Source organism: Lathyrus oleraceus, chromosome 2 (assembly GCF_024323335.1).
Source record: "Lathyrus oleraceus cultivar Zhongwan6 chromosome 2, CAAS_Psat_ZW6_1.0, whole genome shotgun sequence".
In the NCBI taxonomy this organism is placed as follows: Eukaryota; Viridiplantae; Streptophyta; class Magnoliopsida; order Fabales; family Fabaceae; genus Lathyrus; species Lathyrus oleraceus.
The window spans coordinates 441,982,576-442,054,664 of record NC_066580.1 but is presented as its reverse complement, the minus strand read 5'-3'; the positions used below and the strand labels follow the sequence as shown (position 1 = coordinate 442,054,664).

Below are 72,089 nucleotides of genomic sequence, written 5' to 3'. Positions count from 1 at the left end.
ACTTCTCCACGAAATAGCTCCATCAGCCATCATAAAAATATATCCTGATGTTGATTTGCGATAATCAACACAACCAGCAAAATCGGAGTCTAAATAGTCGATCACATCAAGATTGTCCGTCTGCCTATACATTAGCATGTAATCTTTTGTTCCTTTAAGATATCTCAACACCTTCTTTGCAGCTTTCCAGTGATCCATACATGGATTACTCTGATATCTTCCTAAGATTCCAACAGCAAATGCAATGTCGGGTCTTGTGCATACTTGAGCATACATAAGACTTCCAACAACATAAGCATATGGAATGTTCTTCATTTGTTCCTGTTCAAAATCATTCTTAGGGCATTGATTCAAATTAAATCTACCGCCCTTGACAATCTTTCATTCTAAATCTCTCTAAAACTTTATTAATGTAGGTTTCTTGTGATAAACCCAAAATTCCTCGAAGTCTATCTCTGTGGATCTTAATGCCAATGACATAAGATGCCTCACCCATATCCTTCATATCAAAGTTTTTAGAGAGGAATTGTTTCACCTCATGTAGAAAACCTTTATCATTGGTTGCAAGTAGTATGTCATCCACATACAAAATGAGAAAACAAATTTTACTCCCACTGACCTTCTAGTATATACATTGAGAAAAAGAAGCAAGAGGCAAAGTGAGAAAAAGGAAGAGCAAGGAATTGGGAAAGAATATCATCATAGCTAGAGCTTGAGTAATTGCCAAAAATTCAGGTAGGGGGATTACTCTAATATAGGTGTTATTGCCTGAGGGGTAGATAGGAGTCGTCACCCTCCTCTAGGTTTTGTCATCTTTTTCACCATTGTTGAGACTTATGTGTTTTTGCAAGGAATTGTGTGCAATCTGTTATGTTTATTGTGAAATATATATGTAATTCGTATTCTGGTTCATATTGAAAAGTATACATGATATGACTATGTGCATCTGAATGTTGTAGTTGTTGTCGATATATTTTGGTTTTATGAACATGAGATTAAATTCATGATTAATTTATGAACATGATGATGATTATATGTTAAGTTGATGATTGGTGATAATGATACTTGATGAATTATGAGTTAAATAAATGGTATAGGTGATATGTTATGATAATTCACTTTAAAAATTGGATTGAGATAGATTTAGGTTGAAAAAACGGAGCTTAGGATGTGATAGAATTTGTGTATTCTTGTTTGACTTGTCAGAAGTTGAAGATTGAGCATCAGAATCCGTCAGGATTAATACAACCGTTGAGTATTCCTGAGTGGATGTGGGATAGAATTTTTATGGATTGTGGTGGATAGGTTGACTAAATCGGCTCATTTCATTTCGATAAAGATCAGTTATCACTTACAGAAGTTAGTTAAAGTGTATATCGAGAATATTGTTAGTTTGCATGGTATTCCTTCGAGTATTGTTTTAGATAGAGATCTGAGGTTCACTTCGAGGTTTTTAGAGAGTTTGCAGGAAGCCTTGGAAACTAGGTTGCGGTTGAGTTCTTCTTATCATCAGCTTGTGTTCTAGAACAATGAGATAGTTTGGATAGCTAGTGGTCATTGATTGAGTTTACCTAAAATTCATTCGAGTATTGGAATGGAACCGTTTGAGGCTTTGTATGGTAGAAGGTGTAGGACACCTTTGTGTTGGTATGATTCTGGAGAAAGTTTGGTCTTGGGGTCGGAGATTGTTCAAATGACTATTGAGAAGATCAAGATGATATAGAAGAAGATGGGAGCTTCATAGAATTGGCATATGAGTTATCATGAAAACAGGAGAAAGGCACTTGAATTCCAGTATGGAGATCATGTGTTTATGAGAGTCACCCTAGTAGCAGGTGTTGGTCGTGCTTTGAATTCTCGAAAGCTCACGCCGTGTTTCATTGATCCTTATCGAATTTTGAAGAAAGTAGGAGAAGTGGCCTACAAATTTGCTTTACCACCATCTCTTTTGAATCTTTATAGTGTGTTTCATGTATCCCAACTTCAGAAGTATGTTTCAAATCTGTCTCATGTGATTCAAATGGATGATGTGCAAGTGAGAGATAACTTGATTGTAGAGGCATTACCATTGTGAATTAATGGCCGGGAAGTGAAACACTTGAGAGGTATTGAGATTGTCTTGGTGAAGGTTGTATGGGGATAACTTGCTAGAGGAAGCATGATGTGGGAGCTGGAGAGCCAGATGAAGGAGTCTTATCTGGATCGTTTTCATCCAGGTAATTTTCAAGGGCGAAAATTCTATAAATGGGGAGATTTGCAACACCCTGAATTCAATTAAATTATTTAATTGAATTTAGCTGAAATTTATTTTATTATTTAATTAATTTAATATGTATTATTATTATTATTTGGTGAATATATGTGGTATGTGACATTAGTGGATATGCTGGTGGGAGTTAGGAATAGTGGTTGAAATTAATTAGAACTTTTAATTTATTTTAAAATAAGTACAAATATAGAACAATAAATCAAATAATATAAATGTTGATATTTTGGTGGAAATTAGAGTTTTTAGAAAGAAAAAACACGAAATTAGAGATGAGAAGGGTAAAAGTGGTATAACAAAAATAGTGGAATTAGGTTTTAATTTAAAAAGAAAAATCTGAGGGTTGAGGAGGTTAGTTATACATAGAATGTTTATTGAGAAAAAGAAGCAAGAGGCAAAGTGAGAAAAAGGAAGAGCAAGGAATTGGGAAAGAATATTATCATAGCTAGAGCTTGAGTAATTGCCAAAAATTCAGGTAGGGGGAATTACTCTAATATAGGTGTTATTGCCTGAGGGGTAGATAGGGGTCGTCACCCTCCTCTAGGTTTTGTCATCTTTTTCACCATTGTTGAGACTTATGTGTTTTTGCAAGGAATTGTGTGCAATCTGTTATGTTTGTTGTGAAATATATATGTAATTCGTATTCTGGTTCATATTGAAAAGTATACATGATATGACTATGTGCATCTGAATGTTGTAGTTGTTGTCAATATATTTTGGTTTTATGAACATGAGATTAAATTCATGATTAATTTATGAACATGATGATGATTATATGTTGAGTTGATGATTGATGATAATGATACTTGATGAATTATGGGTTAAATAAATGGTAGAGGTGATATGTTATGATAATTCACTTTAAAAATTGGTTAAATAAATTAGGTTGAAAAAACGGAGCTTAGGATGTGACAGAATTTGTGTATTCTTGTTTGACTTGTCAGAAATTGAAGATTGAGCATCAGAATCCGTCAGGATTAATACAACCGTTGAGTATTCCTGAGTGGATGTGGGATAGAATTTTTATGGATTGTGGTGGATAGGTTGACTAAATCGGCTCATTTCATTTCGATAAAGATCAGTTATCACTTACAGAAGTTAGTTAAAGTGTATATCGAGAATATTGTTAGTTTGCATGGTATTCCTTCGAGTATTATTTTAGATAGAGATCTGAGGTTCACTTCGAGGTTTTTAGAGAGTTTGTAGGAAGCCTTGGAAACTAGGTTGCGGTTGAGTTCTTCTTATCATCAGCTTGTGTTCTAGAACGATGAGATAGTTTGGATAGCTAGTGGTCATTGATTGAGTTCGCCTAAAATTCATTCGAGTATTAGAATGGAACCGTTTGAGGCTTTGTATGGTAGAAGGTGTAGGACACCTTTGTGTTGGTATGATTCTAGAGAAAGTTCGGTGTTGGGGCCTAAGATTGTTCAAATGACTATTGAGAAGATCAAGATGATTTAGAAGAAGATGAGAGCTTCATAGAGTCGGCATATGAGTTATCATGAAAACAGGAGGAAGGCACTTGAATTCCAATATGAAGATCATGTGTTTATGAGAGTCACCCTAGTAGCAGGTGTTAGTCGTGCTTTGAATTTTCGAAAGCTCACGCCGCGTTTCATTGATCCTTATCGAATTTTGAAGAAAGTAGGAGAAGTGGCCTACAAATTTGCTTTACCACCATCTCTTTTGAATCTTTATAGTGTGTTTCATGTATCCCAACTTCAGAAGTATGTTCCAAATCTGTCTCATGTGATTCAAATGGATGATGTGCAAGTGAGAGATAACTTGGCTGTAGAGGCATTACCATTGCGAATTAATGGTCGGGAAGTGAAACACTTGAGAGGTAAAGAGATCGTCCTGGTGAAGGTTATATGGGGAGAACTTGCTAGAGGAAGCATGATGTGGGAGCTGGAGAGCCGGATGAAGGAGTCTTATCTGGATCTTTTTCGTCCAGGTAATTTTCAAGGGCGAAAATTCTATTAATGGGGAGAGTTGTAACACCCTGAATTCAATTAAATTTTTTAATTGAATTTAGCTGCAATTTATTTTATTATTTGAGTGATTTAATATGTATTATTATTATTATTTGATGAATATATGTGGTATGTGGCATTAGTGGGTATGCTGGTGGGAGTTAGGAATAGTGGTAGAAATTAATTAAAGTTTTTAATTTATTTTAAAATGAGTATAAATATAGAATAATAAATCAAATAATATAAATGTTAATATTTTGGTGGAAATTAGAGTTTTTAGAAAGAAAAAACACGAAATTAGAGATGGGAAGGGTAAAAGTGGTATAACAAAAATAGTGGAATTAGGTTTTAATTTAAAAATAGAAATGTGAGGGTTGAGGAGTTTAGTTATACATAGAATTTTTATTGAGAAAAAGAAGAAAGAGGCAAAGTGAGAAAAAGGAAGAGCAAGGAATTGGGAAAGAATATCATCATAGCTAGAGCTTGAGTAATTGCCAAAAATTCAGGTAGGGGGAATTACTCTAATATAGGTGTTATTGCATGAGGGGTTGATAGGGGTCGTCACCCTCCTTTAGGTTTTGTCATCTTTTTCACCATTGTTGAGACTTATGTGTTTTTACAAGGAATTGTGTGCAATATGTTATGTTTGTTGTGAAATATATATGTAATTCGTATTCTGGTTCATATTGAAAAGTATACATGATATGACTATGTGCATCTGAATGTTGTAGTTGTTGTCGATATATTTTGGTTTTATGAACATGAGATTAAATTCATGATTAATTTATGAACATGATGATGATTATATGTTGAGTTGATGATTGATGATAATGATACTTGATGAATTATGGGTTAAATAAATGGTATAGGTGATATGTTATGATAATTCACTTTAAAAATTGGATTGAGATAGATTTAGGTTGAAAAAATAGGGCTTAGAAGTGGATTTCTCATGAAAATTTAGCAGAAAAATTATGTAGACTGATTTAATTTGAATCATGGGGTTACTATAACACTTGAGACCAAAGAGCGCGAAGAGTGGTTACATGTAACACCTGAGGGCGGGAGAGTGGTTGTCGGTGCACAAGGCATGACAATGAGAAACTCCTAGCAGCTTCTAGGGAAAAACTGAATTCACATCTGAGAGGGATCCTAAGGTTGTGCAGGTATGGGACTGCATGGTTGAAGGAAAATTCATAAGGATTGATTGGTACTACTTATAGCAACAAGATGCATCTTCTTTACGGTAGCCTAATAAATAAAAACTTCATAGTTAAGTTTGCTTGACTTTGAGTAGTATTTGAATGGGTGACTGTCATACCCCAAAATTTGCCCATTAATATTTCAAGACATTTTTCAGGGTACTCCGACTCATTTTTATGACACTGATCTTAAAGGAACAAAGGCCCAGCTCACGAGTGGCCCAATCCAGAAAATGGCCCAAACTGGCCTGCTCGCTAGGCGAGCAAATCCTTCGCCTAGCGAACGTTCGCTGCACGCTCGCCTAGCGAACGTTCGCTGCACGCTCGCCTAGCGAACGTTCGCTGCACGCTCGCCTAGCGAACGTTCGCTACACGCTCGCCTAGCGAAGCTGACAGATAACAGAAAATTCTGGGCTTCACTCTGAGCCCATTAGGTCATGAAAAAAGGCATTATAAATAGCCAAGCTTCAGTCACGAAAGGGAGGACGAAAAACAGAGGAAGACGGACGGAAACCCTGGCACAGAAACCCTGGAGGCTACTTTAGAGAGTTCCGAGTGAAGAAACCCTAAAGGCCGCTCCTCCGCTCCGAAGCTACCGCCGCCCAACTCTATCTGATACCAAAAGCGATCAGTCTCTTCAATATAGCAGCTTAGTTGCAAGCAGGTTTGCGCATCACTATTGTTTTATGCTTTTAATCGGTAATCTCTATATACATAAAGCATCATGATTGAAGTTTCGAATATATAATTTGATTTCACATGCGAATTTAAATATGCTTGAATATCATGAATGTTTGTCCATGATGTTCCTGTAATCAAGTGCCATACAAGTTCAGGTTTTCGGAGGTCATGCTGCTGTCAAACTCCAAACCCGTGGCCGCTCGCTAGCACATCGCTAAGCGAGCCTGTAGCGAGCATTCGCTGAGTCTTCGCTAGGCGAAGCAGAGGCGAACGGGACAGTGGCTGCTTTGTTTCTTTTCTATTCTGCCTTATGTCTATCTAACCAAGACTTATTGTAATTCTGCATCATTTGGCCTGAGATTATGACTGTTGTGTTGTATTGCAATTTTCAATTATACTTTACTTTGATGCTCTAACCCGTGTGCTGAATTGTGTAAAGGTTTACATATTCCCGAGGAAATGGCCGGCTAGGTATTCCACTTTATGTGTGGGATACCCTTATGGAGATTCACCCTGAATTACTCAATTGATTTTAATGTATTAATTTCATGGTGAAGATCCACCCTAATGGCTTAATTGATCTTAATGTACTGATTTTAATATGGACCTAATTACTTAATCGACTACGGCTATCTAATTAATTGTAAAACTTTGCCTTTTAATATGCGATCTTGGACCTCTCTTTTGTTACCCTACGATTACGGTATTATGGTCATGTCCCGCGAATATGGGGATACACTTAGCAAAGACCCTTCGGTTAAATCATCATAGTCCCTCGAATGTTGCCTTTGTCCCTCGATGACCCTTCGGTGTAGCCTACGGTTAAATGATGATCGTCCCTTCGAATGCTAAGGTATCCTTACAACTGTTGCCTTCAATGACCTATCGATGACCCTACGATGACCCTTTTACATCCAAAGGATAAAACTACTTACTTCTCAATAGTAAGGACAGTTTTACCCTCATAAGGATAGGAAATGCCCATAACGACCTTAGGAAGGTATAACTCTCAATTACTGGATCATAACCTAAAACATTTTCCACCCCTCACACTTTGCAAGTCCTAGAAAATCACCACTTGGTATACATTCATACTAGAATCATTACCAAGTTATATTTTTCTAAACTGTTTTTCAAAATCAAACGAGATAAATACTTTGTATACATTCATACGAGAATCATTACAAAGTTAAACTCTCTTTTCGAAACATTTTTAAATAATTCACCAACACTTTTCAGACAAAAATATAAGTGATCCAGCAATTAAGAGCCCATGGATAACCATGGATACAAAGGGTGCTAATACCTTCCCTTTGTATAATGTACCTCCCGAACCCAAAATCTATTGAGGTCTTTCCTGTTCTTTTCCACCTTTCCTTATTGGATAAAAGAAAAGTCGGTGGCGACTCTTGCTAACCGCGACATTGCGATTAAAAAACACAAAAAGTCAGTTCACCGTATGACAGAACTGGCGACTCTGCTGGGGACTTACAAAGAGAGGTCACCTTAAAAATCATTTATGTTTTAAACTGTTCCTTCTTTTGAGGGTATTTTATGCTTGAGTGAAAGATCCTACACCCGGATCTAGTGTACCTTAGGTAAGTAGCAATAGATCATCGCGACTATCCGGCGTATACTGGAATGGTTAAAATGATGGCTACGGTTAATGTGACACTTTGGATGTCCTGATGTTCCTCATGTTTACTTGAGGAAAAATTTGGCATTCGCGTGGTGTCATCAAAGCATTAACCAGACCTTTAGAACCCTAATTGACTCATCCTAGCCATTAGAAAGTAGTGAGATAACTGACTTCGGTTCCGACTGAGGTTGGTTGAGACTCGATACTACACTCTTTGAGATTGGACTTTAGGGAAGCTTCGGTCAACCACTTGGTGTTGCACTGAAGTGGACTTAAAGAAAGGTCGATGATTTGAGATCCTTCTAGAACCCGGTTACTATTCTAGGACAGGTTGAACCAACCAAACTTCAGTGGGAAGGGTACTTACCTATGGAACTCATGCAAGCCTCAAAACTTAGGAATGATTGTTGTGTGACTTGCTTGTGCGTGTTATTTACTTAACATCATAACATCATAACATCATAACATCATAACATCGTGGCATTGTACTAACCATTTCGAGGACTTAAGGATTTAACTTTGCCCTGTTTTGAAAAAAAAGTTTCCTTTTTTGGTAGTTTACGCAAAGTTAAATTCCAAAAGTCCTTGAAAACATTTCATACATTGCATAACATCACGTTGCATAACAGTTACTCTAAAGGGATCAATGTTCTCATGGTTTTCCTCCAAACAGAAAAATGGATCTCGAACAAACTGTCAAAGATCTCCATGCTCAGAATGCTCAACTCCAGGAGATGATCTTGAACTTATCCAAGGGGCAGGAGGAACTGAAGGCTCTCTTGCTCGAGAAGAAAAAGGACAGGAAACCTGTGAGTTACATTAACCCGGGAAGAAGGCTTAAAAGACAGGCCGCGGGAGTCAAGTTTGGAACTCCGAATGGTCCAGAAGAGGAGACGGAGAATGATTCCGAGGAGGAGAATGTTGATTTCTCCAACCCTGAGGATGACGATGAAGATTATGAAAATGAAGAGTACTCTCCAAGAGATGATAAGTACAAGTTGCTGGAAGAACGTATGCTAGCTATGGAAGGTCAAAAGGCGCCCGGTCTGGATTTCGAAAGCTTGGGACTGGTCTCTGATGTGGTCATTCCTCGCAAATTCAAGATCCCCACTTTCACTATATACGATGGGGCATCTTGTCCTCAGATGCATCTGAGAGCTTATGTGAGAAAGATTCAGCCGTATACCACTAATAGGAAACTATGGATCCATTTCTTCCAAGAGAGTCTGTCTGGCACACAGTTAGAATGGTACTATCAGCTCGAGAGCTCTGACATCCACACCTGGACTGACTTAGCGACAGCTTTCTACAAGCATTACCAGTACAATTCTGAATTAGCACCTACTCGGTTACAGTTGCAGAATATGACTATGGGATCTAAAGAAAGCTTCAAAGAATATGCTCAAAAATGGAGAGGTTTGGCTGGCAGAGTCAAACCTCCTCTGACTGACAGAGAGTTAGTGGACATGTTCATGAGCACACTGACTGGCCCATTCTACAACCATCTATTGAGGAGTTCCTCATCGGGTTTCACTGAACTTATATTAACAGGTGAATATGTTGAAAGCGGCATTCGAAGTGGAAAGATACAGGCAGCTACCTCTGATCCTCCAGAGACTCCTAATGTCATCACTACTCCTCTGCCTAACCATGACGAGACTGTCAATGCTGTGGAAGATACTGATAACGATTATGACTTGGACAGTTGGATTTTCCCAACAACTGGGGACGGACTCAATAATTGGAAGGCTGAAGACACTATCCCGATTTCCTTTAGTCAGGAGTAATTGTTATTGCTATTTTAGTATTTCAAAGCATTGTGCCTATGCCCGGGACACAATAGCTAATTTTTCAAGGGTTTTGTCATTTTCATAAGCATATTCGTATTCAATAAATCAATGGACCTTTTTGCATTCAAATATTGCGCTCCTTATCTTTCTTGTCATTTTTCAAACAAGCTATGTTTTCTTGCACACACTCACGTAACAAATTACCGATCCATATCCACTCTAGATCCTATTGATAGTAATTCTGCTACTGTTCATTATGACTTTGAAAATCCGATCTACCAAGCCGAGGATGGAAGTGAGGAAGATTGTGAAGTACCTAGAACTTGCCAGACTACTGCAAGAAGAAAGGACTATTCAGCCGCATGAGGCATCGATCGAAATTGTGAATCTGGACCACGTCGCCCGATTTAGCTCCCATTTGACCGCTACTCGCAAATCCATCTTCAAATTACTGAGACAAAGTCAAGAAGTATCTCCAAGAACCTCCAATTCTGATGCCACCAATTGAAGGAGGACCTCTAATCATGTATTTAACCGTGTTAGAAAATTCAATAGGGTGTGCTGGGGCAATATGACGAGTCTGGTCGAAAAGAGCATGCAATATACCACCTTAGCAAAAAAGGTACCGACTGTGAAACAAGATACTCACAGCTCGAGAAAGCTTGCTGTGCTTTGGCTTGGGCTGCTCGCCGACTAAGACAATATATGTTGAATCACACCGCTTTATTGATTTCTAAGATGGATCTTATCAAATACACATATGAGAAACCTGCTGTCTCCTGAAAGAGCTATCACTGATAATGGTGCTAATTTGAACAACAAGATGATTACTGAACTCTGCACGCAGTTCAAAATAAAACACCATAATTCCGAAGCGGCGACTTGGTAATAAAGCGTATCATTCTACCACAAGACGACCTCAGGGGCAAATGGACTCCCACATACGAAGGGCCATTTGTAATTAAGAAGGTATTCTCTGGTGGAACCATGATGCTTGCTACAGTGGATGACAAAGAGTCCCCGCATCCCGTGAACGCGGACATAGTTAAAAAAAAATACTACGCATGTACACCCGGCAAGTCGAAAACCTGAAGAGGCGGCTTGGGCAAAAAAGGGTATCCTGGTGGACTGAAAACCTGAAAAGGCGGTCCAGGCAAAAATTAGGGATTAAAGCGTAGGACTATGTCCCGTTCTCGGACAGCTTCATCCAACTTCGAGGGACTGAACAAGCCAATCACTTCTATCCGACAGCAGGAGATGAGATGCTTGAAGATATAATGACAGTAGTGGAGTTAAAATCAACAGGACTTTTTCTTCATAGCTCCTCTTTGTTCTCTTGACAATTTCCTCTTACTAGGATTTCTGTCTCCTTGTACTCAAATTGCCTATTTATAGGCCCTCTTTCAAAATCAATACAATTTCATTTCCAAAAAGATGCTTTTGTTTTACTTTCTCTGTTTTGTTTGCGTAAACGTCCATTGATTTAACTTGAATTGATATATGCATTTGAATATGATCAATGTTTATCAAAATACATGCATAAAATAGCAATGGCAGTTACTAAGAGACCTCAGGATCGAGGATAAGGTCTAACCAGGCTTTCCAACAAGTCCGGTTACAAATCCATTCCCCAACAAAAACCAGCTATTTCCCAGAAGAGGTTGGCATCGCCAGACAGACTGGTCATCTCTTCCACCCCCAGCTAGGCTCTGTTGAGTGTTTCCATCGTCAGACGGCAATCAAGTATCCCCCAGCTAAGAAAGGATCGTCAATACAAATATCTCCAACCAGAAGAATGAGATTTATTTTCCCAGTAGAGTCCCCTGGAAGAACTTTTCAGACGCATTATTCATTCATTACACCATTTCACAGCATACGCATGCATACATTGTTCGCATTTATTTTCATAAGCATAAAACATCTCATGCATCATGACATGGCATAAAGCTAACTTTATTTTTCAGGTTAATTATCCTCCTGATACAGTCAAAACAAAAGTCCATTCAGACGGACATCCTCATCAATTACGTTCAGGATTCAACTACATCTTTCAGATATACTCCATGTCAACATTCATTCTGACATCCTCCTAACGATGGCATCTATAAGCCCATCCCAGACATTTATTGCAAATATAACATATACAAATACTATCAGATATAGCCTAACGTACGGTTCATTCTGATTCAGCTCAACATATGACTCTCTCAACTCAGATGTGATCTAACGTACGATCCATTCCGACCTTCAACAACTCCAACACGGTCCAGCATACGACCCATTTGGACCTTCAAGGCCTCGGATGCTACCTAGCGTACGGTACATTCTGAAGTGTAGTCTGGCGTATGACTACCCCCTTCATCACCAGGTACAGCCTAACGGACGGCTCAGTCTACAACTCAGATACGATCTAGCATACGATCCATTCTGATCCTTCACCCCCAGTAACGATACAGCCTAACGGACGGCTCGTTCTGCAACTCAGATACGATCTAGCGTACGATCCATTCTGATCCTTTATCCCCAGCAGTGTATGACTCATTCGGATTCTTATCTCATTTTGATTCGGCACAATATATTACTCCTCCAACAATACGGTCTAGCGTACGACCCATTCCGATCTTCATTCCTCAGATACTACCTAGCGTACGGTACATCCCGAGGTGTAGTCTAGCGTACGACTACTTTTCGTCAGATACAGCCTAACAGACGGCCCATTCTGCAACTCAGATACGATCTAGCGTATGATCCATTCTGATCTGTTATCCCCAGCGGCGTATGACCCATTCTAACTCCCCAGTGAAGTCGACGGCCTAATGAATGACTCACTATACGGTCTAGCGTATGACCCAGTGACACCCATGACTTCAGATATCTTCTAACGTACGACGTACTCTGAAGCTCTCATCATCAAACTTCCTAGATGGCATCTTTAAACCCATCTCCATCAAGACTAACTAATTGACAAGTGCAAATTTTTGGGGCATCCTAAGTGTTCAATAAGCTTCCACCTCCAGACCACGAATGGCGTACATACCATTCTGACTCTCTCGGTTCAAGAATATTGAACAGGGGCAGCTGTCATACCCCAAAATTTGCCCATTAATATTTCAAGACATTTTTCAGGGCACTCCGACTCATTTTTATGACACTGATCTTAAAGGAACAAAGGCCCAGCTCACGAGTGGCCCAATCCAGAAAATGGCCCAAACTGGCCTGCTCGCTAGGCGAGCAAATCCTTCGCCTAGCGAACGTTCGCTGCACGCTCGCCTAGCGAACGTTCGCTACACGCTCGCCTAGCGAAGCTGACAGATAACAGAAAATTCTGGGCTTCACTCTGAGCCCATTAGGTCATGAAAAAAGGCATTATAAATAGCCAAGCTTCAGTCACGAAAGGGAGGACGAAAAACAGAGGAAGAAGGACGGAAACCCTGGCACAGAAACCCTGGAGGCTACTTTAGAGAGTTCCGAGTGAAGAAACCCTAAAGGCCGCTCCAAAGCTACCGCCGCCCAACTCCATCCGATACCAAAAGCGATCAGTCTCTTCAATATAGCAGCTTAGTTACAAGCAGGTTTGCGCATCACTATTGTTTTATGCTTTTAATCGGTAATCTCTATATACATAAAGCATCATGATTGAAGTTTCGAATATATAATTTGATTTCACATGCGAATTTAAATATGCTTGAATATCATGAATGTTTGTCCATGTTGTTCCTGTAATCAAGTGCCATACAAGTTCAGGTTTTCGGAGGTCATGCTGCTGTCAAACTCCAAACCCGTGGCCGCTCGCTAGCACATCGCTAAGCGAGCCTGTAGCGAGCATTCGCTGAGCCTTCGCTAGGCGAAGCAGAGGCGAACGGGACAGTGGCTGCTTTGTTTCTTTTCTATTCTACCTTATGTCTATCTAACCAAGACTTATTGTAATTCTGCATCATTTGGCCTGAGATTATGACTGTTGTGTTGTAGTGCAATTTTCAATTATACTTTACTTTGATGCTCTAACCCGTGTGCTGAATTGTGTAAAGGTTTACATATTCCCGAGGAAATGGCCGGCTAGGTATTCCACTTTATGTGTGGGATACCCTTATGGAGATTCACCCTGAATTACTCAATTGATTTTAATGTATTAATTTCATGGTGAAGATCCACCCTAATGGCTTAATTGATCTTAATGTACTGATTTTAATATGGACCTAATTACTTAATCGACTACGACTATCTAATTAATTGTAAAACTTTGCCTTTTAATATGCGATCTTGGACCTCTCTTTTGTTACCCTACGATTACGGTATTATGGTCATGTCCCACGAATATGGGGATACACTTAGCAAAGACCCTTCGGTTAAATCATCATAGTCCCTCGAATGTTGCCTTTGTCCCTCGATGACCCTTCGGTGTAGCATACGGTTAAATGATGATCGTCCCTTCGAATGCTAAGGTATCCTTACAACTGTTGCCTTCAATGACCTATCGATGACCCTACGATGACCCTTTTACATCCAAAGGATAAAACTACTTACTTCTCAATAGTAAGGACAGTTTTACCCTCATAAGGATAGGAAATGCCAATAACGACCTTAGGAAGGTATAACTCTCAATTACTGGATCATAACCTAAAACATTTTCCACCCCTCACACTTTGCAAGTCCTAGAAAATCACCACTTGGTATACATTCATACTAGAATCATTACCAAGTTATATTTTTCTAAACTGTTTTTCAAAATCAAACGAGATAAATACTTTGTATACATTCATACGAGAATCATTACAAAGTTAAACTCTCTTTTCGAAACATTTTTAAACAATTCACCAACACTTTTCAGACAAAAATATAAGTGATCCAGTAATTAAGAGCCCATGGATAATCATGGATACAAAGGGTGCTAATACCTTCCCTTTGTATAATGTACCTCCCGAACCCAAAATCTATTGAGGTCTTTCCTGTTCTTTTCCACCTTTCCTTATTGGATAAAAGAAAAGTCGGTGGCGACTCTTGCTAACCGCGACATTGCGATTAAAAAACACAAAAAGTCAGTTCACCGTATGACAGTGACCTTTTGGGAAGTTTTTCGGAAAGCGCATGAGTGAGGATAAAACATGCTGAAAAGACCCGTGTTGGTTTATGGGGTCAGCTGGTAATCCTGAAAACATTATGGGGTCTTACAAATGGTATCGGAGTCAGACCTCTCCCAGTACGATGTGGTTCAGGGAAGAATAAAGCGGAAGCTGGTGGGCATGTAATACTCAAGGCCAAAGAGGGCGGAGAGTGGTTACATGTAACACATGAGGGCGAGGGAGTGGTTATCGGTGCACGATGCATGACAATGAGACACTCCTAGCATCTTTTAGGGAAAAACCTAATTCACATTGGAATAAAAGGGATCCTGAGATTGTGCAGGTATGAGACTGCATGATTGATATAATGATTATAAGGATTAATTATTACTACCTATACCAACAAGATGCATCTTCTTTTCGGTAACCCATTCCATAAGAACTCCACAGTTAAGCGTGCTTGACTTGGAGAAATTTTGGGATGGGTGATCTTCTAGAAAGTTTCTCGGAAACTTGTGAGTGAGGACAAAATATGTTGAAAAGACCCGTGTTGGTTTGTGGAGTCGGTCGATAATTCTGAAAGTAGTCAGGGGCGTTAATCACATATTACACATGATTTGAATCATGAAGACAAATTTTGTTCAAAATAATGTTTTCATCATAACTTGAATTTCGTAACTCCATTTGAGGCGCGGTTCGAAGCGTTTGATAGATAACGTGAAATACTATCTTATTATGGTTAATTAGATATTTAATATGTGAATGAAAATATGAAGAGTATGTTTACTTGTGATAAGTTTTACGAGACGATTATCGAATAATTATATAATCGTGAATTATATAATCGTGAATTATATAATCGTGAATTGATGGTTGACATGTGTTGAGTTTGTGATGTTGGAATGTTTTGAGTGAAGATTTTAATGTGTTGATGAAAAGAATGACAATTTTTGGTGATAAAATATCATGATGAGTTTAATAAGTTGTGAATTATACTTATGTGCGTGTCTTATGAATTGTTGATATAATTATGTACTGATCAATATAGTTATATGTTTCAGAACGTTTGTATAATTATATGATGATTTATAATTGCATGTTGTTGATGTGATATGTGATGTGGTTTATATAATTATGTGTTGTGAATATAATTATATGTGCTTGTGTTAAGGTGAGTAGTTCAAAAGTAAGGACTACTATGAATGTTGTATTGTATTGTTGTTTATGGTTAAAAGTGGAATCATAAGCGTTGTTATTGTTGTATTAGTATATATGTCATGCATCATTTTGTATCGGTATGTTGAAAGAGGCGAGTCATTGGTTTAGAAGTGGGGACCGGTGATCGCCCAAAGTTCAGAAGTGGGGATTCGAGGTTTAGAAGTAGGAATCTGGTTCAAATGAGGAACCATTGTTGAGTGGACGAGATCATTAACAAACCTTTGATGTCAAAATTGGTACCACATGCATAGAGTCGAGTTGTGAGTCACATTGCATACATAAAAGCTATGTGAGTTGAATTGTTGTGATGTTGTGTAATTGAATGTGTGTTATTGATTATGTGATTCAAGTTACCCTTGCATTCTTTTACGTCGTTAATATATTTTAGCGTATTCTCATCTCTTTCTTGTTTGTTTTGTGTTGTTATGTACATTGTTGTACAGATACTCATGAGGAGTAAGTGTTGTTGTGAGTTGGAAGATGACCTTGGAGCTTTTCTTCGTTTATTTTATCTTTTATAGCTATTTAGTTGGTTTAATGATTTGATCTGTAACATCAGGAACAATGCATTTTATTTGTTTGGAGTTAATCATTGGATGATGTTGACTTTGTTATGTTTTTCCGTTGATGAGATAACTAAAATTTATATTGTTTAATTGAGTTCCAGTGTAAATTTTGAAAATACTTGTAAAAAATATACATGTTATGTTTAAATAGCATCCTAAAAAATGGATTTGCATCCTTTAATTATGAGTCGGAATTTTAGAACGTTACATACATATCTCTAATCCTAACAATAATTTTTCACATATCTTTGACATTTTCAATTAAATGTGTCATTTATTCTGTGTGATAAACTAAAACAACAAAGCAAATTGGACAACATTACCAACAAATAAATTCATATTAGCTTTGCTATTAAAGAATCATCAGCATTGTAAATAGGTTGAACATCTCATTCATAGCGTAAAAAGGTTGAATTTTTAACTTTAAAAATGTTCAAGTAATAAAATTGTAGACACTGAACTGATGAAAAAAACAAAAACAAAGCATTACAAATTTAAAAGCAAGTACATACAGTAAAACGAAGAAAAAATATAAACTGTAAAGACATAAATGAAATGTTCATAACAAGCGAAAAAACGAAGAACAAAGAAGGAACCATGAATAAAATGGTAATTCCAAAACTAAGGTTATAGATTGAATTCCAAAATGAAGATTTCACATAAATATCCCAAAATTCTGTTGGAAATCAAAATTAAACAAAGCTTCAAAAGTGGGTGGAGGAATGTGTATTATTCGATTAATCAGTAGCTAATATATAGCCATCTTACAAGTAAAAAGAAATAACCAACTCTACTCTTTACATGCCTATAGAGTAGGAACACAAATAACAAACCCTATTTCTCCTAAAGAATAGGTCTTATTCAAACAAACTAAGACTAATAAAGCAGTAGATTAAGACAATAATAATGTCCACCTAACATTCTCTCCCTTAAACTAAAACACATGTATTTTAGTTTAACTCTGACGCACTAACCATTCCAAGCATACCACGAAATTTTTCAAACTGCTCAAGTTTGAGTGGTTTTGTCATCAAGTCTGCTACTTGCTCCTGAGAGTTGCAGTAATTTAATTCTATAACACCTTCATTTACTAAATCTCTTAAAAAATGAAATCGCACATGAATATGCTTACTTTTTCCATGAAAAACTGGATTCTTAGCCAACTGAATGGCAGAGCTGCTGTCACATTGAATTATAGTTCCTTCAACCTGCTCCACTCCAATCTTTCTCAAGATTCTCTTTAGCCATATACACTGACAAGCACATAGAGCTGCTACGATATATTCGGCCTCGGTAGTTGATAAAGTCACCACAGGCTATTTTTTAGATGACCAGGATACAACTCCAGATCCTATCATGAACACATATCCAAATGTACTTCTTCTATCATCAAGATCACCCACATAGCCACTATCTGTGAATGGCAAGAGTTTTGAAAAACCTTCATTCTGTGTGTAGAGAATGCCTAGCTCAGTTGTCCCTTTTAAATACCTCAAAATTCTTTTGGCTGCCAACCAATGTGACATGGTTGGTCTAGACATATACCTGCTTATGAGACTTACACCATACATTAAGTCAGGACGAGTTATAGTTAAATACATGAGACTCCCAACCATTTGTTTGAACAATGTTGCATCAACTTTAGTTCCTCCTTCATCATTTGACAACTTTGTTCCTGGTACAATTGGATTTTTCACACTATTGTTGTTTTCCATCTCAAATCTTGCTAACACTTCTCGTGCATATCTTCTTTGACAAATAAAAATACCATCAGAATTTTGCAACACTTCCATTCCAAGAAAGTTCCTCATTCTTCCTAGATCGGACATATCAAACTCTATCATCATTGACCTTTTAAATTCCATACACATGCTCACATCACTTCCAGTAAAAATTAAATCATCTACATAAAGGCTAATTATTAAAATTTACCTCCTTTTGACTTGGTGAACAAAGTATACTCATTGGAACATTTCTCGAAGCCTTCACGCAGAAAGTAAGACTCAATTTTGTTGTATCACGCCCTTGGCGCTTGCTTAAGGCCATATAGAGCCTTTTTTAGCTTGTAAAACTTCCTTTCTTCTCCTTTCTTAACAAACCCTTCAGGTTGTTGAACAAATACTTCCTCCTTGAGTTCACCGTGAAGGAAAGCACTTTTTACGTCAAGCTGAAAAACCTCTCAGCTAGACCGTGCTGCTACTGCAAGTATTGTTCGAATGGTATCGAGCCTTGCTACTGGTGCAAATACTTCGGTGTAATCAACTCCATACCGTTGTGCATAACCCTTAGCTACCAATCTCGCTTTATGTTTCTCGACATCCCCATTTTCATTAAGTTTGGTCTTAAAGACCCACCTAACTCCAATAGGCTTGGCATCCTTAGGCAAATCCATCAATTCCCATGTTTGGTTCTTCTCTATAGCTTCCATTTCTGCTTCCATAGCCTCTTTCCACTTCTCACTTTTGACTACCTCTGCAAATGAAAATGGATCATTCTCTGTTACCATCATCATTGCATGCATATCTTCTTCTTCTGAGAGACCTTCTCCTGTTTCATAGTCCGCCATCCATACTGGTTTTGTTCTGACTCTTTCAACCCTCCCTTCAGCTGCAACTTCTTGAATGTTTACTTCATTTTGTGGTGAATAATCGGAAGGAGTATTTCTGACCTCCTCAATATTATCCTCACCGACATGCTCTTTTTCACTTTCATTATCATCTTCTAGCACATCCAAAATCAGTTCTTCTTCAGTTCTTCCCCAATCCCAGCTCTCTTCTTCTTCAAATTGAACATCGTTGCTGATGATGATCTTCTTAGTGGTTGGATCATATAATCTATAGGCCTTGGATTCATTACTAACCCCCAGGAACACACACTTCTTGCTTTTGGCATCTAACTTGCTCCTCTTTTGGTCTGGAATATGAGCATGTGCTATGCAACCGAAAACCCGGAAATAAGTTGTTGTTGGCTTCACTCCACTCCATGCTTCCTCTGGAGTTTTCTCTTTTACCGCTGCGGTCAGGCTCCTATTTTGAACATGAACTCACCAATTTACAGCTTCTGGCCAAAACACTTTTGGAACTTTCTTATCAGCTAATTTGAGCGTACTGCATTCATGATTGTTCTGTTCTTTCGTTCGACAACTCCGTTCTGTTGTGGAGTGTATGCTGCTGTCAACTGCCTGCTTATACCATGAGCTTTATAAAATTCTCCAAATTAATTTGAGTTAAACTCACCTCCTCTATCTGTTCTCAAACAAGTTATATATGCACCAGCCTCTTTTTCAATAAATGCTTTGAAATTCTTGAATGCACTAATGGCTTCTGATTTTTCATGTAAAAAATAAACCCGAGTTTTACGTGAAAAATCATCAATAAAACTTATGATATACCTTTTGTCACTGTTGGAAGCAGGTTTGATAGGCCCACACAAATCAGAATGCACAAGTTGAAGTTGCTTTGATGCTCTCCAAGAACTTTGTTTCGGAAAGGATCATCTATGCTGTTTGCCAACCAAACAAGTTTCACATAACTTTTCTGGAACTTTGAGCAGAGGCACACCGTCTATCATTTTCTTGTATGCAAGTGTTCTTAATCCTGAGTAATTCAGATGGCCAAATTGACGATGCCACGAGTGTGACTCTTTCTCGGAGGAAAGTTCAGCCTGAAGACACATCGAATTTCCTTTTGCTGCCATAGATGCTAACATATAAAACATTCTATTTCCACTCATGTTAGTTTGCATAATTAACCCTCTTTTAGGATGACAAACTTTACAAGTCCCTTGCTGAATTAGAATAGCTAAACCCTTCTCCTGAAGTTGCCCTATGCTCAACAAGTTACTTTTCAACTCAGGTATGTAAAAAACATTTGAGATTACCTGAATAATACCATTTACTTGAAGTCGTACACTCCCTTTATCTACCACTGCCATTCTAGTGTCATTCTCAAGCTTCACTGTTTGTTTAAATCCTTCCTCTAGCTCCGAGAACCATTCTTTGTTTTCGGTCATGTTATTTGAACACCCCGAGTCAAGAAACCAAGCTTCTTCTATTTTGGTTTGACCAGCATCAACATAAGACATTAGCAGAACCTCTTCTCCTTCTTCTACATGTTCAGCGTAGTTAGCCCGTTTCTCCCGATCAGGACACTCATATAGAAAGTGTCCCAACTGATGACATTTGAAACATTCTACAGTGGCTCTATTCATAGATGACCTCCCTCTTCCTCTACCTCGACCCACTCGGAATGAGCCTATGCCCCGTCGTGGTTTGTCGTCATAAGAAATTCTTAATGCTTGTTCTTCCTCCTGATTCCCATGCATTCTTTGCTCTTGAACAAGTAAACTTCCATGGAGCTCATCAACAGTCATAGTATCTATGTCATTTGACTCCTCAATTGAACATACAACTTAATTGAATTTGGGAGTCAAAGATCTCAAAATCTTACCCACCACTGTGCTTTGATTCATATCTTCTCCATTCACTTTCATTTTATTTACCACCATGAGGGTTCGTGAAATGAAGCCATCGATCTTTTCTCCTTCTTTCATAACCAGCATTTCAAACTCCTTCCTCAATGCCTGCAGCTGCGCTCTCTTTACTTTGGTTGATCCCTGGTACTTCTGTTTCATTGAATTCCATATCGCCTTTGATGTTCTTTTGTCAAGAATGGTTTCCATGATCTCTCTGTCAATTGCTTGAAAGAGATAGTTCTTAACTTTCAGATCTTTGAGTTTTGTTTCTTCGAAACTTTTCCTCTGGGCCTCACTTGCCGAAGAAGTCCCGATTGCTGGTGCTGGAATACCTTCATCCACCAGGTTCCACATCTCTTTGCTCCTCAAGAAATTCTCCATCAACATCGACCAATGATCATAATGGCCGCCAAATCTTGGAGTCACAAATTTCTCAGAGTTTGTCATGCTTTACTCACTCTCACACTCCTATTTAGTCAACCCCCTTTTGAAAGCTCTGATACCAAATGTTGGAAATCAGAATTAAACAAAGCTTCAAAAGTGAGTGGAGGAATGTATATTATTCGATTAATCAGTAGCTAATATATAGCCATCTTATAAGTAAAAAGAAATAACCAACTCTACTCTTTACATTCCTATAGAGTAGGAACACAAATAACAAACTCTATCTCTCCTAAAGAATAGGTCTTATTCAAATAGACTAAGACTAATAAAACAGTAGATTAAGACAATAATAATGTCCACCCAACATATTCATGACAAGAAGCACCTAAATCACAACAACTTTAAAGATTTATCTTTTTTTTCAAAAAGTTTGAACTCAAACAAAAATTGAATCAACCAATCTGTTTTCGTCTTATGTAAGCTTGCAGTCGAAAGGTATGGTGAATAGAGGTGGCAAAATAGATAGATTAGATGAATATAGATTGGATCGTCAATCGATGGATCAAAACAATTCATTAGTCCATTAACGATACATTAAAAGTTTTTTAAAAACATCTAATCTAAATCATTCATTAAAAATAAAATTCATCTAATTCAACCATTATCATATTTTTAGTGAATGGATATCCATTTTTTTTAATATTAATTTTTTTATTTTTGAAAAAATCATTTTTTTATTTTTTAAAAAAATCACTTATTTTTTTCAGTTTTTTCTCGAGAAAAATCATTTTTTTCAAAAAAAAAAATTCAGAAAAAAAATATATTTTTGTATTTTTGAAAAAAATAATTTAAAAATCGTAAAAAAATAAATTTTTCAAAAATAAAATCAAGTTTGATATTATTCAAAAAAATGATTTTTAAATTTTTGAGAAAAATCGATTTTTTATATTTTTTTCGAAAAAAAAAAGTTTAATTTTATATTTTTCAAAAAAATAATTTTTTAAAATTAGATAAAAAAAATTAATTGAATCATTAAAATATGTTGGATGGATTTGATCAATCCATATTGATAAATCGATGGATTTAATTCAATTTATTAACTTAATTTTTATGTAATAGATGTATTTGATGAATTTTATCCTAATGATGAATCTTAGATAAAATCATGACTTTTTTAAAGTTGTTGCAAGAAAGCAAAGAAGGAAGAAAGTTCTACTTATATTTCTCCGTGTGATTTACATTGAATTCCTGAAAGCTAATAATTGATGTATGGTAAAATATAAGTATGGTAATAATAGATAATCGCTTAAGGAAACTCAACAGCCTACTGTTTTCATAGATAGATATTAGATTCATACTATTGTCAAAGTGGTAGATTCGAAAGGGCTATTGAAACTTTTAATTAAAATAAGAACTGAAGAAGTGTTATTGAATTCATTCATCTATACTAACATTTTTCAATCATGCTCTACTGTCTCAGATTTTACTTATGGTGCTCAAGTTCATGCAGATGCAATAAAAAAAGGCTCTAATTCAATGCCTTTATTGGGGAGAGTGCTATGATCACTGTGTTCAGAATGCGGCAAAGTGGCCATAGATAAACCTGGCACTATTGCATGGACTGTTATAATTTGTGCTTTTGGTTACCATGGCAAAGCTTCTGAATCCCTGAGACTTTTCAACAACGACATGCTGCAGTCCAGTGCCAGGCCAAATGCTGTCACTTATTGGCTTGTTAAATGCTTGTAGGTTTAGTTAAAGTGAAGAACTTTTTGGATACAGTGACTAACAAGTACACAGTGAAACCAACTATTGATCATTCCGATTGCATAATTGATATTTACCCTCGTACTGAACTATTACAAGAGACACTTGAGTCTATAAGGAGTTTGTCATTTCATCCTATAGTGTTTTAGTTATTTTATTTATTTATAAATAGGATATTCTCTCCTCGTATCTGCAAAATATAATCCCTAGTATTTTAATTTAAAAAGTTCATTAAAAAAAGTTTAAACTATGAAAAAAAGAAGACAAACTAATTTGGATTCAGTAAAAACAAACAAAATATGTCTGCATTTATTTTTAAAAGACAATTACAAAATATACCTACATGGCAAGATGATAGATTCCCATATGTAAATCTATTTTGCACCTTAAACTCTTTAACTGGAGAATAAATTTTAAAAGTATATCAAAATTATTCAATAGAAGTAGAAGTCAGGTTTCTTGTAAGTGAAATCCAAGTAACAAAGGGGCTAAACAGTAGCCTGATTCCAGTCGTAAGAAAATAAACAGGTTACAGCTAGTTTGATAATTATATCGCTTCAATTTCAGGATCACTTTCTTTAGGGACAGGCACTTTATTGTTGTTGCCTCTCAGACGTGAATATATATTATCAATGGCTGAGTTTAGCTGGCCTATTTTTTCATTCAAGACCTCCTTGGTTATCTGCTTTCAGGAACAGCATAACATAATCAAAACAAACCCAGCATTTTCCAATTACACAAAAATACTGAATACAAAACCAAGAGAGGTCCAATTACCTCTAGCCCTTCGTCATAAAGCATTGGTCTTGTCCCTTCGTCATAATATATTGGTCTTCTGGCCTTCTGAAACCCATGTTCATTTTCATTTAGCCAAGTTCTTCTGATCTGCATGGCAAGTTAAAGCTAACACCATAACATAATAGGCAAAGATTACATTTTTTTGTCTAGTAGTCTAGTGGCTGAAATTAAATCTTTAAAGGTGAACAAGTGGGATGTCACAGGTTCAAACCCGCGCCCCTACACCTGATGTCCCTACACAACTACCAACTGTCTTAACGGGACTGCAAAGATTACATTTTGCTGAGACAATAGTAGGCTACAATTATATAACTATAATTTCTAGCCATTCAAAGGTTTGCTAAAACAACACTTACAGTCCGTAAGACATAATGATAAGACAGGATCCAAATATGGAAAAGTGAGTAGTATAATTTTAAGTTATTATTCTATTTGTTAATAAAAATAAACAGTCATGAATATATATGGCTATAACCAATCACCAAGACATTGCAAATATAAGAGAAAGTTCTTCAACTCTCTTCCTATCCTTTGCAAAGTTAATTCAGCTCTCAAAGCATGAAACAAATGTTGCACTAGTAATAAAACTGCAGTGATGAAGAGTTAGTTTACATCAATTTGTCAACCTACAATAATAAAAATTGTTCAAATAATTACAATTGTATAACAATGAGTAAATATCAATTAATATAATAGCTTTCCATATGAGTTGAAATAAGTTTACTAATCTCATTTTTTAAAATCTCTCTCTTCTAACTTTTCCATTAGCATCTACAAACTTATAAAGGCTTTTTATTTTTTTAAAATATGATAGTTATCAAACAACTATTTCAATTGAGAAGCTTTATCAACTGAAAAGTAGAAACTACCAAAATGATCTGTAGTTAGTAACTAAGAGTCTGTTGTTGACCCAGCCTTGTTGCAACTGCATCTTCTTGATAATTTTCCCCCACAAAATTAGTCATATATGGTCTACAACATGGTTAAACTGTATTCCTTTTTCTTTCTTTTCACTACCATAATCAAGCTTATTTATCATTCACAGTTTTCAGTTAAACTATCTAGACCCAATAAATAAAATTGAAGTAAGAAGAAATCACCTGGGGAGCAAAAACATAAGCCAGGGTTCCAAAAATAGCACCACCCAGAAGAAAGCCAGTAAGCAATTCCCCACCTCCACCTCCACCTCCTCTGTTATCACTGCACAAAGGAAACAGTTAATGGAAATAACAATCTATATAATCTTCTAAAATATGCAACCAATAAGATCAAGATACATGCAGATTCAATCTTTCAACCAGTTCTCCAATCTAAAAGCATTCAAAAGACAATTAACACACAACAAACATAAAAAAATCATGAAACTAATCAACAACTTATCATTACAAAGGAAGAAGTTTCAACCGCTGATTCGCTATCTGTTTTAAAGATCATAATTAAGTATATACATTGAGAGAAAGTGGACCCTTAAAGTAAAAAATGGTGAAATTAAAACATACAAGTGTAACAGACATAGGAAAGAAACATTGAACATCGCAGTTCTTTCTTCACTTCTAACCTTTGATCAAAAAACTCAAATATAGCAACTCGTATAGCAGAGTATTCTACAATTTGTCTAGAACTATATTCGGTAAAAAAAAAAAAAAAAGAGCTATCACTGATCTGTGCACTGTAAATAAAATAAATAGAGATTCCTAACAAGGCGTCTTTGAGGACATGCAAGGCGGGCTACTGGCCCAAAATTTTCACGATTAAACAATAGCTAAATAAGGCCTCATAAAATATTTTTATTTTCCCCTGCTAAATCATTGTTAAATAGGGTCTCTAATTGTTTTTCCATGATTGAATCGCGACTAACCTACATAGGATCTCCAAAAACTAAAACGACTCGGAACTTCCAAAATTATGGCCAAATTCAAATTATTTTGGTGGATTTGTAATTATAAGGCAAAGATGGAATACCGGTATTCTGCACGAAGTGGTGAAATGAGGTTCTTTCTGCTCACAATGTTTGACTTCCTTTGAACAGCAAGGTTAGGTCCAACCAGAGATGAATTACGCTTAGCTAAAAACAGCTCAGATGACTTGAGATGAGATCCACCAACTGTAAATCAAATCAACAATTCCAGAATTGGAATTGTTTACACAAATTTACGAATCTAAAGAATTCCTCGAATGTATGGAAAAATCTAAAGTCCAAAACTATAATCACAGTCCAATCCAAAGTATATAAGAAAAATAAACGAAGAAATTGAAATTAACAAATCGTAAAAGAGTGAGTCCGAAAACCCTAAGATGAAGAGGTTTAAAATGAATCTGAAACGCAGTGTTGTTTGAAATTATTGATTATTTGGAAGTAAAAGAGAAATAGAAAGATGGAATAGCAAACCTGAAATGGATAGTGGCGTGAAAGAAGTCGCCATGGGAGAGTGAGTTTCTTTGAAGCTTAGAGAGAGAGGTTGTAATTTGTATGGAGTTATCGTGTGAGTATTACTAGAAGAGACTGAATGTATATTAATGTGTAAGATAATCTCTACCAACAAAACTCTTAATAATCTCCGCCAAAAGAAAATATGTGTGATATGCACAACATGTGGAATAAAATTACATTTTAGAATAGGAAAAAATTAAGAGATAAATGAGTTGATGACTTATAATTTATGTTTGATTTTTTTTATTAATTAAAAATAGTAAAAAAAATAGGATAAATTATGAAATAGTAAGTTTAAATAGAAAGTGATATTATGAGATAAGCGGTGTGATAAGGTGAGAGGATGTGATAAGGTGAGAGGAACTAAAAGATGAGGGTAGAAAAATAAAATTATTAATAATTGAAATTAGGTTTTTGTTCTAAAAGAAAGAAAAAAAGTTTGGGGAGAAAAACAGACTACGTGAAACTGGTGTAAGGAGGTAAATAGTGAAAAATCCTAGAAGAGCACAAGTTAGAGAACTCCATAGTTAAGTCGGATTTTTTGTTGGAATATTAAGGTAGGGAGAATTACTCATTTATGGGTGTAATTGCATGAAGGGTAGAGAGAGATCTTCATCCTCATCTTTGTTTTCCGTATTTTCCCCATTATTGATCTTTATGTGTTTAGAGAGGATGACCTTATTGGGCGTCGCATGGGTGACGAGTATGTAAGGATGGGGATGACAGATACGTCATGACGGGTGGATTGACTAGTTTGGATCGTCAACTAGATTTTTTGAGCTTTCTCTTATTCTGTCGATTGTTGGTTGTTGTTTTGTTGTGTTTGACGAGTTGGTGAATAAAACTGATATGCTTTAAAATTGTGGGAATGTTTTGTGAATGAATAAGTATGTATTGTTGAATACTTGTATGATTTGGTATTGGTGAGTTATAACTGCATATCATACTTGTTATATTGAGACGATGGATTTATTGACGATGTATGTGCTTCAAAGGGGAGTTGGTGATGTTTATTACATATGTATGAGTTGTTGTATTTCATGCATCATGGTGTACGGACTTCGGTCCATTATTGTATTGTTAGTTCAGAATGGGGGACTAATGACGAGTCGCTGATTCAAAATGGGGGATCAGTGACGAGTCCTAATTCAAAAGGGGGGATCAGTGACGTTCATGATTCAAAAGGGAGGACCATTCGGTGATTGGACTAAATCAGTAACACACTTGTGATGTCCAAATTGGTACCACATGTATAAAGAGTCGAGGAGTTGATGCATTGCATACATACCTGCTTTGCGATCGAGTTATCATTATCATTAGTGCATTATCGTAAATGATATTCATCAATTGGTGATTGTTTGATTTTGCTTGGTTGAGATATGAGTAAAATGTTGTTGTTATGAATGATTTATACTTTGATGATTATTATGAATGATGTTACCTTTTCTATCTTTGCACTGTTAACATATTTTGAGTGTATTCTCACCTTGTATGCTTTATTTATGGTGTTTTGTACTCTTTTAGAGTATAGATAATCATGTAAAGTAGTAGTTGCTTTCTAAACTGGAGGGTTGCGTTTAGGCATCTTCATTTATTTATCATTTGCCTTAGTCATTTAGTTTTCGTTGAAGTTTTGATATGTAACATTGGGACGAGTTACTTTGTTACATGTTATTATATTTAGTTGAGATGTTTGAATTATTTCTTTAAGTACTTATGTTAAGACAAAATAAAGGTTTTCTTTGAAGTTTATCGATTTTCCGCTGCTATTTATTATTATTATGCTGACGGATATGTATGTTGTGAATGTGTAACACCGATGTTGTGAAAAATCATATATTTTATTTTCTTAAATCAAGGGTGTCGGGTTTAAGGTGTTATAGGATACTCTGACTCAAGTTGGTGTGGTGATGTTGATGATAGAAAATTCACAGTTGATTATGTTTTTTTGCTAGGTGGTGCACTAGTTGCTTGGAGCTCAAGAAAAGTACCAGTTGTAGCTCATTCATCATGTGAGGTTGAGTACATAGTTCCCTCTCTTTGTGTGTGTCAAGTAACACAATAAGTAAATCTGATCAAAGTGATTGTAGGTAAAAATCATGGAGCAATGATCATGAAGGTTGATTGTTAGAATAACATTTGGTTATGCATCTATACCTTGAGTTTTGATGATAACCATGTTGTATTTGTGTGAGAATAATTTTGGTACCCTAATGGTTTATTATTGTGTAGCTTTAATATCCAGTTTCGATTCTGAGTATATAACGTACAACGTCATCAATTTCTGAACATTGTGTTCCAATTCCGCTTTTGCGTCAGTCATGAGAAGTTCTGAAAGATGTTCAAAGTTGTTGTTGCAATTATCTTTCTGCTTTTGTGTTGATTCACTCTTGAGAAGCTTTTGAGGAGACGTTATGTTGTTGATGCAACGTTCTCTCAATTCGTGCTTCTGGACGTGGCTCTAATCATAAAGCTTCTGAAGAATGACAAGCTTCTGAAGTTGTGTTGCTTAGCTGAAGATTCTAAAGATCTCAAGCCAGACGTTGAGGTTATCAAGGTTCTCACTATAGACTCCGAAGATTCTAAAGATATTGAAGATCTCAATGCAGACTACTGACGTTGTCAAGGTTCTGACCTAAGATTGTGAAGTTTCTGAGTTCAACTTTATATTTCTTCATTTCATGCTTCATCAACTTTCATCAGAAGCCAATGAACTTAAAGATAAGATCAAAGAGGTATGTGATCAAATAGTACATGGTACATGATCACACTGAATTACACCGTGTTTTTGACTCGGATTTCACATGTTTATTAGGACTTTATTATCATTTTGTTTGTATTATGCTCTCTTTTCTCTTGTTTTCAGACATTTAGCACTTTCAGACTCTTTTGGAAGAAACGAAGCAAAAAGACCTAAAATTAGGGTTTTTCGGCGAAATTACACACATGGCGTTGCACATGGCGGCCGCTATAGGAGAAGCCATGAGTCATCAGCCCTCAACTAGGAGGTAACCGCCACGTTCCCATGATCCATCCCATTTATACACATGGCGGGCGCCATGAAGGGATGGCGGACGCCACCTTTGGAAGTCATGTTCCCACTAAGGAGAAGTTGGAGGGCACCATGGTATTTACAAGCTGCTGAAATCCTCTATAAATAGTTCGTTCCATTTCATTTTCTAATCATCCAACTTAGTTTTATAACACTAAGCATATATTTATCATTTGTAATAGCGATAATCCGTCACATCGGGGGGGGGGGGGGGTATCACACCTTAGTGAGATTAAGTTGGGCCACTTCGAGTTGTTGTCGTCTTTAGCTTCAGGAGTCAGAGGTTTATTTTTGTACCAGATTTAAAGCCCTCCATTTGGAGCAGGTTCTTATTTATCGCTTTATTTATTTATTTTCCGCATCGCTTTTATTTTATTTACTTTCTGTCTACGTTTTTACTTTATTTATTTTTCGCACTCGCTTTACTTTATTTATTTTCCGCACTCGCTTTTATTTTAGGAGTATGGTTCATAATATCATATCTCTAACATGCATTAACACTAAAATTTCTATTTCCCGACCTCAAATAGTTGTGACTTCTACATAAGTCCAATTACGATTGCGTAACATAGCGCTAAACTTTTGATACAAAAGGCATAACATTCTAGTAAGTGAGATTGTAAGTCCCCCCTCTTTCATGGTATTGTGTGGAAACTTGGCCTTTTTTCCTTCATTTGAAAGATGTCTTAGTTCAAGGATCCATGCTTGTGAGTAGTGGGTTGAGTGTTCTCCAAAGAATGACTTAAACAAAACAAAAGCAAAAGCAATGCTAACTTCTAATCAACTAACAACTAACATTTAATTTCAAGCCATTTACTTTTATGCACTTTAATTTTTAAGTCTTTATTCATTTTCCATTATTCATACCATTTAACTTGTTTACCTTAATGCCATTTTCACTTTGCTCATTTGAGCCTTATCTTGTGATTATATTGTGATTATATATACTTGCTTGCGTTTGTAGTCTTTTGACCTTAATGTACATAATAACCACAAAAACCCTAAAAGACATTTGTGTGGACTATTGGATTGGATCTGAGACATTGGACTTAGAATTAGGCAACACTCCCTATGCAAGAGGACTTGGCCAATTCCAACTTTCATGAAACCAAGTGCTTGTGAATTGAAACTTCATCTGAAGCAAGTATTGAAGATCCATTTGAGTTCATCTGCTACATGGTCTTATTGAAGCTGTTACTTTGAACCTGTGTCTAGTGTCTATCTTTGAGTTCATCTGATACATGGGAGATTATGAAAAAGATCATGGAGTTGCTAAGCTTGGATGTGGTTATCTTTATTTGATGTCTTGCTCTTCATCTTGCTATTTGTGTATTGATATTGCTTGATTCTAAAGTTCAAGGGAAATTTGGGTTTCTATATGACATTCTTGTCTATTGGATTGCATCCCATTGATCAGATCTTTTCAACTCTTAACTTTTAATTTTTGCTTAGGATTAGTCTATTCATCTCTTCCCCACCTCTTTAATTTCAAATCTCTCTCCCCTTTTAAAATCTTCTTTGCTTGTGTTTTTTAACTTAGACCATATTGCAAATTAGAAACTTTGACCTTATGCCATTGCATTTTTAAACTCTTTTCTTAATCAAACTTGTAAATGAACCTAACTATACTTGACTTAAAATTTCAAAAGACAAAAAGAACTAACACTCATTCAAACCTTTTTAGGCCTTTTGTGCCTTTGTTAAACTTAAATTTTTTGTTAAAAGCAATGCATTCACTTTGAAATTGTTACCACGAACTACGAGGTTTTGATCCCTCATTTTATGTTGGTATGTAGGCACAAGTCCGAAGGTCTTGTCAAACACAAAAATATGATTAATGAATTCTTTTCTCATCCCCCCACTCTATTTATTGCAAACATCATTTTGTACAAAAAACACATATGCACACAAGAAAGGGCTCCCTAGGAGTACCTATGACACTTTGGGTGGTAACACCTTCCCTCTGTGTAACCAACCCCCTTACCTGTAATCTCTGGAATTTTATTAGTTTTGATTTGAAAAATTCTTATCTTTGGCTTTTGTTCGTACTTTTCCCTTTTCCCTTGGAAACAATAAAAACGCGGTGGCGACTCTGGTTTAATCGACGTCTAACTTATCCATAACTTGATGGTCATGAATTTACCGCTACAGGGTTGAATATATCAGCATTTAAGATTTAGCGTTTTTTAAAATTTGTTTTCAAAGGTTGCGAAAGCTCCCTAGACCACAATCGTCTAAACGATCCGTTAATGGAAAGATCGGATATGCGTGAAACCAAATGGAATAACTAAGATAGAGCTAATCAACCACAATCTTAATCAATCTCTTAATTACCCCAATCCTTAATATAGTTACCACTAATGATGAATTAACACAATAAAAGAACAATTAAAATATTGATAGACTTGTGTGAGGTTAATTTTATCAAACACTTGGTGTGCACTCCACACCAAGTTTCAATTTCACTCAAATTGAATGTGCAGAATTTTACTTAGTTGCAATCAAAGTGATTGCACCAATTTATCGAACAACTTCTATGCACAACAATTAAGCGAGATTAATTTTACTATTAATTTCACACAAGACTCAATTTATGCAGAATTTAAAGAGTTAAGAGAAAAAGAGAACAACACCAGATTTGTTTAGGCAGTTCCCCTTTCGTCCTCGCTTAGGGTATGTCTGCCCCTAATTCTAAATCTAGAATTGAGATATTTATTAACAAGTTGCAAAGTTAATACAAGAGAAGAAATGATCAGCACCAACCAACCCCAAGTGTTGTTGCAAATCCTATTCACTTCTCTCCCCTTGATTCTAGTTGAACCAAGTCCTTCAAGCGTTCTGAACAAACCTCTAGTTATAGCTACCTTATTGCAAGAACTCCACGTTCTCCAAAATTCTAGTTCGACTGATTTCGACCGGATCTGCGTGAAACCTCCAGTTGTAGCTACCTTATTGCAAGAACTCCACGTTCTCCAAAATTCTAGCTCGACTGACTTCAATCGCAAGACGCTTGAACCCTGACCTTTCTTCACAATCCTCCGGTTACCGTTACTTGTTTGAACGAATCCACCGTTCTTCAAACCTTTCACTCGGCTAAATCTATGAAGCAAAGATTAGTGCAAAAATCCCCAATTCTTGGAGGACAAAACCCCAATGGTTTTATTCAAGAAAAACCCACTCAAAGTCTCTACCCAAACTAAGATTACACAATCCTATTTGGACGTTATCACCACAGTAATGCACAATGATTAACAAAAATTGTTATGTGTAGTTGTTGAGAAATGCAATGAAGAATGAAGATGAAGATGAACTTTAGTGTATATCTTTCACTTTTCTTGTTATTCGTTGAAGAAGAGACTCTAGAATATGTATGAATGAGTCAACCGCTCCAAGGTGTGAGTCGACTCAAAGTTCTTAGATTGTCAAAAAATGGTTTTTGAGACATATTTTGATCACTTGAAACCATTCTTTTATGAACCTAAGATACCAACGATGATCAAGCGCAATATTCAAGTCAATGAGATGCTCCTATATGCATGGACACATTTCACTTATACTTTGAGCATGTTGGAGGATGAATGCATTCTATGATATAATGACACCATCCAAAACATACATTATGAACAATTAAAAAGATTTGACATCATTAAAATAAGGACTAAGAATCTTTGCCATCACACATAGATCTATAAAAATATTTTTATAGATATTCCCCTCAAGACGTTTCACAATATTGTCCAAAAAATTTCAAATAGACTATCAACCACGAAATTCCCACAATAAATCACCTCGATCTAACTCTACGAGATCCTATTGTGCAATAGGCATTTTTCTATAATACAACCTCAAATAATAGTCTCTTGAGTACCCTATACGAGATCCTATTACTATTCATGAAGGAGGACATGGAAGATCAAAGCTACGAAGGAAACCTGTGAAGGAAAGCTGGACTGCACCAAATATTTTTAGAAAATTAAAATTAACTTTGCTTCTAAAGAAGCTAATTATGGCTCAATATGCGACTAAAAGAATAATAAAATTTGCGTTAATAACTTCTTAATATTCTGTTAACACAGACCCTTATAGACCTAATATCAAATTTTAAATATATTTTTTTATTTTTTATTTAAAATAAAATAAAGGTTAAAATAAATTAGTTAATGTAAAATTGAAAAAGTAGTTTAACACTATTTTGGACTTTTTTGTTATTTATTATTTTTCATGTGTAAACCCTCCATCGTTTGCCGTCAAGGTGAAGAATAGAGCATTGGATTTCTCCTAAAAGGTACTATTACTCTCACTGGTTTTTATTCTTGTTTTCATCCATTTATAATCTAAATTATATTGTAATTGTCCTTTATTATATCTATCAAAGCTGAATTTAATTTACTTAATTATTTGGTCTAATTGTAGCCATGAAAAAAGATCCAATTTCCGCTACAAGGGTTAGACATAGACAAAGATGTAATGAAGCAAAACAGAAAGATGAACTGACACACAATCATGAACTTTACTCTTCTTTTGTGAATCTTCCACTGCATCTCACTACTCACATTTTCCTTCAACTTCCAATTAAGTCTCTTCTCAGTTGTAAATGTGTCTGCAAAGATTGGAAAACTATGATTTCAGAACCACATTTTACTAAATTGCATTTTGAACAATCACGGAATACTCTTATGATCCGGACCAACGACTATGATCGAGTATCAAGAACCTTATACCTCCTTGAATGCGAACCGGAAAAGTTTGACATTGGAAGTGATAATCGCGTGAAGCTTGAGCCTATATGCACGCTTCCTCTTCGTGATGACAAGTTATTTAGAGAGGAGAAAGGATACTCGATCAAGAATATTTTCAAGTGTGCTATTAGCGTTGCGAGATTATTTTTGGAGAAAAGGGAAACCCTTTATAGTCCTTGCAACCGTAAACATGGTAAGTTTGATATTGTGAATTCTTGCAATGGCTTACTTTGTTTGTGTGAACCATCTACTGGAAACCCTATAGTGGTTTGCAACCCGGTCACTGGGGAGTTTATAAGACTTCCTGGAGCTAGTATGAGTCCTTCTAGGTTAAGCACAGCGCGTGTAAGAGCGCATGGATATTCTAGTCTTGGTTTCCATCCTAAAGTTAATGAATATAAGGTGATAAGAATATGGACTAGACATAGACGCGCCAATTTTTGGGTGTTTGAGCGTCTCACGGTTGATATACACACACTTGGGACGTCGGTATGGAGAAACATTGAAGTGGATCCTGAAATTTCTATTTTGAGACTTAGTGATCCCACTTATATTAATGGTGTAGTTCATTGGATAGAGTTTAAAGGTATAATATTGTGTTTCTGTTTTGAAACTGAGAAGTTGAAGACATTTCCTTCTCCTCCGGGTATGGTTAAAAATCATGCAAATGGAATTTATAATTCCTTGCATAGAATGGGAGAATTGAATGGAATTCTTTACATTTGTGACTCGACCGATTTCTCTAATATTGCAATGTGGGTTATGAATGAATACGGCATTGGAGAGTCATGGAGTAAGGTTTACAACATTTCTAATTTGCCTAATCCGCTTCAATGGCATTATGGATATTGTTTTCCAGTAAAACAGTTTGAAGAAAGTGCTGCATTGTTGTATAATTGTTTGGATTGTTTTTTATACTATGAACCTGAGAAATATGGATTCAAAATATTTGAAATTAATGGGTCTGGTTCACAGTATTTTGAAGTAATTCCACATATTCCAAGTCTAATCTCATTAAAGGATGCTGTTAAAGGAGACAATATTAAGGTGTTGAATTTCCACTCAAGGTAATGATTCTTAACAGTAACTCTTAGTTTAGCAGTTATAGCTAATATTAATTATCCATTGTTCTCTAATATTGTTGTAATTTATATAGGTGTGCTAAGATTAAATTGCAGGAAGAAAATGAAGTTATTTTCATGTCTCAAAAGTTTGTTTAGACTTGATAGATCTTCTTTTTATTGTTTTCTTCTTATGTCATATCTTTCAAATGTGAAATTTAAGATCACTTTTACGTGACTGTATTCCATAAATTGGTTATTTAGTGTATTGATTCATGCATTCAATAAATTGGTTCTGTTCTATTAGAAATAGACACCCTAAATTCTTATAATCTGTGTTGAACTTTTGGTTTCTTATGGCACTGTTATGCATAGTTTCATTCGTGTGTAAGGTGTTGTTGTTCTAGCTATTGGTTTTTGTAACCTTAATACTTGTGTTTTGTTTTGAACTTTATCTATAAAGTTTTATTTTCCTAACCTCTTTTGGTGATAAAATTGATTGATTGTGCATTGATAGTTTTAGTTCTAACAAATTCACCTTTATCGTTATGAATGCACATACCAATTTCAGAAATATTTTGGTGTAGAAACAAAGATGCATCTAAATTGAAATTTAACACTCCCGCATGATGATATTCCAACCCTATGTTTCCCACAACATTATTGCAAATTCTATCCATTTCTATTTATGAAATGTTGAAAAATGCGTGGAAAAAACTTCCTTAAATGTATGTGTTGTGTGAACAACTTAATCAATTGATCCCGGCATGTTAGTTTCAGACCAAATTTGTCTGGCTTCATGACATTTCATTAAAAAAAACTTACATCCTCATCACTTTGGTCAAAACGTGTTCAATTGCTTGAAAACTTAACATTCTTTTAGAGATGATAATTAATGAGTCGATTAAATTTCTCAGATTTATTAACAAAAATTCATATACATCATAAAATTTAGATTTAATATTCATATTAATAAAAAATAAAAATTATAAACACTAATTGGAAAGAAACATTTACTAGATATTCAATCATATAGAATGTAAATATATAGATAATAATAATACATATAGATATTCAATCATATAAGTGCCTTTCAATTTACAACAAACTTGAATTCCTCTCTCTCTCTCTCTCTCTCACACACACACACACACACACATATATATATATATATATATATATATATATATATATATATATATATATATATATATATATATATAATATATATATATATATATATATATATATATATTATATATATATATATATATATATATATATATATATATATATATATATATATATATATATATATATATTTATGTTAATTCAAAGAATGTGGTAATTCAAAGAAAATGATTATTGTACAACGTTTTAATTATGTTTCATCAAATGATTTTTTTTTCAAATGTCATATCTTCCTTGATTCTAAATGTACACTTAATTTTTTTTATTGTTCATCTTAAATGTGATAAGAAGAAGGCAAATTAGTTAGTTAGTCGGTTTCCAAAATTATAACTGAACTTAACTAACTTGTAAAATATTTTAAAAATTCAATATGTAGTTTTTATTCTTAGTTGCTTGTTGCTATATAAGTAAGAAAACATTGAAAGTAAAATTAAGATTGTGTATAATGCAATGCTTCATTATCTCTGCTGTTGGAAATCCCCCAAAATCTATGGAGAATTTCAATCAATCTTGATGAACAAGATTGTAACTATCCACACAATAACAACGAAAATAAAGGAACAATGGAGAAAGAGAGAGTGTATAGAACGATGAAGGAGAAGAGTAATATAATTCTGTAGAGTTTCTCTCTGTCCACAAAATGTGGAAAACTTCTTATTCACTTTGCAACTGCAAAATACTGTCAATTACAAGTATTGTGAATACTCTATTCACATCTATTACAAAATAAGGGTTATTCCCTCTATTTATAGATTTAGGTTAACTTGAACCTCAAGCCAAAGCCCAAAACTATAAAAGTCCAAAATTATAAAAGCCCAAAATAGCTAACACTACTTAACACACTAGGTGGTTCGACACTTCCTTGCTTCTGTCGAGCAAGCTGCTTCGACACAAGGAATTACAATTCAACATCTGCCACGGTCTTTCTATTGCATATTCTCCTTGTTCAAATTCAGTTTTAACATGATATTGTCGACCTGTTGCAAATTCTGCCAACAATGTTAATAGAAGATCTCCTTCAAATGCTACCAAAGGCTATCAAAGTGATATGTTAAACCCCTATTCATACACCATACGTGAAATCTAAGTTTTATTAGAAATTATCATGCTTTGTCTCGTTCCATGATCATGGCTTTAAGATCCAAGAATAAATTACACTTCATCAATGAAGCTCTACCTCGACCACCGGATGAAGATCGTTATTCCATCAAGTGAGATAGATGCATCACAATGATCATGTCTTGGATCAAAAAATGTGTTGAGCCCAAATTTTCTCAAATCATACTATGCATAGAAAGTGCAGCTTAAATTTGGAGTGACTTGAATGTTTCATTTTACCAAGGAGATGTCTTTAAAATCTCATACATTCGAGAATAAATTTTCAATTTGAAACAAGTTATCGACTCTCTTTTCTCCTTTACACAAAGCTAAATTAGTTATGGTAAGAACTAGACAATTTTCCTTCAATCCCTAATTTCACTTGTGAAATTTCTTGTCAAGCAATTACCAAGATTCCTACTTACAAAGATGGAGACAAAGTTATTTGATTTATAAAAGGTTTGAATAATCAATATTCAACACTTTGATCACAAACCATGTTGATGGATGATGACGCTTTGTCATTGCATGTTTTCTGTCGAACAAACAAAGAAAAACAAGTCGAAGATTATCAAATTTGATGAATAATGGCCAAAGAACGGAACAAAAATGATAAAGTATGAAGAATTTGGGACTTAGAGAAATTTGGTTGGAAAAGAAACAAATCTGATAATGCTACTAGAATAATCACACGCTGCATCGTGCACTATCGCATACGTGATAGAAAAGAGGAAAAGTGACATAGCACGCCATCACGCACATGGAAGAGCTAAAAACGCAACATCGTGCGCACAATTCAGTATATTGCGCACACAATGACTCTTTTTCTGGGCAATTTCTGACGCATTCTGGTATGATTTGATGGCTATAAAAATGCAAACTTTGGACTTTTTTAGGGGTTTTGCGATTGGAGATTGGAGAATATGATTTACAACACTAGAAGTGATTTTTGGAGCGCATTCGAAGTCATTGGAGACCAGATCTTCAAGGAATTCTTATGCAATCTTATTCTTATCAATTAGTATTGTAATTTTACCAGTATGAGTAGCTAAACACTCTTAGGTTAGATTTTGTCTGATGAACCTGTTTCAAACCTGTTGGGACATATGTTTAATTTGATGTTGCATGAATTATCTTAGTTATATTTCTATTTAATTGCTTCTCTTACTTAAAGCGTATTATTTGAGATACTCTGTTAATGTGATTATGGATGTATAAGGAATACTAACCCTTAGACTATGCGTCTGATCTAAGTCAATTATCGTACTTACACTAGTTGAATAGGGATATGAGACCTATAGTAGGAATCAACGAGTTATACACCAAGGGATTGGGTATAGTGGTCTTGTTAAATCGATGTGGAAACATAACGATGCTTGATTTATGTAATGAATTAGACATCAACAGGGGAGAAATATGGGATTCTAGGTAAAATCTGACCACTTTCTCTAAATTTCCAGAACACTTCTTTTATTTTCAACTGCAACTTGAAACCCCCCCCCCCCCCCAACTGTTACTTTTTATACTTGCACAACTATTGCTTTGTTAAATATCAGTCTTTGTGGATTCAATACTTTTTTTATTACTGCGACATTATCAGTACACTTGCCGAGAAATCATCAATGGGTCCACTTCCTAATATTTCCAAAGTTTACTCATTATTTATTCAACAAGAAAGGCAAGTTATCGTACCCCCTAGATAAGTCTTAAGTTCTTGCCTACCCCAATCAAAATCAGAACTAAAACTATCAAAATCAAAATTTATAAAATAGAGGAATCTCAAGTTATCATGACAGGTTTGATGGTGGTAGGGGGAGAGGCACCAGAATGTGTACTCATTGTGGGATGACCAATCATATAGTAAATTCTTATTTTAAGAACATGGTTTTCGTCCTCATTGCCAGCAGGGTGGTACAGTTAATGATTTTGCAATTGTAGATGGAAAAACAGATGAATTTCAATCTGAATTCAATGAAGAAAATTGGCAAGATCATGGATTTTTGGTTTTGACTGAAGATCAACACAACGTTTTGCTACACCATCCTTAAGGATCATTTACACTACTAGATCATAATGCCAATCCCCTAACTTTTAAACTAGGACTCTAAGACCTTGTATTTAAGTCTTCCTAATATTTTTTATGGTTCATAGGATCATGAAGGAAACATGACCACTCTTTAAATATTTTATCGTTTATGTAAATGTAAACAGAGGATGTAAAAAAGTTAACTGATCCTATTGTGTGAAAAGCTCGAGGGTACTAAGTTAAATGTGTATCACATGCTTTTTTTAACTTATGATTGAGTTATGTGATGGCCAACGGAGAATGTTAAATGCTTAACATTCATGTAAAATCTTATAGATGTTATATGTATTGTATAGTTACTTGCAAAATAAAAAATCTATCTGAATTTTTTTTATACATAATTTTTATCTAAAGAACGAGTCTATTTGATAGGGTTGGGTCTGGGTAGTAAATTCGAAAGTCACATTCAGTTTAAGTTTTTAGTTTTTTAGGCTAGACTTTGAAAACCTTAAGCTCCGTCAAGGTCGCCTGTTTAGAATCGGATTCCCGTTTTGACAACTCTACTTCCATTTTCTTAAAAAGTGTAGTTAATCACTAAGACATGTATAGAATAGGTAGAGAATCTCAACCTCCCTCAGACCTCTCCAAATGAAATCATCTTAACGATTTTTACAATTATCATGACAATAAATTTAACCAGACGGATTAAAATAACGGAGTTCAAGGTTTATGAACTACACCGAACTAAACCACATTTAATGGTTTAGTTTATTTTTTAAAAATCAATTCACTAAAAAATAACAGTTAACCCTAAGTGATTTGAGTTTTGTTTAACCGATTATGAACCAATTGTATTTATAAACTAATTCATATTAAGTTTACATTTATAAGTCGATTTTATAGAACCAAATTTTTAGGTAAATACAATATATTTTTTTAGTTTTTTAATTTATAAATAAAATATTTTGTTTAGATTATTATGTTTTTCAAACAAGAAAAACATTTTTAAAATTTGTTTTCTTTCCAGAAAAATTAACATATTTTTTAAATATTAATTGTGTTTCATTTTATTTTTATTTCTAGGTAAAAAACAAATTTTAAAAGATAAAAATAATTATTTTTTGTTTAATTTCATGAAAAAAACTAAAAAGCTAAAATATTTCTTTTTTAATAACAAAAATCAAATTTTATAATTTTTTTTCTTTTTTAGAAAAAATAAAATTAATAAAATAAGTTCTTTATTTAAAAAAGACAAACATAAAAATTATATTTTTTCCTTTTAGAAACAATTAATTTAATAAAAAACATTTTATTATTTTCATGAAGAAAAGTTTTTAAAAAAAGTTTGTTTGTTTTTGTAAATTTTTCAGAAAAGAATTAATATTTTTTTTGTTTTTTTATTATTTTCATAAAATTGAACTTTTAGTTAAAAATTATTTCCAAATTTAATTATCAAAAGACTATTTTTAATAAAATTTTCCATTTCAAAGCATTTTTTATTTTTTTTATTAAAATGGGATTTTTTTTTTGAAAAATTTATAAAAACAAATATTTAAACAATTATAACAGATTTTTAAGTTAATTTTGGTTAATTAAAATGTTTATAATATATGATTTAGTTTGTTAACCATTTAAATGGTTTCAATTTTTTTTCCGGTTCAATGCAATTCTTTGGAGATGTGGTTCAATTAATTACATTTTGTACATCCTTCTATTCACATTGGATTGCTAATGGATAGATCAAAACAATTGATTAACTCATTAACAATCCAGTAACATGGTTTTTAAAAAATTCAAACCAATTCATTCATTAAAGATAAAATTCATCTAATGCATACATTAACATCTTTTTTAATCGATGAATATTCATCCATCCACAAAATCAATTTAAATATTTTAATTATTTTTTTCAATAATATATTTTAAATTTTATAAAAAAAATCTAACTTTTTTGTAATCTCTCTCTAATCTCCATCATTAATGTCTTCACCACTACAAAATCATCTATTACCACGGTTGAGAGAAGGTTTCACCATGGTTGGTTGTCTGTGGTAATGAAGGATATCATAGAAAGTGAGCTATTTTTTTGTTAAACATTTGACTTCATACATAAGAAGGGGGTGAATTGTGGGTTACAGGAAAAACTATGGTTTGAAAAACTATTGTGATTATTCTCATAGTTTAAAAATATTTTAAAAACATTTTTGAAATTAGCAGCGGAAAGTAAAAATATGAAAAATACATATAACATCTCAGAAGATAACATTAGTTATGCTAAATGTTTGAAAATGTTGGATGAAATCCCATCCTTGGTAAAAGGATCACATTTACACTTTAAGGCTGTTAGAATCCTTGCCAATAAAGAAAATATGACAGCATTTTCTTACTTCATGAATACCTCCACTGCTGAAATGGCTCTTGATTGGATAAACACTTGTCCCGAAAAAAAGTATCTGCGTGATCGTTGATAGGATTGCATGCTTCTTAGAAAAAAAACCATTAACAGTTTGAACTATTATGTTTTTATTAGCTTGATGTAATATGATATTTTTCATAATTACTTTGTTGTTTTGATACCAAATGGAAATTTCATTATTGACTTGTTAGAATATGTGATTTTGGATTCTTAAATGTCATTCTTGTGTTCTTACTTTCTTGCTTTAAGGATTTAAGGTGTCATGATCTTTAACTATCCAAACATTTATAATTTTACATTTTTGTGTAACAGGATGTGTGACAATTCAAATAAGAGTTTGGGTGAGAGTTCAGATGATAGTTCATATGAGAGTGACAATACTTCTGAAATAGATATTGAAGTCCAACAGGTTAATAAAAGTCAATATCATATTGCAACGGTGATGGCTGCTTTTATGATTACAAACCATGTTTTGAAATACATTGTCAAAGAAAAGAAAACTACGTCAATTCTCTCCGGCCAACTATGGTTTATAGAGTTGATAACAGGAAATGATAACAGGTTTTTTGAGCAACTTCGAATGAGGAAACAAGTCTTTCAGAATTTGGTATGCGAGTTAACTAATAATTGTGGGTTGACACCTGCTAAACACATTGGAGTTGAGGAAAGTATTGGGATATTCTTATATATTATTAGAAAACCTCTCTTAATTAGCCTTAATGACTTAGTCTAATAGTCTTTATGACTTGGTCCACTATTTCCACTATTTGAGGAAATCTGTTATCATGTGTTACCGTTAGCTTTTTTGTATCTTTTGCTATATATTTACTGTAACTCTCAATTGGTATGATATATATGAAATAATACCATTCAATGGTTCATGAGTTCCAATATGGTATCAGCCTGATATCTTTCCTTCTCCTCCATCTTGTGTGGCTTTCCCTTTCCTCCTTTCACTATTTTGTCTCCTTCTTATCTTCTCCCAACACGTGCCATCTTTTAATTGCTTCTTTCCAAAATTTCCAGATTATATTTCTCCTTCAATACGCAAAATCCACTTTCCTACACTAAATTGCCGATTTCTTTTTTTTTTCTTCTTGATTTTTCTCTCTTCATATTCAAGAACTTGTTCTTCTTTTTCTGAAACCTTTTTTTTTCTTCCCCACACCACCTCTGTTTTCATGGCCGCCGCCGTCCCCTTTTCTGATTTCGCCACCAATCCCTCCAACCCCTACTATCTCCACCCTAACGAAAATCCCTCACTTGTCCTCGTCACTCCCCTTCTTGATCATACCAACTACAACTCATGGTCAAAAGCCATGAAAGTTTCACTAATCTCAAAGAACAAACTCCGCTTCATTGATGGCACCTTCGCTCAACCCGCCGCCGACACCACTCTTTACGATCCCTGGCTTCGATGCAACAACATGGTCCTTTCTTGGCTGCAAAAATCGGTTTCTGAAACCATTGCTCAATCAATTTTGTGGATTGATAATGCATCAGTTGTTTGGAAAAATTTAGAGACACGGTTTTCTCAAGGCGATATATTCAAAATCTCCGATCTTCAAGACGATCTCACCAACCTGCATCAAGGTACCCTCGACGTTTCCACCTATTTTACCAAACTCACATCTCTTTGGGAACAAATTGACGCATTTCGACCAACTCGGGATTGTACTTGTGCTATTCCATGCACCTGTGGCGCTGCCTCGGATCTTCGTCGATACAAAGATCAAGATCGTGTTATCAAGTTTCTTAAGGGCCTAACTGATCAATTCTCTACGGTTCGCTCTCAGATTCTTCTGTTGGATCCTCTCCCCTCCCTTGACAGGACTTTCTCCATGGTTCTTGGCCAGGAAAGACGTTCCACCACCATCCCTGTTGAATCACCAGACCCACCTTCATTAGCTATGCAATTTCAACCTTCTAACAACTATGGGGGAGCTCGCGGCAATGGTTCTTCTCGCGGTCGCGTCCGCTCCTTTCCGGGTCGTGGTGCTTCTTCACAACGCATATGCACTCATTGTGGTCATAACAATCACACCATCGATACCTGCTTCATGAAACACGGCTACCCTCCCGGTTATCAATACAAAAGCCAAAAATCATCCATCAACAACGCTATGGCTTCTCCTTCGCATGAAACTCCCTAATGGAACCATTGTTAAAACTGACATTGCTGGCACGGTTCATCTATCTAATTCCTTAATTCTCTTTAATGTTTATTATATACCTACTTTTCATGTTAATTTAATATCTGCTACAAAATTTATAGATTCTTCTGGCTGTACCCTTACTTTTACTAACAAAGATTGTCTTATTATGCAGAAAAACTCTACGAGAACGATTGGTTTAGCTGAACGATACGAAGATCTTTATGTGCTCAAAGTCCAGGCCATCCCATCTCCTTCCTCATTTACCTATAATTCTGTCCATCATTCTAACTTTGATTTATGGCATAGAAGATTAGGTCACCCTTCTTCTAATGTTCATAAAATCTTAGCTTCTCAATGTCCCGTTGTTACTTACACATTAAATAAAAATTCTCCTTGTCATCTTTGTCACATTTCTAAACAAAGGCACTTACTTGTGAGATCCAATGGTTACATTATCTTTTTAACGATCTTCACATCAAGTTCACATCGCCAACATCCCTTTATTGCGACAACAGATCAGCAGTCTACCTTGCCCATAATCCAGCTTTCCATGAAAGATCGAAACACATCGAAATCGACTGTCACATTGTTCGCGAAAAATTAGAAACTAGTCTCATCAAACTGTTTCCAATTCCATCCACTGCACAACTTGCTGACTTTTTCACTAAGCCCCTTGCTGCTCCTGCATTTTCCAGTTTTATTGTCAAGCTTGGCCTTATGTCTGTACATAGTCCAGCTTGTGGGGGAGTATTAGAAAACCTCTCTTAATTAGCCTTAATGACTTAGTCTAATAGTCTTTATGACTTGGTCCACTATTTCCACTATTTGAGGAAATCTGTTATCATGTGTTACCGTTAGCTTTTTTGTATCTTTTGCTATATATTTACTATAACTCTCAATTGGTATGATATATATGAAATAATACAATTCAATGGTTCATGAGTTCCAATATATATGATAGGGCAACCTTCCTCATATAGAAATGTCCAAGAGCGATTTCAACATTCTAGTGACACCATTCATAAACATTTCAACAAAGTTTTAGAAGTTGTATGCAAGTTGGGGAAAAAAGTCATAAAACATGTTGATCTTGTTGACTCTTCTCAATATATCAGAGATGATAATCGATATTGGCCTTACTTCAAATACTGTATAGGGGAAATAGATGGAACACATATTAAAATACATGTCCCAACATAGAAACAAAAACCGTTTTTCAATAGGAAAGGACATACAAGTACTAATGTGACGGCTGTGTGCGACTTCAATATGTGCTTTATTTTGCATTGTGTGGATGAGAAGGATCTGTTCATGATGCAAAGATTCTTATGGATACTCTTCATAAACCCAATTTACGATTTCCTTATCCCACATAAGGTTAGTTTTTGGTACTTCAAATATTTTATTAGTATAATTAATATTTTTATATTCTTATCTGATATATTTTGTTTCTATATACAGGTAAATACTATCTTGTAGATTCAGGATACCCGTCACTTAAAGGTTTCTTGGCACCATACAAGAATGCAAGGTATCATCTTACACATTTTAGACTTGCTCCAGGATTCAGATCAAGAAACGAAAATTTTAATTATTATCATTCTAGTTTGAGAAGTGTGATCGAAAGAACTTTTGGCGTGGTAAAAGCAAGATGGAAAGTATTACAAGAAATGCTTAATTTCAAGCTTCAAACTCAAATGGCTATTATTTAGCCTTGTTTTGCACTTCATAACTTTTTAAGAAGAGACTCAAGTGACTTGGATATTCTTGAAAGTTTAGAGAACATCAATGGTTTACAAGACAATGAGCAAGATTTTCATGAAGGAGATGGAAATGGTGTACCTACTCACGGTGAATGGCAAGCTCCAACTCAAGCCGATGTTAGATATATTGAAGAAATAAGAAACACTATCAGAGACCAATTGCCAAGAAACATGGGGCGACAACGACAATAATTTTATTTTATGTTTGATGGCTTTAGAAAAATTAGAATGAGACTTAAAAAAGATGTAGTTTTATTTTTATGTTTGATGACTATAAAAAAACTAGAATGAGTCTTTAAGAAGATGTAGTTTTATTTTTATGTGTTTGTTTTATAATGCTTTAAAAATATTTCTATGGAGAAACTAGCATTAGAGGTCTTATCCCAAATATATATATATATATATATATATATATATATATATATATATATATATATATATATATATATATATATATATATATATATATATATATATATATATATATATATAATATTGTTATTTAAAGGCGTTATTAATTTTTAATCGTAAAGTAACAGAAATATTTTTAAAAACTATATAATAATTATTAGTTCATTATCATGTATAATCATCTATTTATATATTTAACACTAATTTGTATGTTCTTTTTAATAATTTATATTTAAAAAATCATTTTTATGTTTAAATTGCCAAACAAGAAAAAAATGATTTAAAAAAAAATGATTTTTACGAAAGAAAACAAACACAATCTAATTTCTACTCTTTTAAAAAAATCTCTAAAAAAAATCTCAATTTAAAAAAAAAAACCTATTTTATTTAATCTAAAACAAACGGGCCCTATATTAGGGTTAGTTATAATATTAAAAAATTTCAACTGTATAAACTATTTTTCTTGTTTTATATTATTCGTATCCGGTTTATTGGACCTACTAAAGTAAATTAGTTAACGTAAAACTGAAAAAAAAAGTAGTTTAACACTATTTTGGATTTTTTTATTACTTTATTATTTATCATGTGTAAACCCTCCATCGTTTGCCGTCAAGGTGAAGAATAGAGTATTGGATTTCTCGTAAAAGGTACTTTCACTCTCACTGGTTTTCATCCATTTATAATCTAAATTATATTGTAATTGTCCTCTATTATATCTATCAAAGCTGAATTTAATTTACTTAATTATTTGGTCTAATTGTAGTCATGAAAAAAGATCCAATTTCGGCTACAAGGGTTAGACATAGACAAAGATGTAATGAAGCAAAACAGAAAGATGAAAAGACACACAATCATGAACTTTGCTCTTCTTTTGTGAATCTTCCACTCCATCTCACTACTCACATTTTCCTTCAACTTCCAATTAAGTCTCTTCTCAGTTGTAAATGTGTCTGCAAAGATTGGAAAACTATGATTTCAGAACCACATTTTACTAAACTGCATTTTGAACAGTCACAGAATACTCTTATGATCCGAACCAACCACTATGATCGAGTATCAAGAACCTTATATCTCCTTGAATGTGAACCGGAAAAGTTTGACATTGGAAGTGATAATCGCGTGAAGCTTGAGCCTATATGCACGCTTCCTCTTCGTGATGACAAGTTATTTAGAGAGGAGAAAGGATACTCGATCAAGAATATTTTCAAGTGTGCTATTAGCGTTGCGAGATTATTTTGGGAGAAAAGGGAAACCCTTTATAGTTCTTGCAACCGTAAACATGGTAAGTTTGATATTGTGAATTCTTGTAATGGCTTACTTTGTTTGTGTGAACCATCTACAGAAAACCCTATAGTGGTTTGCAATCCAGTCACTGGGGAGTTTATAAGACTTCCTGGAGATAGTATGAGTCCTTCTAGGTTAAACACAGCGCGTGTAAGAGCGCATGGATATGCTAGTCTTGGTTTCCATCCTAAAGTTAATGAATATAAGGTGATAAGAATATGGACTAGACATGTCAGACACGCCAACTTTTGGGCGTTTGAGCGTCTCACGGTTGATATACACACACTTGGGACGTCGTTATGGAGAAACATTGAAGTGGATCCTGAAATTTCTATTTTGAGACTTAGCGATCCCACTTATATTAATGGTGTAGTTCATTGGATAGAGTTTAAAGGTATAATATTGTGTTTCTGTTTTGAAACTGAGAAGTTGAAGACATTTCCTTCTCCTCCGGGTATGGTTAAAAATCATGCAAATGGAATTTATAATTACTTGCGTAGAATGGGAGAATTGAAGGGAATTCTTTACATTTGTGACTCGACCGATTTTTCTAATATTACAATGTGGGTTATGAATGAATACGGCATTGGAGAGTCATGGAGTAAGGTTTACAACATTTCTAACTTGCCTAATCCGCTTCAATGGCATTATGGATATTGTTTTCCAGTAAAACAGTTTGAAGAAAGTGCTGCATTGTTGTATAATTGTTTGGATTGTTTTTTATACTATGAACCTGAGAAATATGGATTCAAAATATTTGAAATTAATGGGTCTGGTTCACAGTATTTTGAAGTAATTCCACATATTCCAAGTCTAATCTCATTAAAGGATGCTGTTAAAGGAGACAATATTAAGGTGTTGAATTTCCACTCAAGGTAATGATTCTTAACAGTAACTCTTATTTTAGCAGTTATAGCTAATATTAATTATCCATTGTTCTCTAATATTGTTGTAATTTATATAGGTATGCGAAGATTAAATTGCAGGAAGAAGATGAAGTTATTTTCATGTCTCAAAAGTTTGTTTAGACTTGACAACTACATGCTCTTTTAATTCAAATGAAATTATTATTGTACAGACTTAGCTCCGTTTGATAGATCTTCTTTTTATTGTTTTCTTCTTATGTCATATCTTTCAAATGTGAAATTTAAGATCACTTTTACGTGACTGTATTCCATAAATTGGTTAATTAGTGTATTGATTCATGCATTCAATAAATTGGTTCTGTTCTATTGTTAGAAATAGACACCCTAAATTCTTATAATCTGTGTTGAACTTTTGGTTTCTTATGGCACTGTTATGCATAGTTTCATTCGTGTGTAAGGTCATGCTTTTATCTACTCTCTTATAGTTTCTAGTTTCTCCTCTTTATGTCAAGATCACGAAAAGAACCAGTTTGTTTACTAGTTTTGCACAAGTATTTGTTGCTACTTATAAGAACATAAAACTTCCATTACCACCTAAGAACTACTCAACTGGTTTATACCATCAAAAAAAAAAGTCAGATCTTGTTGTTCCAACTGATATACTAAGATATGTAGAATAAAATAACCATACCAACATTTTCTCGCACTAAGTATTTGATTTCATAAGGTAAAGATTTTCATTTCCAGATTTATGAATAAAACATGTGTAATTGAGGATCATGAACAAGATATAGGCTTAGATGGTTCAACAATAAATCCTTGGAGTCTATGCATAATAGATCAAATAGAAGAACTAAAATCCCTTCTTAGAGTTATTCCGTTGTGGTCAACATGAATCATAAATTTAAAGGTTTTAACTAATTAATTAGTTTAAAAACACATTAATTCAATTTATTAAATATTAATTCATTTAAAAACATATTAATTAATAATTATCCTAATCACCCTTGCCACATAATTGAAAAATATTTTTTTATCTCAATCATTAATGTCGACGGGATCTCAATCATCAATGTCGACGGGAAAAGTGGAGGGGACAACAAAAGTCCAAATACCATCCAAATTAAGGGATCAAAATCACATATTTTATAATAGGAGGTCAATTGTTTAAAATGCAAAAGCTAGAGGAACAAAAATGCATTTAAGCCAAAAAATATTAAATCAAAAATTTATATGGATAAACATAATATTTGTGAGGAAAATATTTCGTCACAAAAAATCCCAAAAATTTGATAAGAGTAAATGTAGTGAGAAATTTTGAGATAGAATTTTATTCCTCTATATTATTTTCATCATATATATTAGTATCTCTATCTATCTATCTTATTTTAGTCTTTCTCCACTTATGAAGAGTACATTGTTTCTACAAATTTAAAGGTAGATAATATTAGTAAATCAAATTTAATTGTGGTTTTCTCGGTTAATAAAAATATGGATTAAACATGTTAAACAAGGCAATATTTGGATATTTGAACGTGTGACTCTTGAGATACACACTTGGAACACCATCATGGAGAAATGTTGAATTGGACTCGCAAATTTCTATTTCGAGGCTTAAGAATCCCGTTTATGTTAATGGTGCGCTTCATTGGATAATGCTTGAGGGTTCAATATTGTGTTTCTGTTTTGGAAATCATAGTAATGGATATAATGGTCTCAAGCATATTATTGCTCAAAATTTTCATTTTGTTTCCTAATCTCCTATATGTGTTTTACTTCATTTATCCCATCTTCCTAGATTCTCTAGTTTTCAAATGCTCATTGAGAAGAGTTTCTGAATCCCTGTGAAATATAATGAAATTTCTATTTGAATAACTTTGATTGAATTTATTAGAATAGACATTTTAACAATTGAATATTTATGTGTTCTTTTAATTCAAAGAATGTGGTTATTGTACAACCTTTTAATTATGTTTCAAGATATGATTTTTATTTTTTTCTTCAAATGTCATATCTTCCTTGATTCTAAATGTAGACTTAAATTTATTTTTATTGTTCATCTTAAATATGATAAGAAGAAGGCAAATTAGTTAGTTAGTCGGTTTCCAAAATTATAACTGAACTTAACTAACTTGTAAAATATTTTAAAAAATCAATATGTAGTTTTTGCTCTTAGTTGCTTGTTGCTATATAAGTAAGAAAACATTGAATGTAAAAATAAGATTGTGTATAATGCAATGCTTCATTATCTCTGCCACGGTCTTTCTATTGCATATTCTCCTTGTTCAAATTCAGTTTTAACATGATATTGTCGACCTGTTGCAAATTCTGCCAACAGTGTTAATGGAAGATCTCCTTCAAATGCCAACAAAGGCTACCAAAGTGATATGTTAAACCCCTATTCATACACCATACGTGAAATCTAAGTTTTATTAGAAATTATCATGACCATGATTTTAAGATCCAAGAATAAATTACACTTCATCAATGGAGCTCTACCTCAACCACCGGATGAAGATTGTTATTCCATCAACTGCGATAGATGCAACACAATGATCATGTCTTGGATCAAAAAATGTGTTGAGCCCAAATTTTCTCAAATCATATAATGCATAGAAAGTGCAGCTAAAATTTGGAGTGACTTGAATGTTTCATTTTACCAAGGAGATGTCTTTAAAATCTCATGCATTCGAGAATAAATTTTCAATTTGAAACAAGTTGTCGACTCTCTTTTCTTCTATTACACAAAGCTAAATTAGTTATTGTAAGAACTAGACAATTTTCCTTCGATCCCTAATTTCACTTGTGAAATTTCTTGTCAAGCAATTACCAAGATTCCTACTTACAAAGATGGAGACAAAGTTATTTGATTTATGAAAGGTTTGAATAATCAATATTCAACAGTTTGATCACAAACCATGTTGATGGATTATGACGCTTTGTCATTGCATGTTTTCTGTCGAACAAACAAAGAAAAACAAGTCGAAGATTATCAAATTTGATGAATAATGGCCAAAGAACGGAGAAAAAATGACCAAGTATGAAGAACTTGGGACTTAGAGAAATTTGGTTGAAAAAGGAACAAAACTGAGCATGCTACTAGAATAATCATACGCTGCATCGCGCACTATCACACATATGATGGAAAAGAGGAAAAGTGGCATAGCACGCCATCGCACGCATGGAAGAGCTGAAAACGCAGCATCGCGCGCACGATGCAGTATATTGCGCACGCGATGGGCTCTTTTCTGAGCAATTTCTGACGCGTTCTGGTACGATTTGATGACTATAAAAAGACATACTTTGGACTATTTTAGGGGTTTTGCGATTGGAGACTAGAGAATATGATTTACAACACTGGAAGTGAGTTTTGGAGCGCATTCGAAGCTATTGGAGATACTCTGTTAATGTGATTATGGACGTATAAGGAATATTAACCCTTAGACTAGGCGTATGATCTAAGTCAATTATCGTACTTACGCAAGTTGAATAGGGATAGGAGATCTCTAGTAGGAATCAACGAGTTATACACCGAAGGATTGGGTATAGTGGTCTTGTAAACTCCCAGTGAAAATATCATGATGCTTGATTTATGTAATGAAGTAGACATCAATAGGGGAGAAATATGGGATTCTAGGTAAAACCTGACCACTTTTTCTAAATATGGGATTCTAGATAAAACCTGACTATTTTATATAAATGTAAACGGAGGACGTAAAAAAGTTAACTTATCCTATTGTATGAAAAGCTCAAGGGTACTAAGTTAAATGTGTATCACATGTTTTTGTTAACTTAAGATTGAATTATGTGATGGCCACCGGAGAAGGTAAAATGCTTAACATTCATGTAAAACCTTATAAACGATATTTGTATTGTACAGTTACTTGCAAAATAAAAAGTTTATCTGAATTTTTTTTATACATAATTTTTATTTAAAGAATGAGTCTATTTAACTGGGTTGGGTCTGGTAGTAAATTCGAAGCTCATATTCAATTTAAGTTTTTTTAGGCTAGACTTTGAAAATCCTAAGGTCCGTCAATGTCGCCTCTTTAGAATTGGATGACCCTACTTCCATTTTCTTAAAAAGTGTAGTTAATCACTCAACATATATAGAATAGGTAGAGAATTTCACCCTCCCTCGTACCTCTCCAAGTGAAATCATCTTAACGATTTTTACAATTATCACAGCAATGAATTTAACTGGAGGGATTCAAATAGGAGAGTTCAAAGTTTATGAACTACACCGAACTAAACCATATTTAATGGTTTAGTTTATTTTTTAAAAATCACTTCAATAAAAAATAACGGTTAACCTTAAGTGATTTGAGCTTTGTTTAATCGATTATGAACCAATTGTATTTATAAACTAATTCATATTAAGTTTACATTTATAAGTCGATTTTATAGATAAAAGTCTTATAGAACCAATATTTTAAGTATATACAATATTTTTTTTTTAGTTTTTTAATTTATAAATAAAATATTTTCTTTAGATTATTATGTTTTTCAAACAAGAAAAACAATTTTTAAAATTTGTTTCTTTCCAAAAAAATTAACATATTTTTTAAATATTAATTGTGTTTCGTTTTATTTTTATTTCTAGGTAAAAAAACAAATTTTAAAAGATAAAAATAATTATTTTCTGTTTAGTTTCATGAAAAAATATTAAAAAGCTAAAATATTTCTTTTTTAATAACAAAAATCAAATTTTATAATTTTTTTCTTTTTTAGAAAAAAACAAATTAACAAAATAAGTTTTTTATTTAAAAAAGACAAACATAAAAAATATATTTTTTCCTTTTAGAAACAATTAATTTAATAATTTTTTTTTATTATTTTCATGAAGAAAAGTTTTTAAAAAAAGTTTGTTTGTTGTTGTAAATTTTTCAGAAAAGAATTAATATTTTTTTGTTTTTTTTATTATTTTCATAAAATTGAACTTTTGGTTAAAAATTATTTCCAAATTTAATTATTAAAAGACTATTTTAAATAAAATTTTCCATTTCAAAGCACTTTTGGAGTTTGTTTTTGTTATTTTTGAAAAATTTATACAAACAAATATTTAAACAATTATAACAGATTTTTAAGTTAATTTTGGTTAGTTAAAATGTTTATAATATATGATTTAGTTTGTTAACCATTTAAATGGTTTCAATTCTTTTTTCAGGTTCAATGCAATTCAGGTTGGAGATGTGGTTCAATTAATTATATTTTATACATCCTTATATTCATATTGGATTGCTAATGGATAGATCAAAACAATTTATTAACTCATTAACAATCCACTAACATGTTTTTAAAAAAATTCAAACCAATTCATCCAATAAAGGTAAAATTCATCTAATGCATACATTAACATCTTTTTTAATCGATGAATATTCATCCATCCATAGAATCAATTTAAATATTTTAATTATTTTTTTCAATAATATATTTTAAATTTTATGAAAAAAATCTATTTTTTTAATCTCTCTCCGATCTCCATCACTAATGTCTTCACCACTACAAAAATCATCTATTACCACGATTGAGAGAAGGTATGGCTGGTTGTCTGTGGTAATGAAGGATGTCATAGAAAGTGAGCTATTTTTTGTTAAACATGTGACTTCATACATAAGAAGGGGGTGAATTGTGGGTTATAGGAAAAATTATGGTTTGAAAAACTATTGTGATTATTCTCATATTTTAAAAATATTTTAAAAACATTTTTGAAATTAGCAGCGGAAAGTAAAAATATGAAAAATAAAAAGTTAAGGGAAAAATAAATGATACCCGAAATTTATGCAGGTTTAGTCAAGAAGACTTAGTCTTATCTCCAAGATTTGATCTTGACAATATCCAATAAATCCTAAGAGTTTTTAGTATGTTAAACACTAAAACCCCCTTATATAAGGAAAAGTAAAGTTTCAAGCTAACTTCCAATCAAACAACATACAACAAAGAGAAGCAATTACTCTTCCTTCCAAAAGACAATTTGAAAAGGGCATTTTTCCTTTCAAACAGCAGACTGGAGCGGTTAGTCTTCCTTCCAAATATGAACTTGAAGCGGTTAATCCCCAAGCTAAACTGAGATTTTCTACAAACTTATCTCGAACGTGAGCTTTTGACTGAACTTAACTCACAAACCTAACCAAGGATTTGACTAGGCTGACCACGAACCAAGATGAGATTTTGAATCAGGCTTATCTCGAACCACAATGAGCTTTTAAATTAGTCTTTACTCATGAACCATATTAAGATTTTGAATCGAATTGATCTCGAAATAAAGTAAACTTTTTAACCAGACATACCATACGAACCAAACCAAAGACTTATAACCTAAATCCCCAAAACCAAAGTTTTTTTGAAGGTTTTAGCTTTGAACCCAAACAACACTCCCTTATGGATAAATTATTCAACCAAGAGAAAAATACTCTTTGGTGAATTTATAACAATGTCCTTTCTAGCTAACAAAATTCCTCACTAAACAAAAGGGCTTTCTCGAAGAGTTACAGCTAAAACTATGTGAGAGAAAGTTGAAAATATTTTAGAGAGAGGGCGAGGAGTGATACAAAATGCCCATATTTATGGATGTGAAATAATGAAGGGAAAAACCTCTCTATATAGGCTAGAGTTTGACATAAAAAATGAATTTTCCATGGGTAAATATTAATGTGACAATCGATTGGCACCTTGCTCCAATTGATTGGAAGCCCAAAAAATAAATGATTATGAAAGTTTAAAAGGAAAGAAACTATATATAGGGGTTTCCCTTCATTAAGAATCTATCAAAAAAGTTTAACGACAACTTTTTCACTAACCTAATCAATTAGGTATGAGTTTCAATCGACTAGATAGTACAAAATTTTGTCCAAAACTGTTATGACAATTCCTGATTAAATTGCCATGTCTCCAAAACATTTTTAGGGATATTTTCTTGGAAAATATAGGCTTAAAAACTTGTTTTAGTGTGTGTGTGTGTGTGTGTGTGTGATTTAGCAGTATAACTTTATAAAAAAAACTCTTTGTGTTTTTACAAAACAAGGTTCACTCAGACGCGACTAGGGGAACTTTCGCACTTCCTTTATTTCACGCTTTAAAGCTTCATGTCAAGTAAATCAATCATATGTACACTTTTTTTAATATTCTTGGAGATGAGGCTTGAAATTTATTTACGTTGGGTACCATCATCAAAGGATATTTGTTGTGATCACTAAACCCTAAATTATTTGCTTGCATCTTTAACCCCTTATGATGTTTGAATCCTCATAGGTTCCAAGTAGTCATACAGGTTTCTTTATCAAACACTCCTTTTAGTTGTGATCATCAAAAACACATTGTGGAGAGCTTCTTTGATTACTTCTTCAATTAATTTGCAAAACATGGTTCCACATTCTCCCCATTTTTTATGATGACAATGCATCTCTTGGGAAGTTGGTAAAAAGACACAAAAATAAATATGTATTTGGAGTGGTTAAACTCCCCCTCAATTTAGTAGAGAGTATACATTATTCCCCCTAAGAGTATAGTTATCCCCCCTTTGTCAAAATAAAAAAGGTGGGTAAATGATGCATTGCGAGAATTTAAATATGCAAACATATGCACAATAACATTTAGGAAGGAAAAAACTCACACTTGTATTAATTCAAAATTTACTGAAATTCAAAGTACAGAAAGCGGGAAATTGAAGAATAGATCTCAAAGTTGTAGCGTTGGATATTTGATAGTGTGACGAGTTTTGAAATTGATTTTGTCGTTTGTCATGTCAATCTCCTTATTATGACATTGAGTAGGTATTCAGTTGAGGGATAATATAGTCATAATCTTCTAGATCTACACATGCTTTTTGATCATCCATATTTGTCTTCTTCTAGTTAAAGAGCTTTCCAATCACTTTTCCATCTTCTATTTTTTCTCCAAAGTTAAATCCAGCGTGTTCCAGGATTTTGTGACTAGATTACCATATGGTAGACACATTCCTTTTTTTCTTTCTTCCCGTTAATGACTTGATTTTCCCAGTCTTCCTTGACTTGTTTTCAATTACCCATATGGCTTCAACATCAAACAGAGTTATGAGACTAAAGTTGCTCTTTCTTGGAAAAAGTATGTGACTGGTCATATAATAAATCATACGACTGTCGAGGCGAATGTATCCAATAGTGAATGGATTTGTATAATGTATGATGAGTTTCTAAACATAGATGACGTAGTAACCTTATGGTTAAAGTTATATCCTTTATCTCCTAGCCCGAGGACATCATCTTCATAGGAAAGATTTCAGATGTTTGAAAATTCTTCCAAAGACAGAGATATCATATGTCTTTTTACTACATAATAAACTATTACATCAGTGAAGTAAAGATTTGAGAAAAACATCTTAACTAATGATGGATAGAACTTTCTTGATGGGCTACAGAGAAAGGTGGACAAATTTGATTCTTCAAAAATATTAAAGAATTTACATTCTTTGAAAGCTTCTGAAACTAGTGTGAATTCATTCCATTCAAAGAAGTAATTTTGATGAAGACAAAAGGTTTTCAAAGGATGTGTTTGAATTAAGCTAGAGCATGTGCATCAAGTTAAGAAATCAAATCTTCAGCAAATGCATTCATATGTAAAATTATTTGTTGTAATTCATTCTATAAAGACGTTTAAATGCTCAAGAAATCATAATTCTCTTCATCTACACCCTTCTTACATAATCATACGTGTTAATGCATCAAAACACTTTTAAATTTTATCTTTTTAAGCCTTTTGGAGAAGTGGTATTCAAATACCATATATGATATCCTAATACCACATGAACGAACCTCATATTTTTCCAGATTTTCACTATTGTATTTGAATACCATATATGGTATCCGAATACCAGATGATTAAACTTCAAAAATTCCAGAATTTCATGTGTGGTATTATTTGAATACCATATATGGTATCCGAATACCAAGTGTAATTTTTTGAAAAACAATGTATCTTTTGATGTTGTATTCGAATACCACTTTTTGGTATTCGAATACCAACCTGGAAAATTGTAAAATTTCAAATTCAAATTGGTTTCCAATGTTTGCGTTGATTCATGGCGTGTATAAATTTGAAAAGTTGCATTACATTATTTTTCATTTTCAAAATTCAAAGTAATGCTTCATGAAAGGTTTCTATTTGAAAATGCATCCTTTTATGACAATGTTTCATTGTGTATATAAGATACACTTTTCAAAATTTAGATTTTACATCTTTCCAACATTAAAAAATTCTCATATCAATTCATTTTCTCAAGTATTCATTCATTAAAACGTTGTGAATTATTTTAAAATCATTCAAAGTTTCTCATACATTTTCTTGAGCACTTAATCATTATAGTCTAAATATTAGCATAGTGAAAAAGAAGATCCAAGGATAAAGTCTTAAATTCAATTAAAGACAATAATACTTCAAATTATTCTAAGAGTTTCTTGTAACGTAATCATCAAAGTGTGTGGTGATAAGTTGTGTGTAGTTAGAGAGTGGTGTGCTTTCTCAAGATTACTTGTCTAAGAAAGTTTTATTGTGTGTGTTAGAGAATTGTAAATAGAGTCTTGGTGTGAGGCTGTAACAATTTCTAACATAGTGAAATCTCTCACAAGGTATGAGGGGACTGTAGTACTCTTGTTTGGAAAGAGGAATTAGGATATATTGTTGTGTTCTTTATTTTTCCGTATTTAAAATTATGCACTTTACTTCAGATATTCATCCAAATATTTCTGGAAAAATAAGAACATAAGAACCATCTTTTAAAAACAAGAAAAATCCAGTAAATCAAATGAAAAAGAGCGAGGAATGAATACCTAGTGTGCCTCCTTGAGATTTTGAGCGTGTGATTCTTGCAAGAAATCAAGATCACATTCAAAATCAGATCAAAGAGGAATGCTAGCTGGTTTTGATCCAAGAATTTCCTTTGAGAAATGCACATTCCTTCCTTCATAAGAGTGTGAAAATCCTAATTCCGTAAAGTATTTAAGGATGCCAAGAATCTTAGTTTTGAAATTATTGTCTATAATGCCTTTTATTCTAGTGAATTTCTCAAGAAAAGTACCAAATAATATGGTATCATCAACAATCACCAAGAGAGCGATGAAAAATTCTCCTTTCTTGAGGGTAAACAAAGAGTAATTATTAGAAGTCACTACTATAAACAATACACTTCACGACAAATCTTACACCTCACTCAACAAAAAACAAGGTATAATGCCATGGTGCGCCATATTTTTTTTAATATTTTTTTTAATAAATACCACATATTCTCTCGGCTTTTAAATATAACCAAGGAGAAAAATAATTCAGCACATGCTTCGAATCTCAATAATAATAATTTATATTTTTATATCTTTAAAAGTGATGTTTTTTTTATATATTTTTAAATTAATGATTTATTCATTTGGTTATATTTAATAACCGTGGGATTAGATAATAAGATTTTATTATAAAAACACTCGTTAATTAAATTTTACCCTAAATATAACTTATATGTAACCACTCCAAACTTGCACGCATCATACTTTGAGATGGATTGCAAGACAGAAAAAAATCTTCAATGTTCTTCTATCTTGAACAAAACTTTTTCTTTGCTCTTGAAATTCATCCCAACATAATGGTGTTGATGTATTTTTGGAATAACCTTCCTATGTTGTCAATAAAAAAAATTCCTTAATTTATTACTTTCCTAGGTTGATAACATTGATAAATTTATTTCTAAACATGTTGTAAATTTCAAGCACATGTATCTTGTTCTCTTTCATATGAAAGCATTTGCCATGAAAACATTTACTCAAGATAATGAAAATTTTGAGCATATCTCTGAGATGGATTGCAAGTGCGGAAAAAAAATTCTCTTTGTAGGAACATATAACTTATCATAAATTTGATGCATGCAATCCATTGAACGTGAAAAGAAGGTGCACAAAGGGTATACAACAATATTATGTGTAAACAATGTAATTTAAAAAAAATTAACCCCCTCATTTTTTTACATTAACCGAGAGGTATGTAGCACTTGGGATATGATATATTTTATTGTATTTTTTATTTAAAAAGAAACACATTTTACCTCGATTTTGAGTAATAATCGAGAGAAAATATATGTGTTTATTGAGTTTCTTCACCGTCCTTAAAAAAATCTTTTTCGTCCACTTAATGAGTATCAACGCTCAAAACACTGCCATTAATGATTCGTGTGTACCTCAAAAGACATTATAAAAACATCCAGAATATTAAAAATTGATAATGAAACATTTGATATGAAAATTTTGAAACTTAAAAAAATATTTATTTTATTTGAGAAAAATTCTCTAGGATGGATTGCAAGAGTAGAAAATTATTTGGGTTCAAGGTTTTTGTTCTTAAATAATCATATGATTGAATATTTATTTTATTTATCTAACTTTTTTTTTTGTTTTATATCAAAAACAAATGAATGCAAAAGCCATAGAGAATATATTGCATCAAACTTTTAATCTTTCTCAAGATCAATGAAATAAGGATCTCGAACATTTGTTCTTCCTTAAGATATCAAATATTTGTTCTTCATCGACAACTATGTTAATGAATCTGAATCAAAATTTGTTATATAATTTCACTTTAATATTCTGTGTAAACAATGTAATATTCTGTGTAAATAATGTAGTTCGTAAACAACTTAATTTATCAATATTCTGTGTAAACAATGTAATGAGTATTTTAAAAATAATATATTTTCCCCTCGGTTTTCGTCATAAATTGAGAGGTATATGACGCTAGTTTTGAAAATATTAAAAATCTATTATCGGGGATCGAACCATTGACCATTTCAACCATCCTCTCGGTTATTCTAAAACTGAGAGGTGTAGTGGATAATTTTCATGACGCCTTTTGTTATCTCGGCTTTATAACCGAGGTTAAGTCAACTTTGCGTCCAAGATTAAATATTTTTTTTTAGTAGTGAATAGACTAGTGATATCCCTCTTATATGAGAAGTCGAGTCAGTTTTTCATACCATTTTCTACTTTCTTATTTCAAACCATATAAACTCTTTTTCAAAATACAAACCTAATCAGGCTTAGTAGTGGCTCCATATGATATGGACATATACTCATTCTCATGTAAATCTCCATGTGTAAAGGCATCATTAACATCCATTTGATGAATGTTCCATTTCTTTATAGGTGCAAGGGCAATAAGAACTCTGATTGTAATAAGCTTTACTATAGGTGAGAAGGTATAAAAAAAATCCCCACAATTTATTTGATTGTAACCCTTGGCCACCAATTTTGCCTTGTATCTCTCAATTAAGCCATCAACTTTTTGTTTCATCTTGTACGCCCACTTGCTACAAATAGGTTTCACATGTGGTAGTTTGTCAACCAACTTTCATGTTTCATTTATAGTTAAATCAACTAGTTCAATTTTTATAGTTTTCAACCAATAATCATACGGGCATGCTTCTTTATAGGTCTTAGGCTCAGTACTGTTTATGAAAGACATGGAAAAAGCCTTTTGAGAAGAAGACAAATGATCAAAAGAATGAAAAGATGCAATAGGGTAAATAACACCTGAATTTGATGATTCTTTGTGATTTGTGAAAGAATTACATACATAATCATTCAAATAGGATGAAGCATGTTTAGTCTAACAGGTCTAGTAGGTGCCTTTGGATTACTTTCATATGTAATATTGGGATTATCAGTATTGTTCTTTTGATCATTATGAGAATGAATCATGCTTGGAACTTCAACCTCAATAATGTCATTATTTTAATCAATAGGTGAGACACCAGGTTCAATGATTTGATTTTGGTTTTGTTTTATGTGTTCATTGGTATTCATTTGAACAGGGTTGGTGTGATAAGTCGAAGTTAAAGATGAGGTAGATGATTCACAAGGGAATATATGTTCATAATGAGTTAGATTTCTTGATACAAAAATTTCTTTGTTGTTAATATCTAAGAGAATTGAGCCTTTCATGCCAGTTCTGTAACAAACAAATATGTATTTTCTAGCTCTAAGAGAAAGTTTTGCTATATGTGCTTACAATTTGGATGCAAACACTATAGAACCAAAAACTTTAAGAACATTCATATTGGGATCTTGTTGATACATGATGAAATATGGTGATTTATTTTTAAGAAGAGGGTTAGGAATTCTATTCATGATGAATGTAGCGTGGATGACAACATGTGACCAATATGATTTTGAATTTTTTTATTGAAAAGGAGAGTTCTACCAATGTTCAATTCTTTCTGGTGTTTTCTCTCAACTCGACCATTTTGTTGAGGAGATTCCCCATAACTAGTTTGATGAACAATACCATGTGAAACATAAAATGAAGGAATTTTGAATTCTGGTCCATTATCAGTTCTAACAATTTTGACTCTATGATTGGGTTAGGTAAGAATTAAATTAATAAATTCTATGACGTGTTGGTTAGCCTCACTTTTATGCTTCACCAGAACGAACGAATAATCCTCTTGGTGTTCTTTTCCTATCTCAAACAAGTGAAATAATTAAAAATAATTTTGTTGGAGTATATACATAATCTGTTCATATTGCTCAAGAGTAATTGAAGATGAATTTAACCTGACATAATTGACTTGAAAGGAACAATCCACATCTTGATCATTGGCATTTATGGACCAGAATGGTTGGCATAACAATTATCAAATGTGTGATTAGTTTTTCCATAATGAGTGCACAAATAATTTCCACTTTTACTAAAAGATCCTGATCCATGGGTTTAACCATTGTTTTTTTGTGAATCAGTTGCATTTACAAGAGCTTGAAATCCTCAAAAGGGGAAAAGTTTCATTGTCTCTCATGTTATAACATTAAGGAGAAGATATTGTTCATGGGGGAAGAGGATCCATAAGCAAAATTTGAGATTTCACAACAGAAAAAATTGCATTTAAACCAGTCCAAAACCGAACTGCATGCCCGATAGTGTGACATTGTCTAGCATTGTGCATAACTTCACATGCACAATTAACTCTACAACTACATGTAGGAATGGGAATGTAAATTTCAAGTTCTTCCCACAAGATCCTTAAATCAGAATAAAACTTAGTTACTGGCCTATAATCTTGTTGCATTCCATAGATTTCTTGCATTAATTTAGAGATATGCCCCAAATCACCTTGATATAAGCGCTCATTGTGATCGGTGCAAACATCAGTTATGTTTTACATTATCACAATGAATTAAAAATTGATTCATAAACATAGTTGAGAATCCAATAGTTCACAAGAATATTACAATGAATCCATGCATGATACAAAGGATCAAATGTATCAGTGATTCAATCAATAGTTCCATAAAAAAATTCAAGCATCAACTTCCTTCCAAGTGCTCTATGCAATGAATGAGTCAAAGAGTGATAGTTTGAGTGATTAAGCTTTGGAGAAACACTGGCTGATGAAGGTTTATCACTTGGATGAACAAAAAATGAACTTGATTGATCCAATTAAGGATCTTCAAATTGAGAAGATCCGACAATGGTGGAATTACGTCAAGCCATGAACATGGAAAAGAAGCACTCTCAGATCGAGAGGCTCATGATCCCATGTTGAGAAAGTGAAATACCATTTTAAGAAAGTAAAAAACTAGGGAAAATAAGAGAATGCCAATGTATATGACTGCTCTCAAGAATTACAAGGAGTAGTCAAGCCTTTATACAATCATCAAGTTAACACATCTTAACTAAAGTGGAATAGCAAGCATAAAACCTAACTAACTAGCATAACAAAATTTTGAAAATTATTATGACAGTTATAACAAAAAATTGACTTATGTGCAATAACTTGTAGAGCGAGTTATTTTTGATCATCATGCTCTCTTCTCATGTATTGTTTTGGATTGGCTTCTAAGCTTCTAATCTTCACTTATTTTGTCATTTAACATGGATATTAACCATCTATTTATATATATTAAATCCAATGCTTCAAATTATATTGCGACACTTAACACAGTCTTCTTCAAAAATAATCCACATCATCCTATTAACTTATGTGTACATCTTCTATTAATCCACCAATCAAAACACCATTATTGATCAACATCCATATTTTGACTCTTAAAGTACCAAAACAGTCACCACTATTAACAATAATATTAATACAAATAATAAATAATAATATAATATTTGGCTAATAATAATAATATAATATAATATCTAGATACCACTATTAAAAATAATATTATTTATAAAATAAAAGAGAGAATGTTTAAAAAAGAGATTTTGATCTAATTAATCAATTAATTATTTTCAATGTTATTATATTATTTTATTCTTAAAATCTTCAAACAATATTCTTTTTTTTTTACTATCAATAAAGTTTCTAATAACCATTTTACTAATACTTTTGAAAAAGAACGAAGCATTCAAATTTTATATAAAGTAACCGATAATTTTATTCGTATTCTATTTATTTTGTTGAAAATTGTGTTTTAGTAGCAATTACTAACATATTTAATTTTTTGTTTTTAATTTTTAATATTATCATTATTATATTGTATATTAGTTACAATTTATTTTTGGTATAAATATTAGTTACAAGTTTTTAGTTATACTCTTTTAATTATTATAAAAATTAATGTTTAGAAAAGGAAGAGTTTTATGAAACGATGAATGTAATGAAATTTTAAATTATAAATTCAGTCACATGGATATAAATTAAATTTAATAAATTTTGTTTCAGTTATAAACTCAATCAAGATATATGTGATGTTTGATTTTCTCTAATAATATTATTTTATTATTTTTAAACAGTCAATTTATTTCACTTTTTTCTTTAAATAGATAAATTTCTCTCATTTTCTTCCCCACACATATCTTTTAGAACTTGATGCATAACCAGATAAAAAAATGAGATGAATGGGTGAATTATTCAACACCGATTAAAAAAAACTGATTTTTCTATCTTTATCTAATCTAAAAGCTCTTGGAAGGTTTCATCTTTTTATTTTACATCTATTCAAATCAATTTTTTTCCCATATTTTTCTGTATAAATTTTAGTTTTTTTGTTTTGGTCATATTCAAATTCATTTCATAAATATTATTTTTATCATGTTTAAATTCATTACATACTCATTTATATTGTTTAATATAATTTTTAATTATTATTTTGCAGGTTTTGCAAATTGAATGAGAGTTCAATCGGCCCCACCTCCTACAAACAACAATCTTAGAACCAAAATTGAAATACATTTTCTCTTACAATCATTTGAGGCATCACAATTCTAGAAAATGCAATACATATGCTTTTGTTATTTTTATTTTTTGTATTGATTTTTATTTTATTTTTTTGGTTTAATTTCCTTCCTCTTTCTTCATAATTCTAGAATTGTAGTATTTATGATTTCTTTCGGATATAAATGCTTATTTATTTCTTTAGTATAAATTCTAATTATTATCTTAATTATATTTTATACTCAGAATTATTTTGATATATGTTGTTTCCTGTCTTTGTAATAAAGATGCACATAAATTTACGGATCTTCAATTTGAAAGTTCACATAAATTTACGTGTCTTCAATTTGAAAGTTCACACAAATTTATGGGTCTTCAATTTGAAAGTTTATCGTCTCTATGAATAATAATCATTTAGTTCTTCAAATTTTTTGAACTATAATACACATGTTTTTGTCCGGATATAACCATATCAACACCAATTAGATTATTATTTTTTGTTTAGTTTCCTTCTTTCTCTTACATCTCTTTCGAATATAACCATACCAATAATATTTAATTTCCATTTAATTGTTACGAAGTTATTATTTGGTTTAATTTCCTTCCCTCGATTTTAAAAAGTTTTTGTGGTTTAGCTATATGGAATAGTTGATGTTTTTATTCTTTATAAAAAATATTTTATTCCTTTAGACAAACTATTTCTAACAATATTATAATTAGTGCATATAGATAATATTTAATTTTTATTTCTAACAATACTATAATCAGTGTATATAGATAATATTTAATTTTCGTTTCAATTGTTATGAAGTTTTATTTTTTATTTCTTTCTAATTGCCGTCAATAATAATCTATGATTCTACATTCATATTTAATAATTAATGACTTATTAAAAAATTAAAATTTACTAATTATCTATCAATCTAAATCCTCAACCTATAATTAAAGACTATTAAAAATGTTGAAATTATATTTCTTACTTATTATTGATAATAATGATCTATAATTTCAATTTCTAACTCAACAATTAATGTAATATTAAAAATTTTGAAAGTGTTTTTTTCATTATATTTTAGTATAATTATTATTGCTTTGTAATTGCCAATCAATCAATTATTCTCTTTGAATAAAAATAAAATAAAATAAATTATAAATTTAATAATGAAATTATTCTATTATCTATTATTCAATCATTAAAATCATTAAATTTTTAAGATACAAACTAATTGATAAAATTTAGTATAATTCTTATATTATTTACAATTACATCAGTCTTTTTTATTACTCCTTAAAATTTAAGTCATTCTCAATTGTCCTAATAAACTCATATAATAGTTATTAAAATGAATTCACTAGAAAAAGAATTCTATCAAAATAATCAATTTATTTTCTCTATTACTCTTAAAACTCAAATTTTTTTCAAATATGTGTTTATAAAACTACATATAATAATTATTCAAATATAATTATTTAAAAATTACTCAATAAAAAAAATCTAAAATTTTGATGAAGTTTAAAATTTCATATAGAGTGACATTAATATATTATAGATCAACCGCACAACGTGCGAGTTATATTCTAGTTTTTAAATTAATTTTCATACACTGACAAACATTATATATTATTATGTATATTTTTTATGCAAACCATGTCTTGATTATATGCCAAATAACTATAATTATAGTTTGATTTAGAGTGCAAAAACTTCTTTGATTTATTTCTTTATTGTTGAAATGCACTAGACGGGTAGAGTCAAACTTCAATTTAGCTAACAACAAGAGATGCCCGAACCACCGTGGTGTTTGAAAGAACATCATAAAGTGAATATGATTTTATTATGGAAACTACATTATACCGTGTTGAATAAAAACAAGTAAAATGAGTGGAGGAACTGACATAATTATGCCTTGAAAAGCATAATGGATGGGGAAGTTAAATCAAGTCGAGAATATAAGGCTTGATTTAAATCAATTCCATTTACCTTTGCCTCCATGAATTATTTTCTTAATGAATCTTGTGAACAATATTCTACTTCAACATAACAACATGTATCCCCTCGTTCTCTTAAAAAAAAGATCCACACTCACACCCCTTAATTTCGGCCCGAAACAACTTACTCTAACAACTCATATTCAATATATCCTATAACAACAAAATTTACAATACTATAGCCAACAATATCTCCAACAATCAACATACACCAATCATTCACAAGAATACAACAAACTCAACCCACACAATAGCAAACACTACTACAAATAAGACATCTAACGTCGGCCACAAAATACATTTAACCTCGACTACATAACCAAGGTAACAAAAGACAACATGAAAAGCAATCACTTGTCATCTCGGTATTTATAAAATCAAGGTTATAAATTAAAAGGTTTTGGGCTCGATTCTCATCAACCGCATATTATTTATTTTCTAAATTTTGTTGCGCACACCATATAACTCTCGGTTTTATGTAACGCCCGAGGTAATAAGGCATTCATTTATCTTGTTTTATGTAATAACCGAGGGATAAAATCTTATTTTTTGCCAATATCATTTTCACTGGCTTGTATCATTTTTGTTGGTCTGTATCATATCATTATAAATCTATTAACAAATGAATACCAGATTTACATTGTTTTAAATCTTAGTTTCACCTTCTTGTATTATTTTTTACACAAAGACAATAAAATATACGACAAAATTGGAATATATCATATCATTTAAACCAAGGTTAGAAATTTACATTGTTCTGATCATCAAGACAAAATACACACATTTACATATTTGCACAAAATAAATTAAGGAAATTTACACATTTACAACCAAGAAAAAACTATTGTTTTAGAGAATCATAACAGGATAAAAAGACTCTGGCCCAACATGATCAGATGCCATCCATATCTTCTTTTGAGTAGGGTTTTTGGTTGTTAAACTCCTATAATTAGAACAAAAATTAAATTATGATAACCTAACAACAAAAACATGAACTTAAGAAAATATGGATTAAGTTAGTACCTTATGCTTCATCCATCCATGCCTAATACATTTGGAGACAATATATAACATATATCTCATAACATAGTATCCACATGAATTGAGGTCGGGTTGTTTTTGCTACTACAAATAATTTTCATATATTTATATCACACTAATACACATCAATAATATAATGTCAATAAATGCACAAGTAATATACTTACTTTTGGGAAAACATAGAATGACCTTTTACCAAGTACATTATGTTTGAGTGCATTATACTCCTCCATCGCTTTACACATGTCGGTTAAAATTAAACATGAATAAAAACTATCCAATTATAAAGTTAAAAATAATACAACTTACCCATTCAAAGTGTTAACCGCTTCTTCGGGAAATTCAAAGTGCAATGAGCAAAACACAACTATAGCATTTTTCTTAGGACATATAACAATTAGTTGTCAATGTTCACTGCATAAACATTCAGAATAATAAATATGTATACAATTGATTTATAAATGAAAACACAAATTAGTATATACTTACTTGCAGTAAAACAACGCCAAATAACAATCTTTGATGTTATCTTTCAATTTATCTTTTAAGTAAATAAGGATATTCTTTCATGTCGAACCGCGAGTAAGATCCATGTGTGCCGGATCTAAGATGCAATACTTGTTTTGAAGTTTCCTTTCAACACATAAGTCATGGGTGTACCTGCAAGAGCAAATCTTTATGTTAAAGTAGAATAACAAATAGAGATCAACATAAAAACTATACTTACGAGGACCAAATTTATAATATGAAATTGTCTGGGTACATATTTCCCAACAAAAATTCATGGACAAAAATCCTAGAAAGTGCGAAGAACTGTTCTGGATCAGAACTTAATGTAACATACAAGAATGGATCTGGAATACTGTTAATGATCATTCTTATTATCTCAATTTTATCTACTTTTGAGGTGTGGGTTCAATACTGCCCTGGTTGACAGAAAAACTTTCTTTCGCGCTTGTATCACTCGTAACTTTCTGAACTTCATTCTCTCGAATTTCAAACTGATTTGAATTTATGTAGCTTAATAGACCCAACAAATTCAATTTTTGCATCATAAAAATAATATATATACAATTCGAAATTAAAATACGCAAACAATAATAACAAAAACATAAAACTTATACCTCAAGCACATCACGGGTACACTTCTCAGACACTTTCTCCTCACTCATCCTCTCTAGCTTCTCCTGCTCCTTCTGGACACTCTCCCGCACCATTTGCAACAACCTCTCCCTCTCCTCCTCTAACTTCATATCTTGGTCCTCCTTTCACCTATTTTTTTCTTCTCATATGGCGGCTTTTCTTTATCTTCTCCATGTTTAATATAATCATGGGTGAGTTGTGTCTTAAATACCCTCAAACTCTCCCCATAATATGTAAGCATCTCCTTTTTCACATTATCATCATATGGACTAACAATGAACGCATCCTATGTTTACACAATAAAGATGTTATTAGTATTAAACAAAAAATGAATAATCATATATACTTAAAAACAAATCATAAAATACCTGAACATCTTCCCATATGGCGTCATTCAATTCCTCTTCAACATCGTGCCAACTATCTATCAAAATATTCACTTTACTTCTACCTTGTAAAACAATGTAACCCATAAAATTGTTAATATGTTCACCATAAGTCCTGCCGGTTGCAACATCAACTATAATTGGTAGCGAACACCGATTTCTTGGGTTTTTTTCACCTTGGTATACATCGTGGCACCTCTAGTTTTTCTTCTACGATTTGTATTAACAAATGTTGCAGCAGATGTTGTATGGGAGGTGCTTGTCGAATCGGCCATGACTATCTGTTGAAAAATAGGTAGGAACAAAATGATATAAACTCATTTCGGTGATATATAACTTGTTTCAGTGATATATAACTCGTTTCAGTGAAGAACAAACTTGTTGAAAAATTATATTTGTTGACGAAATGACTATCTAAATAAACCTTAAAATGATCAAGAAAAATTATACTACCTAACATTTCAATAAAAACAAATAGAAAATCGTAGAAACAAAATGATCAAAAGACAAACTAGCGTAAAACCCCAAACAAAATGATCAGTGAAAAACAAAGTGATATATAACTCGTTTCAGTGAAGAACAAACATGTTGCAAAAATGACGTTTGATGAATATCTGTTGAAAGAGTTTTGATGAATATCTGTTGAAAGAGTTTTGATGAATATCTGTTGGAAAATCGCATAGTTTTTTTTGTAAAATGAGAGTGACAAAATGACGTTTAGGCGTTGATATATAAATGAAAAGTTAGAAACTAGCTAGATTGTAGTCTGAAGTATTTCATACAATATATGTGTCACGTCGGTTTTATATAAAATCCGATGTGACAGTATTAATTAAAAATATAAAATATAAAAAACACAAGAATGTCATAATCTGGGAATTCAATTAAAAGATATATAACGTCGGTTTTTTGTATAATCGAGGGGTTTGAACATATCAAATAAAAAATTAAAATAAGAATTTAAAAATAGTATTTTGAAATTGATTAATGCAAAATATATTACCTCTCAGTTGGACCATGCAACCGAGATAAATACTAATAAAAATAAAATAATAACAATCATAAAAATGGAACTTAAAAATGCGCCAAGTGAGAAATACTAACTAAACAACTGGAAAAAAAACATAAAATGCAAAGACTGGTTGTCGAAGCAAACTCTCTTATAGCTTTATTCACTCGCTTTTCTTTAAAATCAAGGTTAATGATTGTTTATTTTTATAAAAAAAAAATGAAATATGACGCTCCCAATACCTATACCTCGTTTTTCTATTGTTCGAGGTGTTAACTTCGTCATAAAAAACATTATTTTTTATAGTGAAACTTACATTTCCCCCTCAATTTCAACAACATCCGCGACTCCAAAAGAAACAAATCACTCATACTAAACATCTTAATAAGAAACTTCAATTCGTCAACCCAACAATTCACTACAATCCTTCAACCAAACTTTTATTACTCCAACCCCGAACAACACTACTCTAACCCGCCATTCCCTCAATATCATATAACATCCACACAAAACAAATGATATTACCCTTTAATAGAGCCAACAAACCCAAACACTAAAATATTGTCAATACCATTCCATAGATTAGAGTCAAGAACAAACTTAGGGTTTGTGGGATTTGATTTCTCATCTCTTGTATGCATACATTTGCAAAGTAAGATTTATAATAATAATATCTCAATTCGAATTCGATTTGAGGGCAGACGTACTCATAGCAAGGTCAATTGGAGAACTGCCAGTCAGGTGAAAATCTTGGGACAAGGGGTGCCTTGCAAGGAAGTAGCAACAACAGATGAATTGAAGTGGCATGGTTAGTTACTTGATCGAGATTGATCAAGGTTTTTGGAGGTGCTAGAGTCAAGAACAAACTTAGGGTTTGTGTGATTTGATTTCTCATCTCTTGTATGCATACATTTGCAAAGTAAAATTTATAATAATAATATCTCAATTCGAATTCGATTTGAGGGCAGACGTACTCATAGCAAGGTCGATTAGGGAACTGCCTAAATAAATCCTTATGTACTCTCTCTCTCTTTATCTCTTTTATTTTTCAGTTCACAAATTGTTGATTACTTTGATCTCTTGATCAAAATTGTTTGGATAATAATTTTTTAATCATTTGTGAAATTTTAGAAAAGAAAAAATATGGTATAAATTGTGAGAAGTTATCCTTATTTCAATTGTTTTAATTTGAAATGTTGTGAAGTTAATCATTTATGGGATAATTTTCGTAGAAAAAATTAAATAACTATTTAAAGGATAATTTTGGAAGAAAAATAATCATTTCAAACTCTCTTATCCCTTTTATATATAGTTATAGATATAACATTCACACAAAACAAATTAATATTACCCTTCAATAGAGCCAACAAAGCCAAACACTAAAACATTGTCAATACAATCCCATAGACTAGTTGGTCGATAATTTTGATATGGATTTTGATTCAAAAACATACAATGTGATTCAAATGGATTCCCTAATTTTACTAGTACATCTTAAAATAATTCTCAAACACAGCAAGGAGAACATGATTCAAGACCAAACACTCCATCACCTCTTTAGTTTACTCCGGTTCAATAGTGTGTAGTAATCACTTTATTTTATTATTATATAAACTATTATTTTATTTATCATGTGGTTTAAATATTATACTTCATGTTTTATATCAATTTTAAATATTTGTCAATATAATATTTAAACTTATTAATGATAATTTTTTTATATCAAAATTTAACTTTATAATGAAATTAAATTAAAAATCATATAAATTTGTTTTATTATTTTTCATATTATTTAAAAATCATAATTATTTTTTTGCTATTACAAATTTAATTATTTTTAATTTAAACTATTTTATATAAATATTACTATTAATAAATAATTATTTGTTAAGTTCATTGAATATCATATCTATATATTAAATTAAAATTAAGTTAGACACATTAATTATTCAATGAATTTTTAAATTCATTGAATATAATATTTATATATTAAATTAAATCAGACATCTTAACTATTCAATGAATTAAAATTAGATTCT

The 72,089-nt window shown here is 32.8% G+C and overlaps 3 protein-coding genes across 3 annotated transcripts; 2 read left to right on the top strand and 1 right to left on the bottom strand.

Annotated features, from left to right (window-relative positions):
• Positions 1–23,302: 23,302 nt before the first annotated feature.
• LOC127120153 (uncharacterized) lies at positions 23,303–26,402 on the bottom strand. Its single transcript, XM_051050555.1, has 5 exons — positions 26,207–26,402; positions 25,780–25,921; positions 24,918–25,017; positions 23,797–23,904; positions 23,303–23,701 (listed from the first exon to the last, which is right to left on the bottom strand). The coding sequence occupies exons 1-5, from the start codon at positions 26,238–26,240 to the stop codon at positions 23,567–23,569; spliced, it is 519 nt and encodes a 172-aa protein (XP_050906512.1). The 5' UTR covers positions 26,241–26,402; the 3' UTR covers positions 23,303–23,566.
• A 7,313-nt stretch (positions 26,403–33,715) lies between these two features.
• Positions 33,716–35,259, top strand: LOC127123624 (F-box/kelch-repeat protein At3g06240). The gene is made up of 2 exons (XM_051053825.1): positions 33,716–35,106; positions 35,196–35,259. The coding sequence occupies exons 1-2, from the start codon at positions 33,716–33,718 to the stop codon at positions 35,257–35,259; spliced, it is 1,455 nt and encodes a 484-aa protein (XP_050909782.1).
• Positions 35,260–43,012: 7,753 nt separating this feature from the next.
• On the top strand, positions 43,013–48,473 carry LOC127123623 (uncharacterized). The gene is made up of 5 exons (XM_051053824.1): positions 43,013–43,913; positions 45,449–45,518; positions 45,729–45,838; positions 46,925–48,320; positions 48,410–48,473. The coding sequence occupies exons 1-5, from the start codon at positions 43,013–43,015 to the stop codon at positions 48,471–48,473; spliced, it is 2,541 nt and encodes an 846-aa protein (XP_050909781.1).
• The last annotated feature ends 23,616 nt before the right edge of the window (positions 48,474–72,089 follow it).

Coding starts and splice junctions, on each gene's coding strand:
- LOC127123623 (XM_051053824.1), top strand. CDS start 43,013: ATGGCCGCCGCCGTCCCCTTTTCTGATTTCGCCACCAATCCCTCCAAC. Junction 43,914..45,448: donor GAAACACGGCTACCCTCCCG/GTTATCAATACA, acceptor TTCTATATACAG/GTAAATACTATCTTGTAGAT. Junction 45,839..46,924: donor AAATGGTGTACCTACTCACG/GTGAATGGCAAG, acceptor GTCTAATTGTAG/TCATGAAAAAAGATCCAATT.
- LOC127123624 (XM_051053825.1), top strand. CDS start 33,716: ATGAAAAAAGATCCAATTTCCGCTACAAGGGTTAGACATAGACAAAGA. Junction 35,107..35,195: donor GTGTTGAATTTCCACTCAAG/GTAATGATTCTT, acceptor TAATTTATATAG/GTGTGCTAAGATTAAATTGC.
- LOC127120153 (XM_051050555.1), bottom strand. CDS start 26,240: ATGGCGACTTCTTTCACGCCACTATCCATTTCAG. Junction 25,018..25,779: donor CCACTTCGTGCAGAATACCG/GTATTCCATCTT, acceptor TCCTTTGTGCAG/TGATAACAGAGGAGGTGGAG. Junction 23,905..24,917: donor CTTATGTTTTTGCTCCCCAG/GTGATTTCTTCT, acceptor CTTGCCATGCAG/ATCAGAAGAACTTGGCTAAA.